The sequence below is a fragment of the Leptosomus discolor genome, unplaced genomic scaffold (assembly GCF_034619465.1).
Source record: "Leptosomus discolor isolate bLepDis1 unplaced genomic scaffold, bLepDis1.hap2 HAP2_SCAFFOLD_183, whole genome shotgun sequence".
In the NCBI taxonomy this organism is placed as follows: domain Eukaryota; kingdom Metazoa; phylum Chordata; class Aves; order Leptosomiformes; family Leptosomidae; genus Leptosomus; species Leptosomus discolor.
Window position 1 is genome coordinate 10,721 of NW_028237956.1, and position 71,636 is coordinate 82,356.

Consider the following 71,636-nt stretch of genomic DNA (forward strand, 5'->3'; position numbering starts at 1 on the left):
AGCAGAGCTGCTGGTGCAGCCCAGAACCACACCACAAACGAGGACGGCCCGGAAACTTCCGAGATGCAAGACCGATCCACGCTGGAAGCTCGTCACGCGAAGAAAAAAAGAAATGCCCGCGTGGCACTACGCCAAACAGCACAGGCATTCGAGACCACAGGGATGGCGCCCGAGATGTCTGGCTCGCTCTCGAGCGCAAAGAGGAATGACGACATTGAGACCTCAGAAATCTGTAAGACACTGAACGGACTAGACAAACTACAGAACAACACAGAGACAGGCTGGAACTGCCCTGCCCGTGCTACTCCGGTGCCAAAAAGTAACCCGCTCCTTTATCCGCCCAAGGAGAACTGACCCTGGACAGCCCTCTCCCCTAAGCTAAATTTAAAATCCCCTCCCCAAAATTCCCAAATTTCTCTCCCCCTCAGTCCCACCCCCCTCCCTTCAAACACACATCCCAAAACTTACTTTACAGAGGGCCGGGGGTGCAAATCCATCCTCAGCAAAAGAAACACGATGGCCAAACGGGACGCTCCCATGGTCTCCAAATTCCTCTTACTCGTCTGTAAAATCTAAAGAAAAACCAAAATATTACTGACAGACAGCACCGCACCGCTCAATTCCAACCTCTGCCGCAACATCCCCACCTCCACCAAACCACCCCCACCCCCAAGAAGGGCCGTGCCGTTCCACTCCTCACCTGCCCTGCACCGGTTCAAAAGCTGGGCGCTGCAGCCATCATTGCTCACCGCACCTGAGATACCAAGAAACAAAGTTACTATTACGCTTGTGAGAAGTCACTGGCTCCGTGATCCTCCTCGCTAATACCCAGCTCACCTCAAACTTTCATCCTATTCCAGAAGTAGCCTGCATGCCACCTGCGAAACAAAAAGGTAAGCGCTTAACCAAGCTGCCATTTAATACTTGGCTCTTAGCCACTGACCCAACATTCAACAGCTTCACCTTTTCGGATGTCTCATCAGCGTGCAGCTTTTTTCCTCCAAGCCTGTGTGTGGTACTTGCAAAGAACAGGGCAAAAAAACGCGTGCTGAGATACTGTCCAAAACCAAAGACTGCTTGCACCGATGTCTACGCCCCACTTCTTTACCTTGCCCGCTGCCCAGTGCGACCTCTGTCATCTTGGGCTGCCGCAATAAGGCTCAGGTACCACCTGTAAAACACAAAAAAGAAGGGATGCTTAAAACTTCACCGAAAATACGACAACTGAAAAAATAACTGCTACTTCAGCCCGCTAGCCATGGCTCGCCTTGCCAGAGTCAACACCGGCACCAACATCCCACTTTGCACATCGCTGCGACCCTTCAAATAAAAAAAAAAAAACAAGGCATGATGTAGACATGTAGCCACCGGTCACAACTTCCCTCCGACACCCTGCACCGTCTCACCTTCTTACAGGGCTCCACCCGCCTCCTCTATTGCTCTTCAAAGCACATCTTGTCCCTCTGCAATTGAAAAAAAAAAATTATCAGCACCTGGGTGACTTGTTTAAGTAGCTTCACAATTCCAGAGATGTCATCCCCATTTCACAGTACAACCTAGAGGCCAAGGGCAGCCTGCCATTCAAAACAACACACCGAGCTTTGCAGCTCAAACAAACATCCCTTAAGACCGTTGAGATTCATTCTGCTTCACTACTGCTGAACAGCTCCTCCCAGAAGGCTCCCAGCCTCTCCATGAAACACTCCCAAAACAACTGGCTGCACAGCCTCCCAACGGCTACTCGACCAGAGATGACTGGAAAACCATTACCTAAATGGTCTATGCATATCATCGAGACATTAACCGGAGATGCTTGTCGCTATACCACCTACCCCTGACTCTACAGCCCCGGGCAGAGCAGCTCCAAGCCACACATACACACTCAGAGAGCAACGCTACACATAACTGTGCAAACAAGGTGACTCAAAAAGGAGAGAAAACTCTCGGCGAGAAGGAGAACACCCGAACGACACAAGGTGTCGGGCTAAAAGACCTACAGAGCCGCAACACAAAGCGAACAGGTTCTATAGGGCAGCCCCACAAAAAAAAAACCTCGAACGTAACGGCCCGTTTCAAGAAGTTACGGTCAAAACCAAGATGACTAACGCGCAAGAAGGCTGGCCTCAAGCCCTATGAACATAAGGATGTGGGGAAGAAGTCTCAGTCCCTGAAAGCGGACAGCTAGCAAGGAGAGCTGTTGACACAGCACGGAGTGACGCCACTAACGAGTAATGGCCAGAACTGGCAAGATGCGAGACCAATCCACGCTTTAAGCCCCTCATGCAGAAAGAAGAAACGCCCCACTGGCACTACGCCAACCAGTACGGGCGTTCGAGACTGCAGGGATGGCGCCCGAGACGTCTGGCTTCCTCTCGAGTGCCAAGAGGAATGAGGACATCGAGACCTCAGAAATCCGCAAGACACAGTAAACACACTAGATAGACTACATACCACAGAGACAGGCTGGAACTGCCCTGCCCGTGCTACTCTCGTGCCAAAAAGTAACCCGCTCCTTTATCCGCTCAAGGAGAACTGACCCTGGATATCCCTCTCCCCTAAGCTAAATTTAAAATTCCCTCCCCGACGTTCCCAAAGTTATCTTCCCCCTGAGTCCCACCCCCCTCCCTCCAAACGCACGTCCCAAAACTTAGCTTGCAGAGGGCCAGGGGGCGCAAATCCATCCTCAGCAAAGGAAACACGTCGGCCAAACGGGATGCTCCCACTGTCTCCAAACTCCTCCTTGTTGTCTGTAAAATCCAAAGAAAACAACTAAATATTGCTGGCAGACAGCACCGCACCTCTCAGTTCCAACTTCTGCCACAACACACGCACCCAACCACCCCCAAGAAGGGCCGAGGCGTTCCACTCCTCACCTGCCCTGCACCGGTTCCAGAGTTGGGTGCTGTGGCCCTCAGCGCTCGCCGCACCTGAGATACCAAGAAACAAAAATCACTGGTGCGCTTGTGAGAAGTCACCGGCTCACCTCAAACTTTCATCCTATTCCAGAAGCAGCCTGCACTTCACCTGCAAAAGAAAAGGTAAGTGCTTAAATAAGCTGCCATGTAACACTTGGCTCATAGCCACCGAGGCAACCCACAACAGCCTCACCTTCTCCGATTGCTCATCGACATGAGGCTTCGTCACTCCCAGCCCGTGTGTGGCACCTGTTAAACACAAAGCAGAAGACACATTTTGAGTTACTGCCCAAAACCAATGCCTGCCCGCAGCGATGCATACATCCCGCCTCCTATACCTTGCCTGCTCCCCTGTCCAGCCTCTGTCATTTTAGGCTGCTGCAATGAGGCTTGCGTACCACCTGTAAAACACAAATAAGAAGGAATGCTTAAAACTTCATTGGCAATACGACAACTGAAAAATAACCGCTACTTCAGCCCGCTAGCCATGGCTCACCTTGCCAGAGTCAGCACCGGCACCAGCATCCCGCTTTGCGCATCACTGGGCACCTTCAAATCAGAAAAAAAAAAAACCACCAAGCCATGATGTAGTCATGTAGCCACCAGTCACAACTTCCGTCCAACACCCTGCATTGACCTTCTTACAGAGCTCCGCTCACCTCCTCTGTTGCTCTCCAAAGCGCATCTTGTCCCTCTGCTTCTGAAAAAAAAAAAACCTAAACAAATCTTGTTACATGAGTCACTCAGAGGCTGATCAATAGCTTCACAATTCCAGAGCTCTCGCCTCCATTGCGGAGTACCGCCCAGAGGCCAAGGGGAGCCTGCCATTCAAAACAACACACCGAGCTTCGCGGCCCACAGACACAATCCTTTACACCTGTGAGATGCACTCTGCTTCACTACTGCTGAACAGCCCCTCCCAAAAGTCTCCCAGCCTCTCCATGAAACACTCCCAAAATGACTGGCCGCATAGCCTGCCAACAGCTACTCAACCAGAGAAGACTGTACAACCGTTGCCTGAACGGTCTAGGCGTATCTTCAACACATTAACCAGAAATGCTTATCGCTATACCATGTACCCCTGACTCTACAGCCCCGGACAGAGCAGCTCCAAGCCACACACACACACACTCAGAGAGAAATGCTACACAGAACACTGCAAACAAGGCGACTCAAAGAGGAGAGAAAACTCCCGGCAAGAAGGATGACACCCGAACCACACAAGGTGTCGGGCCAAAAGACCGACAGAGCCGCAACGCAAGGCCGAGCGGATCTATGGCAGCCCCACAAAAAAGCCTCGAATGTAATGGCCTGTTATGAGAAGGTACGGTCAAAACCAAGATGACTAATGCGCAAGAAGCCTGGTCTCAAGACCTATGACCGTACGGATGCATGGAAGAAGACTCAGTCCGTGGAAACGGACAGCTAGTGAGTAGAGACACCGTCGCATCCCAGAGTGACGCCGCAAATGAGGACTGCCTGGGAACTTCCGAGATGCAAGATGGATCCACGCTTGAAGCTTGGCATGCAAGACAAAGAAACGCCCGACTGGCACTACGCCAACCAGTACAGGCATTCAATACCACAGGAATGGCGCCCGAGATGTCTGCCTTGCTCTCGAGCGCAAAGAGGAATGAGGACATCGAGACCCGAGAAATCTCCAAGACACAGTAAACAGACTAGACAGACGACATAACACCACAGAGACAGGCTGGAACTGCCCTGCCCGTGCTACACTGGTGCCAAAAAGTAACCCGCTCCTTTACCCGCCCGAGGAGAACTGACCCTGGATATCCCTCTCCCCTAAGCTAACTTTAAAATGCCCTCCCTGAAATTCCCAAAGTTATCTTCCCCCAGTCCCACCCCCCTCCCTCCAACACCTGTTCCATAACTTAGCTTGCAGGGGGCCGGGGGGACACATTCATCCTCAGCAAAAGAAACACGTCGGCCAAATGGGATGCTCCCACAGACTCCTAATTCCTCTTCACCGTCTACAAAATCTGAACAAGAAAACAGTGTTGGTAGACAGCAACGCACCAGTCAATGCCAGCATCTACCACAACACACACACAGCCCCAGAAGGGCCATGTCATCCTACTCCTCATCTGCTCCTCATCAGTTCCAAAGCGAGGGGCTATGGCCATCATCGCTCACCCCGCCTGAGATACCAAGAAACAAAATTACTGTTCTGCTTGTGAGAGGTCACCGGCCCCAGGATCCTCCTCGCTAATCCCCAGCTCACCTCAAATGCTCGTCCGACTCCAAAGGCAGCCTGCACGGCACCTGCAAAAACAAAGGTAAGCGCTTAACCGAGTGGCCACGGAATACTTGGCTCTTAGACGCTGACCCAGCACGCTAACACCTCACCTTCTCGGACGGCTCGTCAGCATGAGGCTTCGTTCCTCCGAGCCTGTGTGGGGCACCTGCCAAACGCAAGGCAAAAGACACCTGCTGAGATACTGCCAGAGACCAACTCGTGCCCACAGCAATACCTAGCTCCTTCTGCTTTGCCTTACCCGCTCCCCTGTCCTGCTTCTGTCATTTCAGATAGCTGCATTGAGACCCAGGTACCACCTGTAAAACAAACAAGGGATGCTTAAAAGTTCACCGGCAATACAACACCTTGCCCGAGTCACGACTGGTGCCTGTATCCCGCTTTGCTCATCGCATCGTGCCTTTAAAATACAAAAAATGACCAAAAGATAATGTAGTCAAACAGCCACTGGTCACAACTTCCCTCCCAAACCATGCACCGACTCACCTTCTTATAGTGCTTCGCTCGCCTCCTCTGTCGCTCTTCAAAGCGCACCTTGTCCCTCTGCATCTGAAAAAAAAATAGTAACAAGAGCCACCCAGGTGCTGATCGATAGCTTTACAATTCCAGAGCTCTTGTCTCCGTTTCAGAATACCGCCTAGAGGCCTTAACACCTGTGAGATGCACTCTGCTTCACTACTGCTGAACAGCCCCTCCCAGAAGGCTCCCATCCTCTCCATGAAACACTCCCAAAACAACTGGCCGCACAGCCTGCCAATGGCTACTCAACCCGAGAAGACTGTACGACCGTTGCCTAAATGGTCTAGGCGTATCCTCAACACATTAACCAGAAATGCTTATCGCTATACCACCTACCCCTGACCCTACAGCCCCGGGCAGAGCAGCTCCAAGCCACACGCACACACCCAGTGAGCAGCGCTACACGGAACACTGCGAACAAGGCGACTCAAAGAGGAGAGAAAACTCCCGGCGAGAAGGATGACACCCGAATGAGACAAACTGTCGGGCAAGAAGACCTACGGAGTCGCGACGCAAGGCGAGGAGGTTCTACGGCAGCCCCACAAAAAAAGCTTGAATGTAATGGCCTGTTTCAAGAAGTTACGGTCAAAACTGAGATGACTGATGGGCAAGAAGGCTGGCTTCAAGACTTATGAACATAGGGATACAAGGAAGAAGTCTCAGTCCGTGAAAACGGACAGCTAGCGAGCAGAGCCGCCGACGCGGCCCGGAGGGACGCCGCAAATGAGTAAACGCCCGGAACTTTCGAGATGCAAGACCGATCCATGCTTCAAGCTCGTCACGCAAGACAACAAAACGCCTGACCGGCGCTACGCCAACCGGTACAGGTATTCGAGACCACAGGGATGGCGCCCGAGATGTCTGGCTTGCTCTTCGAGCGCAAAATGGAACGAGAACACGGAGACCCGAGAAATCTGCAATACACAGCGAACAGACTAGACAGACTACATAACACCACAGAGACAGGCTAGAACTACCCTGCCCGTGCTGCTCCGGAGACCTATTCCTGGACAGCCCTCTCCCCACTATGCTATTTTTAAAACCCCTCCCTACAACTCCCAACCTTGTCCCCACCTCCCAGAACACCCTCCCAAACACCCATCGCTCCACTTAGCTTTCAGACGGCCGAGGCTCTGAATCCGTCCTCGACAAAATACCGCATCGGCTAGCCAGGATGTTCCTGCAGCTGCCAGGCTCATCTTCATCTGCACAGAACCAGTACCAGCAGTAAGCATCGATACAGACCTCTTCTACTACACCCTCCTACTCAAATAGAATGTGGCCTTCTGCTCAACTGCAGCAATTCCAGCGTTGGATGCCAGAGACATCGTTGCTTGAGGCACCTAAAATACCGAAAGACAAAAGATTGCTGTTGCGCTTGTGAGAAATCAGGTAATTCACGATCTTGTGACTGCGTGCCAGATATTTGCCCTAGCCCCTGCTAGTTAACCTCACCATTGGTCCTATTTAGAGAAATAGTAACAATTAACTCGGTATACACTAAAACTAGTTCCATTTCAATAGCTAGGAGTTCCGAACAAACACAATAGACATAGATTAAAAGAAAAAGCATGCTACTTTTACCGGCCCAGAACAAAATTTTTGACCTAAAAAAAGAAAATTTGTATATAAGGATACTTTGTAAGATAAATGCAGCTGAACTTCAACCACTCCAGAAGCTCCTACCTCAAAGAGAGCCCTCTGTTTCTTTAAGCGTCGAGGCATATCTGCCAAAAATAGCTTAGGCAGTTCAAAAACTACTAATAACTGAAGGCTCGGCAGAACACTGACACCAAAGAAGCCCCAGAGCAGAATGAGCTCCCTGAACAGAGCCCGAGGCTCATATACTCCAGGACCCGCCCACCACCCTTCCCACAATCCCCTGGGAAAGAGGCAGGGTCTACCACCATAACACATAAAGGCACCCAGAGGAGCAGCAGGGACTTTTCTCATCTGCTTTCAGTTTACAGGATACAAAGCACTGAATAGAGAAAGCCACCTGGACTAGAAGTTACTCTTCCAGCTCTTTTACTGTGGCTATATCCATTACATCAGCAACGTGACCAGGTAGGGAATTCAACTTCATTTTTCTGGGGTGTAGGTAGAAAAACATAGATGCCTTACTAAGCTATGGAGAGAAGTCACTCGTTGATTATAACAGCAATATTATTATCAAAAATTATGTCCTTTTACTTTACTGGTTTAAAAAATTCCATAATGGTAACAAAGGGAAACCAAAATAGGTCGATAAGAAGGAAATGTTAAAAAGGAAGGAGGGAAATAGGGTCATCAAACTACAAGAATGAAGATATTGAAACAAAACGTAAAAGGTGATGAAGATGAGGATAGGCAGGAAGACAAAAAAAACCCAGCAGGGACTTGGATAAATAGAGACACGAAAAGAAAATTTAGAGAGAGACCTAGAAATGCTGTTTTCACAATCAACAAGGAAGAATGAAATAAGAGCCGGTGGGCAGATAGAAAAGGAAAGACATAGAAAGAAAAGGTAGAAGGTGACAGTTGACAGGGCAATGTTAGCAGAAGAGGAAAAAGCTTTGGGGAAACAGACAGCCTGAAAAGGAGAGGAAGGCAAGGACAGGCAAGGAGGCAGGCAGAGATCTAGAGAACTGCGGCGGGGATGGACCCCGGCTAGAGCCCGTAGGGAACAGAACACCCTGGGCCCACGGCACATCGCCCCCTCCTCTGCGGCCCGGCGGCCGGAAACGCATCCGGGATTGCAAACAAGGCGGTGACGGTTTGTGCCTTCGTGCCCTTCGGAAGTCCCGGCGGTGAGTTCGCTACGAGGATCGATGTCTGCAGGCAGCAGGAAAAGAGGAATGAGGAAAGCAGGAGGCAGGCCAGAGGTAAGGTAGGGGTGTGGGACGGGGAGCTGGGAAATGGGATACCGGGAACGAGACGGGGACGGGGAACTGCACGAGGGTGTCGAGAGAGAAACGGAGCTCGGCAAGGAGGAGGACGGAGAGGTGCGATAGAGAGGGATGGAGAGAGCGAGGTGCCCGCAGCCAGGAGAAGAAGAGAGTGGACGGGGGGGTTGTGGATTTTACTACAATAGGGAACCGGATAGAGGGAGATGGAGAGAAAACTATAAAAGAGGAAGAAAGCAGAAAGAATTCTTTTTAAAAAAGACAGCTGCATACCGGCATAGACAAATTGAAAAGCGACAAACCTGGCAAAAAATTCAAAACTAGAGAACGTAAGATGACTGGAGTAACAAACAGAAAGGGAGCGGAATTGGGGCAGAGCGGCGATGAAGGAGACTCCAACTTCGTAGCCTTTTTCTAGGTATATTCTTTAATTGGCACGGGCGTGTGGCATAGCAAAGGAAGCTCTCTCGCTTCTCTTTTTCAAGCAACTACATAGAGGTCTCTCATGCCCGAACTATAAAGCCAAGCAGGATGTTTTATATTCTTCTCTGGCACACCCACGCTCGTGACTCTTTTCAGCCATGTCTTTTCTCATGCACGATCCCGGGGGGGTTTCCAGCCTGGCCTTTTCATGCGCTCGAGTCTCGTTCTCCTGTGTGGAGAGTTATTGAGAACACCTGGTCTTTTATGTTTATTCTTACGTATTGAGTATTAGCCTCGTGCTTCTCTTTTAGTCTTGGTCGTTCGTCCGTATGGCACCGCTCCCACGTCTCCCCCTCTTTGTTTTGGAACGTCGGGTTCACGGCAAGAGCGGCAAGGAACCTCGACTTCCGTTCTTCTGGGATCTTGTATGGTTCCCCAGATGATTCTGAGCGCTACAAGTATAAAAAGGACACAAGTGTGGCCGAGACCAACAATTGCCCAAATTTGTAAATTTAATCCGGTAAACCGATTTTTCTGGGGGGCTTTGGCCGCGTCATGCTATCAGAGATGTCATCCGATATGCTTTTATGTGCTAAATCTTGTAAGCGCTGCCACTTGTCCTTGCAAAGCGAGGGTCAAATCTTGAACCGTGCCATCTATGTTAGTTGAAAAAGCATCTTGAATGTGCTGTTTAATATGATCCCACGTATATACGCTATCGTTCCATACTAATGGAGTAATGCATAACTTTTTTCTTTACATTCCCGGTCGCATTTGTAATTTCATTCGATTAGCCGTTGCATTTTACCTATCGCCTAACCGTATCGCTGCCGCTTCCGATACGTCTAAGTGCGTTAATATTTGCCGATCGATATTTGCTTGCGTAGTTAATTCTTGGCTTATGTTACTCAATGTTCCCGCTACTTTGCGTGCGGTGTGTACAGACTCTGCTAAAGCTGTAGCGGTAATAGCTGCGGTAGCTAAGATATGGATTGCGGATATTATAAAAGCGATGACCCGTCCTATACAGAGTTTTCTTCTTTGTGGAGGTTGTTTCAGTGCCTTTGCTAACCGACTTAGGCCAGAATCCCCTACCCGTTGTCGAGTCGCATTTACGAGAAGACGTATCTCGGCTTCTCGTCTCATTGGTATTGTGGCAGATATATTTAATTTAGAGATTTTTGTGTGTGTAATGCAACTGAAATGATATGAGTTCTGTAAGGTGAGTTCAAAGGTATGACTTGTTTTTGGAAATATTAATCTCAGATGCGGCCACAAAAGCGTAAGGATGCGAGGTACAAATAATAAGAGTCATTATGAAAATTGGTCAACTGTAAAGAATATTAATTATTATTTTTTGAATAGACTCCACGTGCTACGTGTCTGAGTCTAAACGGCGAGGCCGATCGGCAAAGCTTTGCAAAATATGAACTAAAACTCTCCTTAAACTGAGCCTGTAGCACGGGTCCTGAAAGACCTCCTTCTGACCGCTTCGACTCATTAGTTAGTGCATAAAAAATTTACGTCCTTCGAGGAATTAGTTATGAGGTGTCCGTGGGGACCCAGGTCCCAAAATATTAAATTGGTTGTGTTTTGTAGCACAGGTTTTTGGTAGGCTATGAGGTGTCCGATTAAGATTTGTTACATCCTTTGTCATATCTCTGGGGATCTTACATAAAGGTAAGTTAACAGGGGGAATCGTGGTTGCATTTTGACTGACGACCGCGTCGGCTATTCCGGGAGCAGAGCTGAATGTTAAATGGCTAGTTGCTCCTTGTCTATTTTCCCATGTTGATAGATGAAATTTTTCTCCCGTATTAAGGCAATTCGGTATTGGCTCGTTTGACGTGCAAATGGGTGATAACTCGGTATGATACTGATGGGTGTCGTTACTTCGTATCCCGTCCTTGCCTTCCATTAAAGGCCCTGAAGGGGGAATTTGGGTTCCCTCCGTCCATTTTGAATCGTTATCTGAAATGGGAATTTCCGGATCCCACCAGGTATTTCGTTTAAATGGCGGTGAGGGGTCAGACACACGTGCCCGATACAAATGTCAAGCTCGAGTAGGATGACGTATCGCGTAAAGAATAAGTATACGTCCTTACCGTACTGGTCCTGGCGATGACGGCTAAGTACGCCAAAAAAGGTGTTTGCTGGGGTAGGCGATGCACCCGCAGATGCTGTCGTTGTACTTGTGCTATGTTGTAGTTGCTTCAGTTTTCCCCGGGCGACAGGATCATCTTTTGTTGTTCTCTTTCATTTCCGTGGTCTCTTATTTTCATTTGGGTTCAACTTCTCCATCTGAGGCGCTGGATTCCGGGTCACATCTTTGCAGCTTGCGATAAGGCTCGATATATCGTGCCGGAAACCGTTGCGGTCCTGACGGAAGAAGAACGTGCGCGTACCCCTCTCCCCCACGTGATCGATTCGGCGGAACGGTTCTGTCGGTCGTTGGCGCTGGGGCCCCTGTATGTAACCTCTGGACGATGCGATTGTTTCTCTGAAATTGAAAAATGCCTTTCTGCGGCGGTCGTGTTTCTGCCAGCAATATTCTTGCGCTCGTAAAGGCAGATAAAGGATTTTGGGATCGTATCCTGTCTGCGTCCGAATACAATGACGCCCTTTTGTAATTAACCATGTGACCAGTTCTAAATAAGGGGTTATGATTGTGTTAAGCGCATTTGGTAAAAAACAACTGTTCTAGGTAAAAAAACTCGCTTATTGTCTACCGACAACTGACCCACTGACCCGATGGGTTGACGTTCGGTTCTGAGGATGAAAAGACCCACGGGTAATTCTGGTCAAATTCTGTCGGCTTGAAGCTCAGATAATTTTTGTGCTACAGGGTCCAATTCTTTCTTTGTTTCTGCTGATAAGCAGCATCCTGAGGTAAAGTTGCTATCCCCTTTCAAAGGTGCAAATGAATGACACTTCCCAATTAGAAATACCCGGCCGAGGGCGTAACCAATTGGTGGTTCCTAATAACTTCTGTAAGTCATTCAAGGTCTACTTTGTCTTGTAAGTTTTAGTACATTTTCTGATAAAATACACGCCGGCTATTTCCACAGTGGCAGTTCGTACTTTTTAATCAGCGATTTGCAATCCATGAGACTTTATTTCATCTGGCATATGATGCAGGATGTTTTTCAAGTATCCTTTGGTTTTTTACACAGACAAGAATGTCATCGGTGTAACGATATATCGTACCGGATGGGAAATTTTGTCTCGTCGATTGCGGAGCGGTCACGACCGCAGTCCGACAGACGGTTGAGCTGTTCGTTGTGCCTTGCGGTGTAATAAAGAATGGCTAACTGGCTTTTAGAAAAGTGCTGCTGACCAGCCTTTAGAGATAGGGAGGGAGGCCGATTTGTGCTAATCGTTATGCATATATCCATTGTGGACTAACTAACAAACACTTTAAAGATAAGAACGAAGCAGAATCCGCCAAGTGAAGGACACCAGGTGCAATCCTCCAATCAGACTGTGGGGCTCAAGGAACACAGAAGACTAAGCAGGAGAGATAGGGAGAGCAGCTAGCAAGAGCTGGTCCTGCGGTTTGGAAAAGACCCAGGATGGTACAGGGCATGCGCCACAGGACAAGTTTAAAAGTTCAACTGTGAGGAAGACTCGGACCTTCATCCCCAATGACCACCAACGACCCCTGACGGGGGGGCGTAAATTGGGCGGACTGGGATGGGACTATGGGAAGAACTTAAGGAACTTATGTTAACGAATTCCTGGAAATAATTAGAATAACCCAACCTTTTCTTAGAAATGTAATGAATAAACATGAAAGCTGTAAATATAAGGCAAGAATCCTAACGCTTGAGCGTGCACGTACAGAAGGAGCTATCCCCTGTGCTGCCTGGCGCCGCAATAAAGAATACCTGCTTAATAACACTTGGTTGTGACTGAGGTTTCTTGGCTTCAGTGTTAATACTGTCCGGCAATATCTTTTCATGGGTTTTGTCAAATTTTTACTCTTGCGCGTCTGCCGCTTTTCAGGACGCTCCTGGCTTGTATGTCCTTGTTTACCACAATTAAAACATTTAACAGTGTTCCGATAACTTTGCAATTTTAACAGTGTTCCGATAACTTTGCAATTGAGATAATGTGGCGGTGAGAACTGATACTCTGTGAGTCTCAGTTTCGATGTTTTGACGTACTTTAATATATTCCCCTACGTCCATTGCCTTTCCTTTCAATAGTAGTAGCGCTGATTGACAGTCACTGTTAGCGTTTTCAAAAGCCAACTGGAATAACAAAGCTTTAGCGGCTTCAGGATTATCTACTTGCCTTTGCCCCCTGCAGTATGTCTTCAAATGTCAGAGGGCTCCCGAGAACCTCGTCTTATTGTCATAAAAGATCCCGTACGATGTCCCGACTTGTGGCGGATGAAGGGCATGGACTCCGATTGGGGATGAACCGAAGACCTTTATTGTTTCTTACCACCATCATTATATACTTTTCTCTATTAGCGCACGCACCACTACGTAAGCTATGATTGGTGTACAGGCATGGTTCACGCGTCGCTACTGCTAACTCCCTTGGCTGCTATCCTGCAGGCTTGTGCTCCTCTCGGACCTGATGGTCTGCACCTGTTTACTTCCCTGTTATCTTTCTTTACTCTTATTCAAGGCTCAGGGCAGGACGTGCCTGAATCCTGTTAACTCTTTCCATCCCTTCTCTCCTTGTTCCTCCTCACTGACCCAGCCGGGCTTGTTCAAAAGCCCATCTATCCAGGGCTATTTGTGCCTGTGTGCTTATATGTTGTCCTGTGCCTGTACGCAGACCCTGATGAATCGGTATTCCTGCACTCAAATTATCCATCGCCTGCTCTGTTACTAAGTCATAATATTCTAATTGCCAAACCTCACGGCGTGCCGAAAATAATGTTGTTTTCGTTAATATTTTCCAAACCCGTGGTGTCATGATGTATGCCACCCGCACTGCCTCTGTTAATCCTACGGTGAACGTATTTTGTAATTCATTTTCTGTAATAGTTTTTTTTTTAAGCTCTTTAGAAACCTGGTAAGGCAAACCCTCATTAGCTGGGGACCGGTTTTATTTCTTTATAACAGAAAGCAAAAGTAAAATTAGCCCGTTTTATAGATGCTTCTTTACATTTCTGCTCTACCGACTTGATCTTGGATAACTCCTTCAGAAAGGGATTAGCAGGTACCGTAGACAATATAGAATGTAACAGCGGTGGAAGTGAAAATTTCAGTGGGGGGTGGGGGAGGTGGGGGCGGTGTCTCTAATGGCTGAGGAGGTAATGGTAATAGAGGGTATAAGTCTGGTTCCCCCTCTGCACTAAGCGGCCCAGGGTCAAAAGGGTCTTCAGTCTCAGAATTATTTGGGACATCTGTAGCTCGATCATATATATTTTGGCCCTTTGGCCCCCGTTTCTATCTTTTTTCTTTTTTTTCCCTTTTTCTAACAATAGCCTCTAAAGGTTTGAGCTGAGCCAACATGGAGTATAAAAACTGCCGTGTCACAATAACAGCATCAGGAATCTCAAAACCTAGCCCTTTAGGTGTCTGTAAGCATTCCCCTACTCGCTCCCACATAGCGCTATCAAGTGCGCCATCTACTGGGAACCAATTACAATTTTTTTTACCAACAGCAGCGATCACATTAGATGGGTTTTAGTTACACGGTAACCAGCAGCACGCAATACCTGTTGCGGTGCTTTTTAATGTAATTTAGCTCTTGCCAAGCCATCTGTCCCATTACAATGATCCTGTAGTTTTCCTGTTCAATGGGTGCAGGTGTTCCTATTTAAGGAATGTAGCCACAAAAACCTTAGTATAACTATAAAAAGCAAACTCGCCCAGAGGTTTTCCCTCACAAGGGGCACCTATCTGCAGTGATGAAGGAGATGCAGACTTTGTAGCTTTTTTCTAGGTATATTCTTTAATCGGTACGAATGTGTGGAATAGCAAAGGAAGCTCTCTTGCTTCTCTCTTTCAAGCAATTATACAGAGCGCGCTCATTCCTGAACTAAAAAGCCAAGGGGAATGTTTTAACATTCTTCTCTGGCGCGCCCACGCTCGTGACTGTTTGCAGTTACGTCCTCTCTCACGCACCCTCCCAGGCGCTTTCCAGCTTGGCTTTTTTGTATGCTCAAGATTCATTTTGCCATGGGGCTTGTTTGGAACACCTGGTCTTTTAGCGTGTTTGTTCTTACATGTTGAACACTAACTTCACACTTCTATTTTAGTCTCAATCAATCTTCCATATCGTTGGCACTGCTCCCAAAAGGTAGCAAATTCAAAAACTTGTTAGGGGGAGATTCAAAGCGGAACATAAAAAGCCATGGGCTAAAGTTTCTAGGACAGGAAACTCGGTAAATGATAACAGAAATAAAATTTTTAAAGCAATATGGTACAGGACAGGAAAAAACTAAAACAAGGGAAAGGGAACTAGATAAATGGAGACATTAAAATAAAATTTAAATAGCCAGAGTAAGGAAAATTTAAAAAGAAATAGGGAGCGCAAACTGAATAAAGGACAAGAGAGTCAAATGTGACTGGGTATGTAACAGACAAGAAAGGATTAAAACACAGGGATAGTCAGCTTACCAAAACGAGACAGAGAAGGAAACCTGAAAATGCAAAAAGCTAAGGTATGGTCATCAGAGAACTGAAAATAAGAGATGGCAAACTAAATTACCTGTACAGGTGTAGAAACGCTTTTTAAAGCCAAGAGATTGAGAGAGGAAAAGAATTCAAAAACAGAGACAACAATCTAAATGAATAGACTTGTGGAAAAAAAAAAATCATAAAAGAAGCACAGGCTGCAGGACACATGGGAAGGAAATAACAAACAAACATGTTAGCTGGGATAAAATTAAGCACAGAAAACATAAAAAGCCATATGAGGCAAGACAAGCAAACCTAAAAAATAAAGGCTGAAAAAGAGACGCACGTCAAAAGTAAATTCAAAAAGTGACCGGGTACTCAAGAAACTGGAAACTATTAAAAATAAGGATAGAGAGCTGGGTCAAAGGAGAAAAAAAAAAAGTGACTAGGTAGAGGACAAACAAAAAACTTAAAAACACCACCAGCAAACTAGATAAAAGCAGGCACAGAAACAAAATTTTTAAAGCCAAGAGACTAAGACAGGAAAGAATGGAACAATAGCCAAAATAACAAGAGAGGAAAGAACAAAGAGCCACAGCAAAAGAAAATGCCAAGGTAGAAAGAATATCTAAATAGTGAGGGCGCAGAGGAATGCACAAAATAATTTTAAAATGTCTCAAAATTAAGACAGTAAATGGGATCTAAGGAGACAAAATTTTAAAAGGAATTAAGACAAGAAATTTAAACACAATGATGGAGAACTAAAATGGATTTAAAAAAGTAAATGAAAGAGCACTAAGGAAAGAAAGGAAATAATAAAAGTAGGCATAAAAAAAGAATAAAAAAGGTATGGTTACTAGGGAAATGAAAAAATTATTAAATAGGGACAGCAAACCAACAAGTAGAAAGAAAATATGAATAACATCAGCACTAAGGAAAACTAAGAAATAATTTAAAAAAACAGCAAAGGGTATAATCACTGCTACTCTCCATTTCTTTCTCCTCATTTGCCCCAGTTCTCCCTCGTTTCCCCATCTTTGCCTCCGTCGCCCCTGGTCCCCCTCCCTTCTCCTTTTTATCTGTTTTCCCCCCATTTCCCCCCTGTCCAGTCTATGTGGTGCTGAACCTGGGCCTTTCTCACAGCTCTTACCTGGAAAAGACGACTCCGGTTCTCTCTGTGACTAAAGCCCAATGCCCGCACATCCGGCCAGCTGCGGAGCTGCCACCACCAGTGGAGCACCCACCCCAGAGCAGAATGAGCTCTCTGACTTACCAAGAGCTCCACAGCGTCCGTTGGTCTTTCCTTAACCCCGCCGTCACCCTTGCTCCATTCCCAAGTGCACTATGGCTTCTGCCGGACTTTCCCAAAGCACACCAAGCTCCCTACTAAATCGCCGAGCGTGCTGTGTCTTTTCCCGGCTTTCCCGAGGCCCAGCAGGGGACATGCCACTTCTCCGAGTGTGCCAGGGATCCTGCCGGGCTTTTCAAAAGCCCACCAAGTACCCTGCTGCCTTCCACCATCCAAACTTTGGCAGAAATCATCTCTGTGCAGACCAATTAGGACCCAATTAGGTTAAAAAGAAAAAAAAAAAACAAAACAAAAAACAAAAAAAACAGCAAGTGGAAAAAAAAAATCCCCTGACTGGGTTTTTTTTCTTATTAGAATATCTTGGGTTTGGGTGGTGTATTTGTTTTGGGGTTGTGGTTTGTTGCTTTTTTTTATACAAGGCCTGGAAAAGAAAAATACCTCGACTCCAGCTATAACATGTTAACAACACTTACATACTACCGCACAACCAAAGCCACACACATGCACAACTCTCACTTCACCTACCCTGCAAACCACCCCTCCCTCTCCGCTCTGCCCTTCGCCCATTGCCTGCCACCACAGGTCTGCGGCTCTCCTCAGGAACAGGGTTCCCGCTGGCCTCCAAAATCGCCCTGCCTTTGAAAACCCCAGCCCGAGACCCTCCGCAGTCCAAACATTTACAATTAACAGTGCCACACAGAGCGATAGGGACTGGGGAAAGAAAAAGACCCACACAGACAGGGCAAAAGAAAAAAAAAAAAAAAAAAAAAAAAAGAGAGAGACCCGGCACCGTACGGTGCAATGCAGTCTTAGATCACAGTCAAGACCCAGCGCAACACAAAGCCATGTGGTGCAACGCAAGAGCCAGAACCGTACAGTGTGACCCAGTCTTAGACAACAGTCAAGACCCGGCGCAATACGGAGTCATAGAGTGTGATGCAAGACCCAGCGCAATACATAGCTGTACGGTGTAACGCAGTCTTAGAGTACAGTCAAGACCCGGTGCAACACAAAGCCGTACGGTGCAATGCAAGATCCAGTGCAACATGGAGCCGTACGGCGTGACGCAGTCTTACGTCACAGTCAAGACCTGGCGTGACACATAGCCATAGTGTGGGATGCAACACCCAGTGCCATAAGGAGCTGTACGGTGCAACACAGTCTTAGTTTACAGTAAAGATCCAGCACGACACAGAGCCATAGAGTGTGATGCAAGACCCTAGGAATGGCACCCGAGGCACGTGAAGTGCTCCTTGAGCACAAAGAGCAACGAGGACATCGAGACCCGAGAAAGGTCCGATACACAGAAGACACGCTACACAAGCTACGCAGCTACAGGCTGGAAGAGTCCTGCCTGGCACAAGCTAGTATTGTGCCAAGAGCAACCCGCTCCCTTTACCTGCCCAAAGGGGATGGTTCCTGGACAGCCCTCTCCCCACGCCAATTTTGAAACCCCTCCTTACAGCTCCCAACCTTGTTCTCTCCTCCCAAACATCAGTCCCTCCACTTAGCTTTCAGAGGGCCGAGGCTCTGAATCCATCCTCAACAAAATACCACATCAGCCATCCAGCATGTTCCTCAGTTACCAGGTTCCTTTTCCTCTGCACAGAACTGGTACCAGCAGTAAGCATCAACACAGACTTTGTCCACAGCATTCTCCTGCTCAAAAGGAACGTGGCCTTCCTCTCGTCTGCTCCAATTTTAGCCTCGGATGCTGTAGCCATCATCGCTTGCAGCACCTAAAATGCCAGAAGACGGAAAACTACCATTGTGCTTCTGAGAAATCGCATAATTTGTCATCTCACAGATGCATACAAGATGTTCACCCTAACCCCTGTTAGCTAACCTCACCATCAGTCCTATTATAGAGAGAAGGTAACAACGATTAACACAATATACAACAAATAGTTGTATAGCTCGATAGTTCCATCTTCAATAAAGTCAGGAGTTCCAAAAAAGCATGATACACCTAGATTAAATTAAAAAAAGGCACACTATTAAGCCCTCTTGCCAGCCCAGAAGACTCAAAACAAAATTATTGACCTAAAAAAAAAAAAGCTGTATACAAGCATACTTTCTGAGCTAAATGCAGCTGAACCTTGACCAATCCTGAAGCTCTTACCTCAGACAGAGCTCTCCGCTTCTTTAAACATCAAAACATATCTGCCCAAATATTTTAGAGAGGTCAAAACCTGCCATTACCTGAAGGCCCAGCAGAGCACTAACATCAGAGAAGGCCCAAAGCAGAATGACCTCCCTGAGCAGAGCCCGGGGGCTCATATACTCCAGGACCCGCCCACCACCCTTCCCGCAATCACCTGGGAAAGGGGCAGGGCCAACCACCACAACACATAAAGGTGACTGGAGGAGCAGCAGGGAGTTTTCTCAGCTGCCTTCAGTTTATGGGGTGCAAATTGTCAAATGGAGAAAGCCACCTGTACCAGAAACATATATTCCTGCTCTTTTACTGCAGCTACATTAATTGCATCAGCAATGTGACTGGATAGGGAATTCTAAAGAAAAAAAAAATATTTTTCTGTGGTGTAGGTAGGAAAAAAGATAGATGCCCTATCAAGCTGTGTAGGGAAGTAGCTCATTAAATACAACAGCAAGATTATTATCAAAAATTATGTGCTTTCCTTTATCTATAAAACAAACAAAATGGAAGCAATAGCAAATTAAAATAGGCAGATAAAAAGGAAATTTTGAAGGAAGGATTAAGAACAGAGCACGGCAGGGGAGAGAAATAGGGTCAGCAAACTAAGTAAGTGAAGATATTAAATAAAGGTGACGAAGGTGCAGAAGACATAAGCCACACGAACACGGACCCGGATAAATGGAAACACAAAGAGAAAATTTAGAGGGAGACTTGGAAATGCCATTTTCACAAGCAATGAGGAAGAATGAAGTAAGCTGGTGGGGAGACAGAAAGGAAAGGTACAAGGTGACAGTTTACAGAGCAATGCTAGCAGAAGACAGAAAAGCTTTGGGGAACCAGAAAGCCTGAAAGGCAGACAGAGGCCGGGACAGGCAAGGAGGCAAGCAGAGATCTGGAAAACCATGAGAGGGATGGGCCGGGACCCATGTGAGGCGACACGTGGCTCCCGGCACCAACGGCAGACCTCTACCACCCCAAAGCTTATCTCTCTGTCTCTGCCCCTTCCTCCTCCACAGTGCCAGCTGCCTGACCTTAGGAGTAGGCAGTGGGTGATTCAATGCACCTCTCCCATGATGTTTCCTGGACACGCAGCAGCTCAAGTGTGGCCGATGGAGGCAGCAACGTCCTGGCGTCATGTGTCGGTCAGGTGCTCTGTTGGGGATGGCTCTTTCCTTGCCACAGTGTAACGGGTCTGTGTGGCAAGGTTTTGGTAGCAGGGGGGTTACAGGGGTGGCTTCTGTACGAAGTTGCTAGAAGTTTCCCCTATGTCGGATATAGCCAATGCCAGCTGGCTTTAAGACGGACCCGCCGCTGGCCAAGGCCAAGCCAATCAGCAACAGTGTTTTTCGCCTCTGTGATAACATATTTAAGAGAGTGAAAAAGTTGTTGTGCAGCAGTAATTGCAGCGAGTGAGAGGAGTGAGAATATGTGAAAGAAACATCCTGCAGACACCAAAGTCAGTGAAGAAGGGGTGAGGAGATGCTCCAGGTGCCAGAGCAGCGATTCCCCTGCAACGTGTGGTGAAGACCATGGTGAAGCAGGTTGTCCCCCTGCAGCCCATGGGCGGTGGAGGAGAAGACTGCCTACACCCCGTGGAGGGCCCCTACGTCAGAGTAGGTGGATCCCTGAAGGAAGCTGTGACCCTGTGGGAAGCCTGCACCGGAGCAGGCTCCTGGCAGGACCTGTGGCCTGTGGAGAGAGAGAAGTCCACGCTGGAGCAGGTTTGCTGCTAGAGACCCCGTGAGGGGGGCTCACGCTAGAGCAGTTGGTTCCTGAAAGACTGCACACCATGAAGGAGACCCACAGTGAGGCAGTTCATGAAGGACTGAACCCGTGGAAGGCTCAGGCTGGAGAAGTCACAGAGGACCTTCTCCTGTGAGGGGGACCCCACATTAGAGCAGGGGAAAAAGAGTGAGAAATCCTCCCCCTGAGGAGGAAGAAGCAGCAGAAAACAACAGTGTGATGAACTGACCCTAACCCCCATCCCCTGTTTTCCCCCCTGTGCCACTGGAGGGGAGGAAGGAGGAAAATCAGGATCAAAGTTATGTCCGGGAAAGGAGGGAGGGGTGGGGGGAAGGTGTTTTAAGATTTGGTTTTATTTCTCATTACTCCTCTCTGAGTTAAGTGATAATAAATTACATTTCCTTTCAGTTGAGTCTGTTTTGCCCGTGACGGTAAATGCTGAATAATCTCCCTGTCCTTATCTCAACCCCATGAGCCTGTTTTTTGTTGGTTTTTTTTTTCCCTCTTCTCTCTCCTGTCCAGTTAAGGAGGGGCAGTGATAGAGTGGCTTTAGTGGGCACCTGGCATTTTGGCCAGGGTTAACCCACCACACACCAGGACTGGCTGCTCCTTGCTGGAGGCAGCTCCTTGTGGAAGCCCCTTTGTTTGCCTCCTCAGCCAGTTCCTGCAGCTGGACATGCCCAGGCAGTCCCCTTCATAGCCCACAGCAGGGCCAGCCCTACCGTCAGCCTCATTGGCCACACCTGCCCAAGCTCCAGCTGGAGTCCATTAGGAACAAGGGCCTGGCAAAAGCACAGTGGCCCCTCCCTGGCACCTGCCCACAGCCACAGGCTCTGCACCCAGAGGCTTGAAAGCCATCCAGGGGCACAGGAAAAATTTACTCATTCCTGCTCAGAACAAATCCTGGCACCGAGTCGGCTACAAGGCTTGGTGCCCAAAGGCAGCAGGACAGTAGGAGACAAGAGAAGAGAAAAAGCAGGAGGAAGATAGAGAAGAGGTGGGGGACAGGCAGCAGGGAAACCAGATGCTGCAGATGGGAGAGGGACGGGAAGCGGGGCAACAGTAGAGAGAGAGGAGAGCTGAGAGACTGAGCAAAAAAAAAAAAAAACAGGGAGAGATGGAGGAATATATAAGGGGGTGGGGGGGGGGGGTGGGGGGGGGAGGAGAGAGAGGCCAAAGGGACCAGCAGGACAACAAAGTAGAGACAAGACAAGGGACAAAGGAAAAATCTAAAGTGATAAGGGAAAAGAAGCAGAAGCAAGAACTAACACATAGGATCAGGAAGAAAGAAAGAGGGAGATTTAGGACAGTGAACTGCACTAGTGCATGTAGTAGATACATGGCTTTCATTTCCATTTCATTTTATACATATAAATGAGTATTATTGTCTCTATACATATATATGAGACATTTTTCGCTATTTCAACACCTCACACCCATATTTACATGTTTTAATATTTTTTTAATCCCCCCTCATGAATTTTCAGGTGGTTTTTGGCTATGATCCCCCCCCCTTTTTGGGGGAACCCCACAACCCCCCTCATCCCCCACTCACCCACTACTCTGCTGCATCATCACTCCCTGTGATACTTAGAAGCCCAAGTGACATCACACATACAAGCCCCTTTTTATTCACTCAGAAAAAAACAGTCACAAAATGAGGGAAACTGCCCCAACCAGCAGCTCATTAACTCTGAGAACACTATTTACATACGTACGAACCTCCACCCCGTAAAAGGGGAGCTCTGCTAGAAAAATAAAGGGGGATAGCCCCCCCAGATGGCTGCAGGTCCCTCCCAGCCCCTATCCCACAGGCTGGCGGCTGCCCCATGGTGGGGCAGAGAGCGTGCCAGAGGATGGTGCCACTTTTCTTGCTCAGGCTCTGCTGTGCAATGGTCAAACCCAGGCTTGGAGGGTGATCGATTGAGCACCACAAGATGCTTACAGACACACATCCAGAAAACAAAAACCCCAAATATATTGCAGCATATTAAAAAAATAGTACAGAAGAAAGCAGAGGAATTAGTTCAGAATAAGGGATAGGATAGTAGTCAAGCTAGAGGAGGATTCTAGGTAAACAGGGCAGCTCAAAACACAACACATCCTTTAAAAGCCATTTGAACACTTAAAAGCAGTATTAAGACTAGAATCATTGAACGGTCTGTGTTGGAAAGGACCTTAAAGACCATCTAGTTTCAACCCCCCTGCCATGGGCAGGGACATCTTCCACTAGACCGGGTTGCTCCAAGCCCCATCCAATCCGGGCTTGAACAATTCCATGGGAGAGGGCAGCCACAGCTTCTCTGGACAGCCTGCTCTAGTGCCTCACCACCCTCATAGCATTTCTTCCTAATATCCACTTGGCGTGCCACCACTTGGCCCAAAAAAAGACGGTGACAGGTGGCAGGCCAGAGGGACAAGGAAAGACAGGAGGAAGGACAGAGCAACATAGAAAACAGGTGACTGACAGGGAGCCAGAAAGCAGGAAACTCTGAAAGAGTCAGGGGCGCAGGGAGCTGGATATCGAGATAGAGAGATGAGAGCAACAGAGCATGACAGGGACAGAGGTGAAGTAAAAATAACAGGAACAGGGAGAAGCACAAAGGGTCAGAGAAAGGAAGAGATGAACAGCAAGGAGGAACGGGACAGTGAGATACAGAATGAAAAACACAGCGACAGTAAGCAAGACAAAGGGGCATAGAGACACAAGGAAAAAAGGAGAGCTACCAGAGGACTGAAAAAAAAAAATCGGAGTTTCCAAACCCCCTTGCTTTCTAACACTTCTCACAGAGGTGGGAGGCTAGGTGCGGCCGGGTAAGGATTCTAAGATGAAAACTCAATAACAAGAGTGTTATTAAACAGGCATTCTTTATTGCAGCACTGTGGATTGCTCCACCGGAGGGGTTTCACAAAGAAGTTTAAGTACAGTTTAATCCATCCATATTCAATACGTATTCAGTACTTTCCTAGAATTGATTACTACATGTTGATGATCTTGGAACATATTTTTCGTTACCCCGATCTCATGGTTTACTCGTGCATATTTCCAAGTTCCTGTTGTTTACATATGGTGGTATACCTATATCTTCCAATCACCAAAGGTCATTTTTCTTCCTTGGCAAAAACACATGATAAGTTCCCTATCTCTTTGACTGATCTCTGACAGACAAATTAGGAGGGACGTCTAGCCAGCTGCACCGCCCAGGAGAGATGCCACCGAAACACACCATTGAAAACCAGAGAGAAATAAAGTACTTCAGAACACTCCATCCAAACATGGGGAAAAACACCCCTAAAATTCAGCAGCCTCTCTTTTTAAATGTTTAGAACAAATACTGAGCTGCTTAAATACCCCTCATAAATCACACACTGCGACTATTTGGCAGTTACAGTTTAAACCATGCAAGCCCATTTGTAAGTTACACAATTTTAACTTTTTTTTTTTCCTGTCATAAATCAAACTTACAAAAAGTCAATGAGATAAGAGATCCCCCATATGGTTTCACTTTTTTTGGAAAAAAAATATAGAATCGTGGAATCATTGTGGTTGGAAGAGACCTTTAAGATCATCACGTCCAACCGTTATCCTAACACTGCCAAGCCCACCACTGAACCATGTCCCTCAGCACCACACCTATAAGTCTTTTGAACACCTCCAGGGATGGTGACTCCACCACCTCCCTGGGCAGCCTGTTCCCATGTCTAACCACTCTTTTGGTCAAGAAATTCTTCCTAATATCCAATCTAAATCTCTCCTGGTGCAGCTTGAGGCCATTACCTCTTGTCCTGTCATTAGTTACTTGGGAGAAGAGACCAACGCCAGCCTCACTACAACTTCCTTTTAGGTAGCTGTAGAGAGCAATAGGGTCTCCTCTCAGCCTCCTCTTCTCTCGGCTAATCAATCCTAATTCCCTCAGGAGCCCCTCATAAGACATTTTTTCATGACCCCTCTGCTTCATTCCCCTTCTCTGGGCCTGCTCCAGGACCTCAATGTCTTTCCTACACGGTGGTGCCCAAAATTGCACACAGCACTCAAGGTGGGGTCTCACCAGTGCTGAGTACAGGGGCACGATCACTCCCCTGCTCCTGCTGGCCACACCATTGCTGATACAGGCCAGGATGCTGTTGGCCTTCTCGGCCACCCGGGCACACTGACAGCTCATGTTCAGCCGACTGTCAACTAGCACCCCTGGGTCCTTTTATGCTGGGCAGCTTTCCAGCCACACTTTCCAAAGCCTGTAGCGCTGCTGGGGGTTGTTGTGACCGAAGCGCAGGACCCGGCACTTGGACTTGTGAAACTTCATGCAATTGTCCTCAGCCCATCCATCCAGCCTGTCCAGATCCCTCTGCAGAGCCTCTCTACCCTCAAACAGGTCAACAGTCCCGCTTAATTTTGTGTCATCTGCAAACTTGCTGAGGGTGCACTCGATCCCCTCATCCAGGTCGTTGATAAATGTATTAAACAAAACCAGCCCCAATACTGAGCCCTGGGGAACACCGCTTGTGACCGGTCGCCAACTGGATTTAACTCCATTTACCAAATCTTTCTGAGTTCGGCCATGCATCCAGTTTCTAACCCAGCGAAGAGTACACCTGTCTAAGCCATGAACCACCAGCTTGTCCAATAGGATGTTGTGGGAAACGGCATCAAATGCTTTACTGGAGTCCAGAGAGACAACATCCACAGCTTTTCTCTCATCCACTAGGCAGGTCACCTGATCATAGAAGGAGATCAGGTTGGTCAAACAGGACCTGCCTTTCATGAACCCATGCTGGCTGGGCCTGATTCCCTGGATATCCTGCACTTACCTTGCGAGCACACCCAAGATGAACCGCTCCATAATCTCGCTCGGTACCTAGGTCAGGCTGACGGGCCTGTAGTTCCCCAGATCCTCCTTCTAGCCCTTCTTGGAGACGAGCGTCTGTCTTGGTTTGAAAGACAGGTGTCTGCGGAGGAAGGCAGGAGCCTCCCTTGAAATGGAAAATGCAACTCCCTTCCCTCCAAATTATTATAATTTTGAAGTTAACGGGCCTTCAGGCAAAGATATGGGGAATAGGAATAACAGTTCTTTACATATATATATATAAAAATAACACAAGGCAGGGAAAAAAAAACAACCCACTGGTTTACACTGACAGAGTCAGAAATACAACCTGACACCCTGTTAGGGTGGCAGTAGCAGTCCGAAAAGATGGTGACTGCAGTCCTCCTGAAGCGATGGATGTAGTTCTGTTGAAGCAGCGATCTTGTAAAAGGGTCTGGTCTTCCTCCGAAGGTCCAGTGGTAGGTAAGTAGCTCTTGTCCTCTGGAACTCCAGTGGGGGAAAAAACTCCTCTGGGAATCCAGTGGAAGAAGGCTGCTAGGGTGTTCGAGATCTCAGTTTTTATTTAGCATGGTAATAGAATACTTTTTTTTTCTTTTGGCACATTTTACACTGTAACCTAGGACAGCGTCACATTGGTAAGCCTCCGGTCTTCCGGGACTTCTCCTGTTGACCAGGATTGCTGATAAATGATGGACAGTGGCTTGGCAAGTTCCTCCGCCAGCTTCCTCAGCGCTCTCGGGTGTGTTTCATCCGGCCCCATAGACTTGTGAGTTTCCAATTGGCAGAGCAGGTCATTAAGTACCACTTCCTGGATTATGACAGAATTCTCCTGGTCTCCATCCCTGTCCTCCTGCTCAGGGGGCTGATTACCTTGAGGGTAACTAGTCTGACTATTAAAGATTGAGGCAAAGGCGGCATTAAGTACCTCAGCCTTTTCCTCACCCTAATAACAAATCCCCAGCGCTGCAATACCTAAGGCTACCAATCAGGACTGGTAGATGTGCTGAAAAAAAAAAAAAAAAAAAGAAGAAAAAAAAAATAACCTTGATCACTCTTAGTACAGATGTCAGTGTCTCAGTCAGGTTTTCACATACCCCTAAAAGATACTTTAAAAGCTTACAGACTGAAAAAGCATAAAGCTTTTATTGTGAAAACAGTCCGTTTCTTCGGAACACCCGAACTGTTATGCACAGTTTCTTTCCTCTTTGAGTACAATAGAATTCTCACAGAATCATTTCTTAGTAAGCGCACAGAAACAGAAGAATACACACGCTTGCAGGAAGAGAAAATAAACAGAGGGAAGTACATTTTCCATTGGCCTAACCTGCTCCAGGATAGACATTATTTTATTTATCCAGTCACGATGGAGCAGTGGGGAAAGCGGCAAAAGCAAAGACAAACAGCAGCAATGTTAAGTGAAATCCAGCTTTAATTTTGATCACGTCTTTAAGAGACTCTCCAAGTCTACACCTCAGTCCTACGAAGGACTAGCCCTTTTTTGGAAGGACAAGCTTTTTATTTTTTTTTTTTTTTTTTTAAACATAAAACTCCTAGACTGAGGACTCCACAGAACAGAATTTACTCACCTCTGCCCAGAACAAACCCTGGCATTGAGCTGGCTACAAGGCTCAGTGCCCAAACGCAGCAGGACAGCAGGAAAGAGAAAAGCAGGAGGAAGGTAGAGAAGAGATGGGGGACAGGCAGCCAGCAAACGGGATGCTGCAAACAGGAGAGGGACAGTGAGCAGGACAGTAGAGTAAAGAGAAGAGTACTGGGACACTGAGCAAAAAACCCAGGGAGAGATGGGGGAATACATAAGAGAGAGGGGGAGCAGAAGAGAGAGGCCAAAGGGACCAGCAGGACCACAAGGCAAGGACAAGACGACAGACAGGGAAATATTCTAAAGCAATAGGGGAAAAGAAACAGAGACAAGAACTAACACATAGGGTCAGGAAGACAGAAAGAGGGAGCCTTACAAAGACAATGTAAAAAGTGACACCATTTCCACCCCCTCTTGACTTCCACAGTTTCCCTGCCTTCGCACCCCATCTCAGCCTCCACTTTCTTCCAGCCCTGCCACACCCCGCCTGCCCACCCCCCCACCCCGCAGCTTGAGGGGAAGCCCCAGTGCCCTCGGAATGGCAGCAGGGTGCCTGGCAGGCTTCCACAGCAAAGGGGCCAGGACAGAAAGCCATTGTTGGCCCTTCCCATCCCTGGGCAGCCCTTTCCCAGGCAGCGGAAGGACCGACAGGCAGGGCAGCAGAGATGGACCGGGATGTGCATGGGAGAACGTGTGACTCACCCCAGCTCCTGGCACTGGCTCAGACCTTCAGCACCCCAACACTTTTCTCTCAACACCCCTCCACCGCCAGGCTGGCCAGCGGCTCACACACACAGCCGATGCACGCACCAAGCTCCCAGCAACGTGTGCTGGTGGTCTGCTCCGTCATGGACAGCTCAGGGGGATCCTTCCTCACCACAGGGACCAGCCATTCCATGCTGGAGGAACCTCCAGCTCCCTCCTCAGCCAATTCCCCTTTACCAGCTCCCTCAGGCAGCCCCTTTATAGTCCACAGCAGGGCCAGCCCTCTCATTAGCCCCATTGGCCAAACCTGGAGCCCTTCAGGAACAGGGGCCACAGGCAAGAACAAACACCCAGGGACAAGGAGCTCAGAAGAGGGAGATGTAGGAAGAAAATGTAGAAAGTAATGCTGCTTTTCAACTCTCCCACCCACCCCTGCCCTTGGGAAAGCCTGTTGGAAACCATGAGGCTTCGGGGTGCCCCTGCTGGGTGCCCCCCATTTCCCCTGACGTCTACTGGTGATGGCATTTTGGGGGTAATCTTAGGGATTTGGGGCCCAAGGAACTGCCAGAGCAAAGTTTGGAATGCAAACAGTTTATTGGTGCTGTACATCTGGAGCAGCAGTTCTTGTAGAGGTGGGGGCAAGGCAGGTGCATGGAGCAGGGACAAGGGGGGGGACAAAGCATGCCCATGTGAGGCAGGTACAAGGCACACCCATGGCGGGGGGCGGGGGGGGGGGGGCAAGACAGGTGCACAGGAGGAGGATAGGGTGTTAGCTATGCACACCCACAAAGTGGGTACAAAAAGCAGGCAAGGCACACCCATGGGAGGCAGGGACACGAGAAGTAGGGCCAGGCACACCCACCCTTGGCAAGGCCACCAAGTTGGGGGTGGCATGGGAAAAACCCCACCTGCAGGCACGGACAGGGGGATGGGCGGGCATAGACAGATGCAGACATGGTGCACATCCTCATGGCTGCTCGATAATCTAACCTTCAGTCCTAGGAAGGGAAATAGGGTCAGAAACACTCCTCACAAAAAACAAGTTGCCATCCTGCAGGAAGTTCAGAATTCCAGGAAAATCCAGTGCACCTAGAACAAAACAAAAACAGCAGCAAAAAAAAAAAATCAGTTAAAGCTGTGTGTTGTAAAACCCTCTTGTCACCCCTGGACACTCCCTAGGAAACTGCTGACGGAAAAAAAAAAAAAAAAAAAGCCCAAGCTGCATCCCAGAGTGTTCGCTCCTGTGGGTGCTGCTGGACCCTACCCAGTCCCACAGCTCCCGCCTCGCACAGAAGGAGCTCCCTGGGCACAGCCCGGGGCTCATCTACCCCAGGCCCCGCCCAACGCCCTTCCCACCATCCCAAAGGAAAGGGGCGAGCACAGGGCACACGGGGGGAGCGCGAGCAGTGCGCAGCACACCCACTGTAGGCGGTAGCAGCAGAGCGCGTGGCAGCGTGCCGCCAGGGCTGCAGTACCGCTTTTTGGTCACACGTTGGCCGCGGAGAGGGCGGCAGCGTGCAGCCGGGGCTGCTGTACCGGCTTTTGGTCACAGGGTGGTAGCAGAGAGCGCGGAAAGCGTCTTCGGGGCTGAAGTACCGCTTTTTGGTCACAGGGTGGCAGCAGAGAGCGCGGAAAGCGTCTTCGGGGCTGAAGTACCGCTTTTTGGTCACAGGGTGGCAGCAGAGAGCGCGGAAAGCGTCTTCGGGGAAGAGGCTGTAGAACAGGAACCTCTTGGTCAGGTTGCCCGGCCAGCGGCCAGAAGACCAGGCACGGGAAAAGCCTCACATGGGCAAAAACCTCTCACGGAGGCATGGACAGGTGGATAGGGAGGGGCATATACAGGTGCATACATGTTGCACCTTCTAATACCTAATAATCTCACCTTCAGTCATATTAAGGGAAAAGCTGTCAGCCAAACTAGAGAAAAAAACAAGGTTCCATTCCACTTCTCTCCATGACTAAACCCCAATGCCCACACAGCCCAGCCAGCTCGCCAGCTGCCACCGCTGGCAGCACCAACAGAACACCCACACCACAGCAACCTCAGAGCAGAATGAGCTCCCTGAGCAGAGCCCAGGACACAAATAACCCAGACCCCGACCACCACCCTTCCCACAATCACAGGGAACTGGTTAAACAGAGACACGGGGAGGGGGAGACCTAGAAATGCCATTGTCACAAGCAACGAGGAAGAATGAAATCAGAACTGGTGGGGTACCAGAAAGGAAAAGACATCGAAAGGAAAGGTAGAAGGTGACACTTTACAGGGCAATGCTAGCAGAAGACAGAAAAGCTTTGTGGAACCAGACAGCCTGAAAGGCAGACAGAGACAGGGACAGGCAAGGAGGCAGACAGATCTGGAGAACCAGGGCAGGGATGGGCCCGGACAAGCACGAGGGGACATGTGCCAACGGCAGACCTTCACCACCCTGAGGCTTTTCTCTCTGTCTCTGCCCCTTCCTCCTCCACAGTACTGGCTGCCTGACCTTAGGAGTAGGCAGTGGGTGACTCAACACACTTCTCCCACAAGGTTTCCTGGACATTCAGCAACTCACGTGTGCAGCCAACAGAGGCGCCAAGGTCCTGGTGCAATGTGCTGGTGGTGTGCTCTGTTGGGGACGGCTGGGAGGGATCCTTCCTTGCCACAGAGACCATCTGGAGACAGCTGCCTGTGGAAGCCCCTTGGTTTGACTCCTCAGCCAGCTCCTGCAGTTGGGCATGCCCAGGCAGCCCCCTTCATAGGCCAAAGCAGGGCCAGCCCCATCATTAGCCTCACTGGCCACACCTGCCCCAGCTGGAGCCCGTCAGGAACAGGGGCCTGGCCAGAGCCCCACAGCACATGGCCCCCTCCCTGGCACCTGCCCACAGCCACGAGCTCTGCACCCAGGGGCTTGAATACCATCCAGGGGCACAGAGGAGGCAGGAAAAGTTTACTCACTCCTGCCCAGAACAAACCCTGGCACTGAGCTGGCTACCGGACTCGGTGCCCAAACGCAGCAGGACAGCAGGAGAGAAAGGAAGAGAAAAGCAGGAAGAAGGTAGAGAAGAGATGGGGGACAGGCAGCCAGCAAAAGGGATGCTGCGAACAGGAGAGGGACAGGGAGCGGGATAATGGTGTAGAGAAAGAAGAGATGAAAGACTTAGCAAAAAACCCAGGGAGAAATGGAGGAATACATAAGAGAGAGGGGGAGCAGGAGAGAGGCATGGAAGGGACCAGCAGGACAACAAGACAAGGGACAAAGAAAGATTCTACAGCAGTAAGGGAAAAGAAACAAAAGCAAGAACTAACACATAGGGTCAGGAAGATAGAAAGACGGTGACTTAGAAAGAAAATGTAGAAAACCGTGACACTACTTTTCCACCCTTCCAGCTTGTCTTGACTGCCACATTTTCCCTGATTTTGCACCCCATCCCAGGCTCCACTTTTTTCCAGCCCTGCTACCCCCTCCTTGACTTGAGCAGAAGCCCTGGCACTCTCAGAAAAGTGGCAGGGTGCCTGGCAGGCTCCAGCACCAAAGGGAGCAGGACAGAAAGCCATGGCTGGCCCTCCCCATCCCTGGGCAGCCCTTTCCCAGGCAGGGTGGAAGAGATAGACCAGGATGCACATGGGAGAACCCTCAACTCACCCCAGCTCCTGGCACCAGCTCAGACCTTCACCTCCCCGAAGCTTTTCTCTCAACACCCCTCCACTGCCGGGCTCACCAGTAGCTCATATGCATGACTGACACAGGAACTGAGCTCCCAGCACCACATGCTGGTGGTCTGCTCCATCACAGACAGCTCAGGGGGATCCTTCTTTGCTGCAGGGACCAGCCATTCCATGCTGGAGGCACATCCACTCCCTCCTCAGCCAATTCCCCTTTACCAGCTCCCTCAGGCAGCCCCTTCATAGCCTATAGCAGGGCCAGCCCTCTCATTAGCCCCACTGGCCACACCTGGAGCCCATCAGGAACAGAGGCCACAGGCAAGAACAAACACCCAAGGACAAGGAGCTCAGAAGAGGGAGATGTAGGAAGAAAATGTAAAAAGTGACACCGCTTTTCCACCCTCCTGGCCTTGGGAAAGCCCAATGGAGGCCTCGGGGTTTGAGGATGTCCCTGCTGAGTACCCCCCTCTTTCCCCTTGGCATCACTGGTGATGGCATTTTGGGGGTAAGCCCAGGGATTTGGGGCCTGAGGAGTTGCCAGAGCAAAGTTCAGGGTGCAGAGTTTATTTGTGGTGTGTGTTTGGAGCAGCAATACTTGGAGGGGTGGGGGCAAGACATGCCCATGGGGCAGGGGCACAGGCAAGGCACACCCAAGGGAGGCGGGTCAGCGGTGGGACCAGCACATGCACAAGGGTGGGTACCACAAGAGGGTCAGGGGCAGCACCAACATGCCCCCAAGGGGCAGGATGGCAAAGGGCTTGGGGGTGGTGCTGACACACCGTGGGGGTAATTTTGATGCAATCCCAGGGATTTGGGGCCCAAGGAGATGCCAGAGGAAAGTTCGGAATGCAAGCGGATTATTGGTGGTGTGCATCTGGAGCAGCAGTACTTGGAGAGGTGGGGGCAAGGCAGGCACATGGGGTGGGGACAAAGGGGGAGACAAAGCATGCCCACCTGAGGGAGGTGCAAGGCAGGTGCACAGGGCGAGGACAAGGGGGTGAGGTGTGCGCACCCACAAAGTGGGTACAAAAAGCAGGCAAGGCACACGCATGAGAGGTGGGGTCGTGGGAAGGGGGGCTAAGGCACGCCCATGGGGTGGGTAATTGGGAGGGGCACGAGGCACGCCCACGGGAGGCGGGGCTGCATGAGTCAGGGGTGACAGGTACACCCACGTGGGCTACAGGCCCACAAAATAAGCACAGTCTTGATGCTAAGAAACTCGGAAGAGCTTGCCACGAGGTGCAGTTTTTAGGGACAATGTGGTGCTCTGCAGGTGACTGGGAAAGGCAATGGGCCTTCTCAGACCCTGAAATACACTATGCTTTATGTTGCTGCTGCTATTTTGTAAAATGCTCAAACTCTGTATACAGATGCATACAAGGTGCTCACCCTAACCCCTGCTGGAAAACGTGACCATCAGTCCTATTAAGAGAGAAAATCAGCATCGATTGAAATATCAGCAACTTACAGAGCCTACAGCAAAACCGGTGGGAAAAAAACAAGGTTCCATCTTTCATAGTCAGGAATTCCAGGAAAACACAATGAATCTAAAATAAAAGAAAAAAATTGCACACTATTAAACCATCTTGCCACCCCCAAACCCTCAGCAGAAAATTACCAACCCGAAAAACAACCAAAAACTGCGTACAAAGGTAGTTCCTACTCTATGTGCTGCTGGACCTTGCCTTGTCCCGCTGCTTACCTCGGACAGACACCTCCGCTTCTCTCCATGACCAAAGCCCAGTGCCCGCACATCCAGCCAGCTCCAGAGCTGACACCGCCGGCAGCACCGGCCGAGCACCCAAGGCCAAAGCCTTGAGCCATAAACTTTTGACCTTGACCCTGTGGTCTTTGAACCTGTGACTTTTTGACCTTGATCCTGTGACCATTTCCCCTTGACCTTTGACCATGTGACCCCTGGCCTTTTGACTTTGACCTTTGACAGCATGGCCTTGTGACCTTGACCCGTGCCCCTTTGACCCTGTGACCTTTTGATCGTGGTACTTGACCTTTTAAAATTCAACTTTGACCTTGTGACTTTTTCCTTGGCCTTTGACCCTTTGACCCCAAGCCTTTACCTCTGGCATTTTGACCTTGACCTTTTGACTGCTGACCTGTAACTCTTGGCAACTGACCTTTTGACGTTTGACCATGTGACTGTTGATCTTTGACATATGAAATTTTTACCTTGACCTTTGACCCCATGACATTTGGATTTACCATTGACCCCATAACCTCCTGACCATTGACCCTGTGACCTTTTATCCTTTGACCCCCTACTTTTGACCTTTTTGAACTTGACCTTTCACCCCCACTACCTTTTGACCTTTGATCCCTTGATCTTTTGACCATGACCCGCGACCTTTGATCCATGGCCTTTTGACCTTAACCTCGTGAACTTTTTGACCTTGACCCCTTGACCTTTTGACCTTTTGAATCTTTGACCTTGATCCCGTGACATTATTACCTTGACCTTTTGACCTTGACCCCATGACATTTTTATCTTGACCTTTTGACCCTTTGATCTTGACCCTGTGACCTTTTAACCTTGGTCCCTTGACCTTTTGACCTTGACCCCTTGACCTTTCGACCTTTTTACCTCGGTCCCATGACTTTTGACCTTTAACCTTGACCTTTCTCCTTTGACCTTGACCCTTTGACCTTTTGATCTTTAATCTTGACCTTTTTGCCCTTTGACCTTGACCCCGTGACCTTTTTAGACGTTTGTCCTTGACCCGTGACCTTTTGATCTTGACCCCGTGACCTTTTGACCTTGACCTTTTTGCCTTTGTTCTGATCTTTTGACCTTTTGACCTTGACCCCGTGACCTTTTGAACTCTCGCCCTTGACCTTTTGACCATTTGACCTTGGCCCTTGACCTTTTGACCCTTTGATCTTGACCCCGTGACCTTTAAACCTTGGTCCCTTGACCTTTTGACCTTGACCTGTGACCTCTTGACGACCGCTTGAACTTTCGACCTTTTGACCTCGGTCCCGTGACTTTTTGACCTTTAACCTTGACATTTTGTCCTTGGCCCCTTGACCTTTTGCCTTTGACCTTGACTCTTTGACCATTTGACCTTGACATAATGACCCTTTGACCTTTGACCTTGACATTTTGACCCTTTGACTGACCCCGTGTCTTTTGGCCCTTTGACCTTGGCTCTGTGACCTTTTGACCTTGACCCCGTGGCCTTTTGCCCCTTTGACCTTGACCTTTTGACCTTTGATCCTGAGCTTTTTGACCTTTGACCTTGACTCCGTGACCTTTTGACCTTTTGACCTTGACCCCGTGACCTTTTGACCTTTGACCTTGACACGGTGACCTTTTGCCCCTTTGACCTTGACCTTTTGACCTTTGACCTTGACCCGGTGACCTTTTGACCTTTGACCTTGACCCGGTGACCTTTGACCTTGACCTCGTGACCTTTTGACCTTTGACCTTGACCTCGTGATCTTTTGACCTTCGACCTTGACCTCGTGGCCTTTTGACCTTTGGCCTCGACCCTGTGACCTTTAACTTTTGTCCTTGACCCCGTGACCTTTGACCTCTGGCTTTGACCCCGTGACCTTTAACTATTTTGTCCTTGACCTCATGACCTTTGACCTTTGGCCTTGACCCCGTGGCCTTTTGCCCTTGGCCTTTCAGCCCTGTGACCTTTTCACCTTGACTCTGTGATATTTTGACCCTTGATCTCTGACCTGTGGCCTTTTGACCTTTGTCTCCGATACCTTTTGACCGACCATGTGATATTTTGACCCTGCGATGTTTTGACCTTAGCTCTTGAGTCGTGATCTTTTGAACTTTGACCCCGTGACCTTTTGAGTTTGACCCCATGACCTTTTGACCTTTGACACTGCTATATTTTGACCTTGGCTTTTAACCGCATGACCTTTTTTCCCTGCAACTTTTTTTGCCTTTGACCCGTGACCCTTTGACCTTGAAATTTACCACCGTGACCTTTGACACGTGACCTGTTGGCCTTTGGTCCCGTGACCCTTTCACCCTTCTCCCTTTTAACCTTGACCTTTGACTCCATGACCTTTTGACCTTTGACCCTGCAATCTTTTTTGCGTTTGACTTGTGACCCTTGGTCCTTAACATTTCCCTGTGCCCTTTAGACCTTGACCTTTGACCCTGTGACACTTTGACCCTGACCTGTGACACCATAACCTTTTAGCCTTGATCATTGACCACTTGGCCCGCCGCCACCCAGAGATAAGGAAAGACAGAAAAAAAAAAAAAAAAGACGGTGACAGGGAGCAGGCCAGAGGGACAAGGAAAGACAGGAGGAAGGACAGAGCAACATAGAAAACAGGTGACTGACAGGGAGCCAGAAAGCCGGATACTCTGAAAGAGACAGGGGCAGGGAGCCAGATACCCAGATAGAGAGAGGACGAGAGCAACAGAGAATGACAGGGACAGAGAAGTGAAGTAATAAATAGCAGGAACAGGGAGAAGCACAAAGGATCAGAGAGAGGAAGAGATGAACAGCAAGGAGGAACAGGACAGTGAGATACAGAATGAAAAACATAGCAACAGTGGGCAAGACCAGAGGGGCATTGAGAGAGAAGGAAAAAGGAAGGAAAGCTAGAAGAGGACTGAAACAAAATTCAGAGCTTCCAAACCCCCTTGCTTTCTAACGCTCCTCACAGAGGTAGGAGGCTAGGTGCGGCTGGGTAAGGATTCCGAGATGAAAACTCAAAAACTAGAGTGTGTTATTAAGCAGGCATTCTTTATTGCAGCGCTGGGCAGCACTGGGGATCGCTCCACCAGAGTGGTTTCACAAAGCAGTTTAAGTACAGTTTAATCCATCCATATTCATTACATATTCAGTACTTTCCTAGAATTCATTGCTACATGTTGATGATCTTGGAACCTACTTTTCGTTACCCCGATCTTATGGTTTACTTATGTATATTTCCAAGTTCCTGTTATTTACATATGGTGGTATACCTATATCTTCCAGTCACCAAAGGTCATTCTTCTTCCTTGGCACAAACACATGATAAGTTCCCTATCTCTTTCACTGATCTCTGACAGACAAGCAATGTAAATTACAAACACAGGGCATAAGGTCAAACGGTTCTCAAAGTCTAAACTACATAGCTTAAAACAACCAGGGCTCGCAACGTTAATACGGGAAAATCTTAACCAGAGCAGGACAAGGACATGGAACAGCACATACAGGTGCAAAGAAGAAAAGAGTGCCAGGAGACAGGCCAGAGAAATGGGGGGGTGTGGGAGGTTTGGGGGGTGTGGAAAGAGAGACAGATGAAAATCAGGCCAAAGAGACACAAAAAAAGGGAAAAACAGCAGTGGGCTACAGGGCAGAAACAGGATGAAAAAAAAGGAGAGGGAGCAGGAAGAAGTGCAGAGAAAAAGAAAAGAGAGTAGTAGAACAGGAGAGAGGAAGGGAGAGAGGAAAAGGGAGCAGGATAGAAGAGAAGTATAGGGAAGAAAAACCATCACAACAGCATGGGAAAGAGAAAGGGCTAGAGGAGGGGTGGGGGTGGACTGGGATGCACAAGGGGTGACAGGGCCCCCCAGGGCCCAGGACTCACCACAGCTCTCACACTTGATGCTGCCAGGAGTACTGTCGTCTCGTTTGCTCAGTCAATAAATCTGAAGAGTGAAGTGTAAAACTTTAAATAAAAATAATAAAGTCAAGTTTAAAACTTTCTTTAAAGAAAGAACAAATCTCAGTAATTTGCTTTATACTACAAAGGCACGTGGGTGTTTATGTACGTCCAATAAAAATGCTTACACTACAAAATTAATTGATTTTCCATCTGCATTAACTGAACTTGCCTAGCTGTGAATGGATATCATTAAATTACCTGGCTCCAAAATACACCGTTCCAATCCAACTAGGGGTTTTCCTGTGCATTACACCATTAGGAGGGATGTCTAGCCAGCTGCACCGCCCAGGAGAGATGACACCGAACGGCCAGGGAAACACACCATCAAAAGCCAGACAGAAATAAAGTACTTCGGAGCACTGTGGCCAAACATGGGGAAAAACACCCGTAACATTCAGCGACCTCTCTTTTTAAACATTTAGAACAAATACCGAACTGCTTAAACACCCCTCATAAACCACACACTGCGGCTATTTGGCAGTTACAGTTTAAACAACACAAGTCCATTTGTAAGTTACACAATTTTAATTTTTTTTTTCCTGTCATAAATCAAACTTACAAAAAGTCAATGAGATAAGAGATCCCCCATATAGTTTCACTTTTTGGGGGAAGAAAAAGATAGAATGACAGAATCATTTTGGTTGGAAAAGACCTTTAAGGTCATCAGGTCCAACCGTTATCCTAACACTGCCAAGCCTACTACTAAACCATGTCCCTCAGCACCACACCTATAAGTCTTTGAAACACCTCCAGGGATGGTGACTCCACCACCTCCCTGGGCAGCCTGTTCCCATGTCTAACCACTCTTTTGGTCAAGAAATTCTTCCTAACATCCAATCTAAATCTCTCCTGGTGCAGCTTGAGGCCATTACCTCTTGTCCTGTCATTAGTTACTTGGGAGAAGAGACCAACACCAGCCTCACTACAACTTCCTTTTAGGTAGCTGTAGAGAGCAATAGGGTCTCCTCTCAGCCTCCTCTTCTCTCGGCTAATCAGTCCTAATTCCCTCAGAAGCCCCTCATAAGACATTTTTTCATGACCCCTCTGCTTCACTCCCCTTCTCTGGACCTGCTCCAGGACCTCAATGTCTTTCCTACACGGTGGTGCCCAAAATTGCACACAGCACTCAAGGTGGGGTCTCACCAGTGCTGAGTACAGGGGCACGATCACTCCCCTGCTCCTGCTGGCCACACCATTGCTGATACAGGCCAGGATGCTGTTGGCCTTCTCGGCCACCCGGGCACACTGACAGCTCATGTTCAGCCGACTGTCAACTAGCACCCCTGGGTCCTTTTATGCTGGGCAGCTTTCCAGCCACACTTTCCAAAGCCTGTAGCGCTGCATGGGGCTGTTGTGACCGAAGTGCAGGACCTGGCACTTGGACTTGTGAAACTTCATGCAATTGTCCTCAGCCCATCCATCCAGCCTGTCCAGATCCCTCTGCAGAGCCTCTGTACCCTCAAGCAGATCAACAGCCCCACTTAATTTCGTATCATCTGCAATGTTGCTGAGGGTGCACTCGATCCCCTCATCCAGGTCGTTGATAAATGTATTAAACAAGAACAGCCCAATACTGAGCAAGTTCCTCCACCAGCTCCCTCAGCACTCTTGGGTGTGTTTCATCCGGCTCCATAGACTTGTGAGTTTCCAATTGACAGAGCAGGTCATTAACTACTAAATCCTGGATTATAACAGAATCCTCCAGCTCAGGGGGCTGATTACCTTGAGGGTAACTAGTCTGACTATTAAAGATTGAGGCAAAGGCGGCATTAAGTACCTCAGCCTTTTCCTCAACCTAATAACAAATCCCCAGCGCTGCAATACCTAAGGCTACCAAACATGACTGGCAGAATTGCCAGGGAAAAAAAAAAAAAAAAAAAAAAAAAAATAATAACCTTTATCATTCTTAGTACAGATGTTAGTGTCTCAGTCAGGTTTTCACATACCCCTAAAACATATTTTAAAAGCTTACAGACTGAAAAAGCATAAAGCTTTTATTGTGAAAACAGTCCGTTTCTTCAGAACACCCGAACTGTTATGCACAGTTTCTTTCCTCTTTGAGTACAATACAATTCTCACAGAATCATTTCTTAGTAAGCGCACAGAAACAGAAGAATACGCACGCTTGCAGGAAGAGAAAATAAACAGAGGGAAGTACGTTTCTCATAGGCCTAACGTGCTCCAGGACAGATATTATTTTATTTATCCAGTCATGATGGAGCAGTGGGGAAAGCGGCAAAAGCGAAGACAAACAGCAGCAACGTTAAGTGAAATCCAGCTTTAATTCTGATCACGTCTTTAAGAGACTCTCCAAGTCTACACCTCAGTCCTACGAAGGACTAGTCCTTTTTTTTGGAGGGACAAGCTTTTTTTTTTATGTAAAAGTCCTAGACTGAGGACTCCACAGAACAGAATGTGGACTGAACCACAGGACAAGCGGTCATCAATGCTCTAATGAAAAAACCAAATCAATTATAAACCAAGTTTAAACATCACTTTCCATCCTGTTTCTTTGGTTACATTTCTACTGGCATCTAGGTGCTCAAAAGTTCACTGTGCTGACACCACAGGTTACTGACAAGGTACTCGGGCATCGAAAAATAAAAGGCCACCTCCATCTCACCCATAAAATTAGGGTGAACCAACAGAAGAGAAACAGACAAGGTAACAGGCAGCTCTTACTTTAGCACAAATGAGTCTTTTCCTTTACCTGGAATGAAAACATTTCAAACTCCCAAAGGCCCCCTTGAGGAACAAGCCGTGCTCTGTTAATGGCACTTTGTCACCAGCTTTTCTGCCCTGGAAGCAGATGGGCCGTTTTCCAGGCTTGAGTGGGGAGGGGCGGGGTGAGGTCGCGCAAGGACGGACTGCATACCAACAAATATGGTTTCAAGCAAAAGCCGTTTATTGAACGTTTGGCTGCGTCTTATATACTGTTTTATTTCCGCACATGTGATCATGCATTTTCAGATTGGCTATCTCGCTTTGTCCACCTGCCCAGCATGCAGTTACCTTACTTACGCGATTGGTTACTAGTTCTATGTGACAGTGTCTGTTAGTACCTACTATTGACCCCTTATTTCCTCTATGTCCATATTAAGTATGCTCTCTCTCTGCTAGATAGTCTCCTACAATTCCCCCTTCTTTTGTTTGTAAAGCAAATACAGAAGCTACAGCGTGCTCGAGCGCTTTTCCTACACAGCTTAAAATCACAGGTATTAATGATAATATTAAAAGTACAACGATTAATAAAACAAGCCCTCGCACCAGTAACCCTTTAAGCCAACCTGGAAGATTTATTCCCCATTTGCCCCATATTTCGTCCCACCATGTTGATTGTCCACTGTTTCACAGATATACACTTGGAACAGTTCCCAGTTGTTTCGCCCACCTTCATCCAGGCCCCTCGTAGGGTTACGGAACTGCAGATCAGGACTCCACACTCGCTTCACAGTAACACTGCGTCTCACTCACTCACACATTCAAATACAGATAACCGGTTTTTACGCTATCACACAAGGAGCTCCTTTACACCATTCACACAAAGGACATAAGGGGACACTTGCAACTATGATTACTACAATAGCAACTATAGCATTAAACAGACTAAAATCCAGTATCATACATGTGTCAGACAAGTTCCAATTCACGTAGTCAAATATCAATGTCAGTGATCAAAGTACATGTTAACATCAATGCCGACCCGGTTCACAGTGCGAGCACTGAGCAAATTACAGAACCAGATCAGAGCACATTCCAGATCAAGTGCTATGCATTATCTTGCCAGATGTACGGTGCCCATCATAGGATGTCTCCTACGTTTTATGGACACCTTCCAGAGGGTATACCTGAACCAGAACCAGAGAGAATACCTTTTTCCGTAGATGGTCCTTGTCTGCCCCTGCAACGAGCCAGATGAGTCAGGGAGTCCCTCCGAGAAAAGGTCCCGGGGCGCGCCTAGGAAGTCCCTGTCCTCAGTGGCTTCTGCAGCCGGACAGAGATTGTCGCATCTGGGTTGTCAACTGAATCTGAGAAAACTCAATAACAACTCAGTGTTATTAAGCAGGTATTCTTTATTGCGGCACCGGGCAGCACAGGGGATAGCTCCTTCCACACGTGTGCCAACCAGACAAGTATGCCCGGGATTAATCTGATGAATGGCTGAGCTACCAACTACTCCTAAAATGCCCCATATTACAAACTTTAAGATCCTCATCTTTGATAGACCTGTTGTTGCTTCTCGCATTTTCGTTGTTTTTCCTTCTGTTTCTGCTCCTACCTATGCTTCCAAACAAGCCATCTTTCCTTTTTTGCCTTTTCCCACTGTCAAGGCCACACTGACCATAATACCGGAACCTTGATCTGACTTCCACGCTCTACCCAACACAGTCCACATGCAACCAATACCCAAGTTCAACACTGTCCTTTATGTTCCGGGCATGTAGATGGCTTCGTCAATGGTGACCAATGGTGTTGAACCGCCAGGTTGTTCTTCTTCTGAATTTGATTCCTTCTCTATACGATTCTTCCACGGCCAGACCCACTTAGCAGGTATCCATCGTGGACCGCTATTTGTAGAAACACAAGCGTATCCCCTTCCCCACATCAATAAATCAGCAGGTCCTTGCCAAGCATTCGTGTTAACGTCCTTCCATAAGACTTTCAGTTTCTCCTGACCCCAATGCTGCTTTTCTCCCATTAACCCTTGTATATGTATTATTGCTGGCGGAAATTCCCTCTCATTTGCTAATCTTAAATAATTTAATACATATAACACCTTATCTATCCGGGCTAATGGCGATAATCCTCCACCCTCCCCCTTCTTTTGTTTTTTGAGGAGGGATTTCAAGGTTTTATGGGCTCTCTCTATAATTGCCTGTCCGGTTGAATTACATGGTATGCCAGTAATGTGTTTAACTCCCCAAGTTTGCAAAAAATGTTGTGCAGATACAGCAACATAACCTGTCCCATTATCAGCCTTTATAGCCTGCGGGATGCCCATCACCGCAAAGCATTGTCGCCAGTGTCTTATAACTGCTTTAACATTTGTGGATGTTAAAGGGGTAGCCCAAATCATTGCCGAGAAGGTGTCAATAGTAACATGCACGTGGCGCAAACAGCCAAATTCTGGGACAACAGTGATGTCAGATTGCCACAATTGTAATGAGTGTAATCCCCGCGGGTTAACTCCTGGGCCTGCTAGGACTGATTGTCCTTGGCAGTCAGGGCACATGGCCACTATTGCCCGTGCATTAGATAAAGGAATCTTATATTGCCGGGATAGTACTTTAGCAGACTGATGAAAAAAGGCATGTGAACTTTTGGCTTGAGTGAGAACATCTACTGATGGAGACACCGTCGCCCATGCTGGTGCTACTAGTTGGTCGGCTTGCTCATTTCCTTCTGCCAAACCCTCCATGATGCCAGAGTGACTGCGAATATGCACTACATAATACAACTGTTTTCTCTGAGCCAAAAGCTCCCATAGTGTTGTTAACAAGTCCCAAAGATTCACATTAAGCACTGCTCGTAATAAAGAACCCTCAAGTTGGGAAATTACTCCCGCCACATAAGTGGAGTCTGTAACAATATTGAGTGGATGGTGAGGCCATTTTTGAAAAGCTCGAACCACAGCTCGCAATTCCAATGTTTGCAAAGAACCCTCCCCCACCACCAGCTCCTGATGCCATTGTTCCTCAAACCATACTAGACCCGCACGTTGTCGTCAGCGGCCGGCGTCTGTAAAAATTGTGAGTCCGGAGACAGGTATTGGAGATAGCTGCGGTGATTGCTGGATAATAAGGTTAATATTGAACAGGCGGTGTTTAGGATAATGGTTATCTATGTGTCCAGAAAATCCTGCCAACGCTATTTGAAAGCTTTTTTCATGTTGCAATAATTGTGACAATTGTTCCATGTCATATGGGCAATTAATACATGCGGGATCATTTCCACTGATATCTACAAGGCGCTTGGGGCCTTTAGCGATACACATTGCGACAGCTGCTATTCTGGTGGTAACAGTTCGAGGGAGCTGAGTTAGTAAAAAGACCCATTCCAGGACTACCAAAGGCTCTGATAGCTCACTATTCCATTGATATAATATTCCTGTAATGAACTTAGCCAAATTTAATACATCCAATTTTATTGACAAATCTGGATAAACTCGACCAGAATAAGCCACCGCAATTTTTTCACTAATCATTGGTATTGCTTGGTCCTGTTCCTTTGTTAAACTCCTTGGCTCATTAGCTTGAGTGCCTCCCTTCAACAAACTCAACAATGGTTCTATATCTTCGTTCATGATACCACACAAAGAACGCACCCATTGTATATCTCCCACTAATTTCTGTGCATCAGCTAACGTTTTAATGTCTGTCTTTATTTGAAGTTTCTGAGGGCGGACCTTACTGTCCGTAATCGTCATGACAAGATATCGATATGGTGCCTGGCGTTGAATTTTTTCAGGCGCAATTATCAAACCACCGTGACCTAATTCACGTTGTAAGATGACAATCCTTTCATTTATATCCATACGCTTTCCAGCTATCAAGATATCATCCATATAATGATAAATTATCATGTTCGGTAACTGAGCCCTAATTGGTTTCAAAGCCCATGCCACATAAATTTGACACATGGTAGGTGAGCTTTTCAGCCCTTGAGGTAGCACACGCCACTGAAACCTTAGCACTGCTGCTTGCTTATTCCTAGAGGAAATTTCTCCTTATCATCAGGATGTAATGGGACAGTAAAAAAGCAATCCTTTAAATCTACTATCAAAAGTTCCCAATGAGCCGGCAGCATGACAGGCGATGGCAACTCCAGTTGTAAGGGTCCCATATCCTGCATGACTGCGTTGATTGCTCTTAAGTCATGTAAAAGCTACCACTTCCCTGATTTTTTCGGGATTGCAAAAATAGGTGTGTTCCACGGACTAACAGAGGGTTCTATATGGCCCTGATCCAATTGTTCCTGTACCAATTCTTCTACACGGGTGAGCTTTTCATCTGATAGCGGCCATTGATCAATCCAGACTAGCTTTTTAGACACCCACGATAATTTCAGGATTGGTCGCCTCTCAATGGCCGCCCCACAAAACCCTCATTAGACATTTGAATGCCCCATTGCAACAACACATCGCGCCCAATTAACCATATTGAAGTGTTCATAACGTAAGGGCGAACCTTAGCCCTGTTCGAGGGTTCCTCCTCAGGCCATACCATTACAAACTCATCACTGATGCAAGTCAGCTGTGCTCCGCCCACTCCCATTATTGGTGTATTCAAACTGGCCAGAGGCCAATTATGGGGCCATGCCAACCTGGGAACAATGGTTACATCTGCCCCGGTATCCAGTAAAGCCGCATTACAGTGCATGGTGTTTCCATCCAGCCCCTTAAATGCTACCACTTTTACAGGCCTCTTTTCGGTAATTGGCACAGTCAAATATACCTGAGGAGATCCCATCGAACCAAATGCTCCATCCCCTCTAGTGTCCACTTCCGGGTGAGGCACACAAGCGCGGAAAGGCACAAGTTGCGCTAGTCTCGTCTGCTCGGGAACGTGAACTGGAGGTTGTATCGCCTGTACTATGATTCCTATATTTCCGGTATAGTCTGCATCGATTACACTAGGGATTACTAAGATACCTTGCCTGGAAGTAGAAGATCGTCCCAATAACAAAGCGCTCAATCCATTACCTAACGGCCCATTAGCTGTGGATGGAACTACATGAACTTGTTTGTCTTCTATGGTGATTGGGACGGCAGTGACCACGTCCACTCCGGCACTTCCGGCTGTTGCGGATTGCATACCAGCCAGGCAGCCTGCCCTTGAGAGGGTATTGGTGTCATCGCACTCCCTCTCCCTGCGCTCGTTTTCCAGTTTCCCGCCCCCGAAGCTCACGGGGCAAGGGGGGTCCCGTCCCTTCTAAAACGCGACCAACATTCATTCTCCCTATGCCCAAGTCTTTGACACGGATGACACGCCCCAGCAAGGCCTGTACCTGCCCATGGTCCCCCGTTGTTGCTGTTAATTGTTGGTTCCTTTTTCTCTTTGTTATTGGGACACTCTCGCCTAAAATGACCTCTTTGTCCACAAAGAAAGCAATGTTGTGACCTCGGTCCCTTATCCCCTTTTTATTTCGTTATAAACTGCTTGAGAGCAATGGCCAATGCCTGCACCTGAGCCTTGACATGCACCATTGCTCTTTCTTCCTCTTCTACCAATGAAGCCTTAGAGCAGGCTTCTATCATGTCTATTAATGTAGCAGTTTTGGGAAGGGCCGCAATTAACTTTTGACGTGCTATTTGCATTGTGGGTTGCCAATTCCATGTCAAGTGTAGCCTTCATGTCTGCAGTTAGCCCAGGCACCGCATCTAATGCTGCCCTCAAGTGATCCAAAAATTCTACAAATGACTCCTGATCCCTGTTTAACGGTTGTATATGGTGGCCGTGGTTTTCCCATTTGTGGGACTTGTTTTATCGCAGCTGTGGCCAGAGCTTGTGACTGTTGCAAAATGGCAGGGTCGAGTTGTGCCTGTATCTGGGGGTCAGTAAATGGACCCTTTCCTAACAGCATATCCTTTGTGGCCACAAACAAGGGGTCATTTGGATTGCGGTCAAGATTTCGTAATATTGTAAGATCGACTCGAGACTCCCAATCTGCCTGCCACAACAACCGTTGCGTAGGGGTTAAGAGCATTTCAGTCAGCTTAATACAGTCAAAGGGTGTCAACAACTGGCCTGAAAATATAGAATCCACTACGGCTTGTACATATGGATTTTGTAAACCCCACTGTTGAATTGACTTTTGTGCCTTGCGAACGAGTTTCCAATCCAATGGAGCCCACTGCCGATGTTGAGGGCGAGCTCTCTGGGAAAGCATTAGGAACAAATTTGCCCTCAATTATGGCTTCTCTTATTATCCCTTGCCATTTCTGAGCAGGATCATGGTTCAGGAGGGCCACCCCTGCTTTTCGTGTCGTGTCCCCCCCCATCCCCCGGCGGCGTCGTCCCGTCCATGTCCGTCGTGTGTGCGTCCCCCCCCCCCCCCCGCCAACCCTCTGGCTGCTCTTTCCTGGGCGGAGCAGTTAAGCGGCGCATTCCTGAGAACTAAGTTGTTTCTAAATCTAAGTGTCTGCTTGTCGCTCCCCCCGCACCTTTCCCAGACAGATCGGTTAAGCAGCGCCTTTCTGAAAACTTAGTTGTTTCTAAATCTAAGTGTCTGCTTGTCGCTCCCCCCGCACCTTTCCCAGACAGATCGGTTAAGCAGCGCCTTTCTGAAAACTTAGTTGTTTCTAAATCTAAGTGTCTGCTTGTCGCTCCCCCCGCACCTTTCCCAGACAGATCGGTTAAGCAGCACATTTCTGAAAACTTAGTTATTTCTAAATCTAAAGGTCTGCTTGTCGCTCCCCGCGCACCTCCCGCTCCCCCAACTAATTGTTGCACCATCTGCATTACATGTTTTAGTTGTTCCTTCTGCTGTAAAAACTCCTCATGTAGCTCATGGTTAGTAGGAGAAGCAGGAGAAGACAATTCAGGCTCCTCTCGTATCAGTTGTAGCTTAAACTCCTCAGGCTCTGTTTCCATCGGTGCATTCTCCACGGGGGAGTCGTCTAGCGGCGGCGCGAATGGTAAAGGTGGTGCAGGCGCGGATGGTAAAGGTGGTGCAGAAGGAATTATTTCATAATCCTCCCCCCCCCCCCCCCCGCCTGAAAAATCATCAAGCATCCACAGGATACGCTCGCAACTCATTAGGACTCTCGGCTTCTGGGGTCAAAGCCTGCTGGGCCGAAAGCACTACTCGTTTTTCTGTTTTAATATCCTCCAAAACGGTCTTAATCTGTCTCCAGATGGGAGCGAGATTAGCTGCTTCCTTCGAGCCAGCACTGACAGAGTCCCACAAGTCCCAACCCATATCGGCCCATATTCCAAATTCAAAGACATTGTTCGGGGTTTTGAAAAATCTTTGTCTTTGTCCCCAATGCAACAATTTAGTCACAGTTTGTTTATCAATCTTCACATCTCTCTTAGAGAGTATAAGTAGCAGTATTTCCCGAACTTTATCCTCCTCTTTACTTAGAGGGATTCCCATTCTTCCCGGTCACCCACCTGCAATTTCCCAGGTGATTCGTGTGCACACTTCCCATCTCTCGGATGCCCGGAGAAGTTCGTCTTCTCCCGGCTGACCGGCCCCTTGCCTGCTTCCGATGTGCGATCAAGCCTCCTTAATCGTTATCACGTCGTGGTCACCAATTGTGGTCGCGCAAGGACGGACTCTGCATACCAACCAATATGGTTTCAAGCAAAAGCCGTTTCTTGAACGTTTGGCTGCGTCTTATATACTGTTTTGTTTCCATACATGTGATCATGCATTTTCAGATTGGCTATCTCGCTTTGTACACCGGCCCAGCATGCAGTTACCTTACTTATGTGATTGGTTACAAGTTCTATGCGACACTGTCTGTTAGTACCTACTATTCACCCCTTATTTCCTCTATGTCCATATTAAGTATGCTCTCTCTCTGCTAGATAGTCTCCTACAGCAGGGGAACCCTTCCACTCGCCCCGGTGCCTCCACACACACTCTCCCAGCCCCACATGGGCCATCGCCCAAGCAACGACCACAGCCGCTTGCACAGGATTTCCCTTGTGGGACGTGGAAGGTGACACTGGGAAGAGGCGGTGGAACAGGAACCTCTTAGTCAGGATGCCCGGCCAGCAGCGATAAGACCAGGCAGGGGAAAAGCCTCACATGGGCAAAAACCTCACGGAGGCATGGACAGGTGGATAGGGAGGGGTGCGGAGACGGGAGTTGGAGAATCCACAAAAGACTCAATATGAGTTATATCAAGAAAACTCCTTTTATTGTGCAGATGCACTTTCTTATATAGCATAATTTTCCAAAGTCATCATGACTTGCAGTTTTTCATAAACTCCAATTGTGCTATACATACATCAGTCATCTGCTTCTACCTATCACTTTACTATTAATACTAATGCGTTCCGCCTCATACGGATGTTAGCTTCTAATTCTTCTATTCTGACCCTCAAGGTCAAAGCGTCCTTGAGGCCTACTATATTAGTTTAGACAAACTGTTCAACAGAGTTTTCCCTGTGCAGGCCCTCTAGCATTCCATGCCTGTTTTCAGCGAGCTACGCTCCCACAATTCCCCCTTTTTCGTTTTGCACAAATAAAACTCTGTGAACGAGACTCGATATGCCTTTCTGCAGCAAATTCCATACGAAGCCTAACCCTAGCAATAGCAATATAATTATAATAAGCCATCGTATGCTTTGTTTGATTAAGCCTAGTAACCAAGGGGAGAGATTTCCAAAGATGTTTGCAGCCATAAGTCGAACAAATTCGTATCCTTCTGAATCTTTTGGCTGTGCTCCTTCAGCCACCGCAACTGCTGATGAATCAATTCTCCATGATCGCTCAGGTTGAAGCAACACATCCCTTAGACACCTTCACACCCATGATCTTGTGCTAGAAGCAAGAAATCAATAGCCGCACAGTTCTGCAAGACCACATGTCTTAAACTAATTTAATCTAATAGCATCTATTCTAATCTGTTCTAGGATTTGCGTAGTTACACTCGACTGCTTTTCTGACCAGCAAGCTAATTTCTCTATTTGCTTGCCTCTTTTTTTTTTTTTTTTTTTTTTTTTTTTTTTTGGTGTGAAAAGAGGCAAAGTGCTGTTAACACTGTGTCTCACTCACTCACGCATTCAAATATTGGTAACCAATTTTACACTATCACACAAGGAGCTCCTTTACACCATTCACACAAAAGATACAAGACGACCTGTAAACATGATTACTACAATATCAACCACAGCACCAAGCAAACTAACCCCATTCACATAGTCAAATATCAGTGCAAGTGGTGAAAATACACATTGACATCAATGCCGATCGGTGCACAGCGTGAACATTTAGCAAACTACAAAAAACAGACCAGAAAGAATACCTTTTTCCGTAGATGGATCGTGTCTGCCCCTGCAGCGAGCCAGATTGAGTCAGGGAGCCCCTCCGAGAAAGGGTCCCAGGGCGCGCCTAGGGAGTCCCAGTCCTCATTGGCTCCTGCAGCCGGACAGTGATTGTCACATCTGGGTTGTCAACTGAATCTGAGAAAACTCAATAACAACTAAGTGTTATCAAGCAGGTATTCTCCATTCCCCAACGCACTTCAAGAAATCTGACAAAAGTTTTTATATCTTTTACGTAGAACTCCCTTTTTCATTGTTTTTTTTTTTTTTTTAAACAACAAACAAACAAAAAAAAAAGAAAAAAGTTTTAAAACAAGGACCTGCTTCGACCTTATTGTAACGACTGAAAAATTAAGTACTTTTTAAACCTGCCTGGCAAACACAAACCTACAGTGCAATTAGAATTTGGTACGCCGTGTAACTGCGGAGGTTTGATTTACAGAGGGACTGAAATGAGTTTACATTGGCTCATAAAGTGACCCGTTGTCCCGTAACTGAAATATCTCTTTTGCTTGCCTCTCTCCTTTCTATCTATGAGGGGTTGAACAGCACTGTATACAGCAGCAGCAAGTAAGAACGCGATACCATTGATGCGTTCTATAACTTCAAGCATATCAGCTACTTGTGCATCTCTGGGTAGGGTACTTAAAGCTCTTTTTGTTGTATCATTAACATTCTCAAAGGCAAACATTTTAAAAACCTTTTCCTTCATTCCCTCATCCAAATCTGGATAACTTCTAATAACCTGATATAAACGATCAATAAAAGAAGGAAAACTTTCTTGTGGACCCTGCTTAATATTGGCAAAGGAATATGCCTTTCCTGGTTCCCCGATTGAAATTATTGCTTGGTAAGCTAACCGCTGTGACAATTGTAATACCTCTCCTATAAAACCTTGTTGTAAAGCCGCGCTCGCAAAAGGACCTTGGCCTGTTAGCATTTGTGCTTGTACCCCGTACAATGGACCCCCTTGCTGCCTTGGTCGTGCAGCCTCCTGGTCACAGAGTTGTTGCAGGCCTTGGAGAACATAAGCTGCTGAGAAGGGGACAAAAGAATGTTAGCAATCTGTTGTGAATCAAGTGGCAACATAACACCTGATGTAAAAATAGATTGTAATAATTGCTGAGTATAACTAGATTGAAGCCCATATTGTGATACTGCTAAACATGCTTTTTCAAGGATATTCCAATCAAATGGTTCCCATTTTCTACCTCCTGCCTGATCTGTAACGATAGGAAAGGCAGAAGGAAGAAAATTTCCTTCAATTAGGGCATCACGAATAACTCCTTTCCATCTTCGTCCTGCTTCTTGTTCATTTAATAGTGTATTTGAAAATGAAGTACTTGGCACAGGCATTTGCGACAAAGGCACTGGTAGTGATGACGGTACAGCAAAAGGATTGAGTTGCAGCGTTTTCTGGATTCTTCTTGTTGCTGTTCGCTGCGATATTGAGTTCCGATAGTTTGTTTATGAGTTGCTGTAGGACTTCATCAAACAGTTCCTCTTTCTGCTTTTGTTTTCGCATGATCCCTGCAGAAAGAGAGTCTCCCTGTAGGCGGGTCGTTGTGATGTCGGGATAAAGGCGGGGTTCTACTGGTTCATGTACTTGTCCCTTTTCTTTGCCCACGCCCTCTTGTAGTTTTTCTGCGTTCTCCGCCAAGTCCCTTGTTACTGCGATCGGGTCGGCGCCATTATGGCGAACCTTCTCCTCCGAGGGTGCGGTCCCCGCGGAGGCCCCACCAGCCCCCGAACTCGCGGTCTGTGTCTGATCGGGGTGAGATTCCGTAGTCGTCTCACGACGAGGCGCGCGCCTTCCTTCTCTCTCCTCCTGCCTGGTAACTGTGTGAGTCACCGCTTTTCGTCCGGCGGTGCGCTCGGCCCCCCCGCAGGGTACTGCCCATCAGGGGGGGAAAAACGGCGGCGCAAGCGGGAAGATGTCAGACCCGGGAGACATCCGGGGTTTCGTAAATACTGACGAACTCTCGACCGCATTAAGTCGTCTCACGGCGGCAGCCGCCACCGATAGTTCCATTTTATACTTTTTCAAACAGTTAGTTACTTCCCGCCATGGCGCCCCCAGCCTTTCCGCCGTTCGGTCCTTATCAATAACCGCATCCCATAACGAGTCCCCACATCTACGCCACTCGGACACATCAAACAATGTGCTTGAGTCCGAGAAATGTCCTTTTACATATCCCCAAGTATAAAGAGATATTAAAGTCTTTTTTCCAATATTTACACCCAGCTTTCCCAGAAAGCTTTTCAATAGTGATAAAGTTACTTCTTTTTCCATTATCTTACCGCGGTGTCGAGTTCCTTTTTTTTTTTTTTTCCCCCCTCTGGCTTTCCCTGACGGGCCGCCTGTTTTCTTTTTTCTCCGGCTTTCCCTGACGGGCCGCCTGTTTTCTTTTTTCTCCGGCTTTCCCTGACGGGCCGCCTGTTTTCTTTTTTCTCCGGCTTTCCCTGACGGGCCGCCTGTTTTCTTTTTTCTCCGGCTTTCCCTGACGGGCCGCCTGTTTTCTTTTTTCTCCGGCTTTCCCTGACGGGCCGCCTGTTTTCTTTTTTCTCCGGCTTTCCCTGACGGGCCGCCTGTTTTCTTTTTTCTCCGGCTTTCCCTGACGGGCCGCCTGTTTTCTTTTTTCTCCGGCTTTCCCTGACGGGCCGCCTGTTTTCTTATCTCCTTTTCTCCGCCGAGCTCCAACTCTGCTGCAGAGGTGAGCTTTTTCCTTAATTTCCCCGAACGCGAGTCCTGCTCATTCTTCGGGTCCCTGTTCGGGCACCACTTGCGGAGACGGGAGTTGGAGAACCCACAAAAGACTCAATATGAGTTATATCAGGAAACTCGTTTTATTGTGCAGATGCACTTTCTTATATAGCATAACTTTCCAAAGTCATCATGACTTGCAGTTTTTCATAAACTCCAATTGTGCTATACATACATCAGTCATCTGCTTCTACCTATCACTTTACTATTAATACTAATGCGTTCCGCCTCATACGGATGTTAGCTTCTAATTCTTCTATTCTGACCCTCAAGGTCGAAGCGTCCTTGAGGCCTACTATATTAGTTTAGACAAACTGTTCAACAGAGTTTTCCCTGTGCAGGCCCTCTAGCATTCCATGCCTGTTTTCAGCGAGCTACGCTCCCACAGAGGGGCATATACAGGTGCATACATGTTGCAATTTCTAATACCTAATAATCTCACCTTCAGTCATATTAAGGGAAAAGCTGTCAGCCAAACTAGGGAAAAAAACAAGGTTCCATCCTGCATGAACTCCAGAGTTCCAGGAATATCCAGTGCAGCTAGAAAAAAAAAAATTCAGTTAACAAAAATTCTGTGTTTTTAAAGTATCTTGCCACCCCTGAACACTCAGTATAAAATTGCTGATATCAAAAACAACAAACCAGCATCCAACGGCACTCTCTATGTGCTGCTGGACCTTGCCCAGTCCCACAACTCTTACCTCACTCAGATGCTTCCGCTTCTCTCCATGACCAAACCCTAATACCCACACAGCCCAGCCAGCTCCTGAGCTGCCACCACTGACAGCACCAACAGAGCACGCACACCACAGCAACCCCAGAGCAGAATGAGCTTCCTGAGCAGAGACCGGGGCTCATATACCCCAGACCCCGACCACCACCCTTCCCACAATCACAGGGAACTAGATAAACGGAAACACCGAGAGAGGGAGACCTAGAAATGCCATTGTCACAAGCAACGAGGAAGAAAGAAATCAGAGCTGGTGGGGTGCCAGAAAGGAAGAGACATAGAAAGGAAAGGTAGAAGGTGACACTTTACAGGGTAATGCTAGCAGAAGAGCAAAAAGCTTTGGGGAAGCAGGCAGCCTGAAAGGCAGACAGAGGCAGGGACAGGCAAGGAGGCAGGCAGAGATCTGGAAAACCAGGGCAGGGATGGGCCCGGACACACACGAGGGGACATGTGACTCCTGGTACCAACAGCAGACCTTCACCGCCCCAAGGCTTTTCTCTCTGTCTCTGCCCCTTCCTCCTCCACAGTGCCGGCTGCCTGACCTTAGGAGTAGGTAGTGGGTGACTCAACGCACTTCTCCCTCGAGGTTTCCTGGACATGCAGCAGCTCACACTTGCAGCCAACAGAGCTGCCAAGGTCCTGGTGCCATGTGCTGGTGGCGTGCTCTGTTGGGGACGGCTGGGAGGGATCCTTCCTTGCCACAGGGACTGGCTGGAGACAGCTGCCTGTGGAAAGCCCTTGGTTTGACTCCTCAGCCAGCTCCTGCAGTTGGGCATGCCCAGGCAGCCCCCTTCATAGGCCAAAGCAGGGCCAGCCCCATCATTAGCCTCATTGGCCACACCTGCCCCAGCTGGAGCCCATCAGGAACAGGGGCCTGGCCAGAACCCCACAGCACATGTCCCCCTCCCTGGCACCTGCCCACAGCCACGAGCTCTGCACCCAGGGGCTTGAATACCATCCAGAGGCACAGAGGAGACAGGAAAAGCTTACTCACTCATGCCCTTAACGAATCCTGGCACTGAGCTGGCTACAAGGCTCAGTGCCCAAATGCAGCAGGACAGCAGGAGAGAAGAGAAGGGAAAAAGCAGGAGGAAGGTAGAGAAGAGGCGGGGGACAGGCAGCCAGTAAACGGGATGCTGCAAACAGGAGAGGGACAGGGAGCAGGACAGTAGCGTAGAGAGAAGAGAACTGGGACACTGAGCAAAAAACCCAGGGAGAGATGTAGGAATACATAAGAGAGAGGGGGAGCAGGAGAGAGAGGCCAAAGGGACCAGCAGGACCACAAGGCAAGGACAAGACGACGGACAGGGAAATATTCTAAAGCAATAGGGGAAAAGAAACAGAGACAAGAACTAACACATAGGGTCAGGAAGACAGAAAGAGGGAGCCTTACAAAGACAATGTAAAAAGTGACACCATTTCCACCCCCTCTTGACATCCACATTTTCCCTGCCTTCGCACCCCATCTCAGCCTCCACTTTCTTCCAGCCCTGCCCCCTGGCTTGAGGGGAAGCCCCAGTGCCCTCGGAATGGCAGCAGGGTGCCTGGCAGGCTTCCACAGCAAAGGGGCCAGGACAGAAAGCCATTGTCGGCCCTCCCCATCCCTGGGCAGCCCTTTCCCAGGCAGCGAAAGGACCGACAGGCAGGGCAGCAGAGATGGACCGGGATGTGCATGGGAGAACGTGTGACTCACCCCTGCTCCCAGCACCGGCTCAGACCTTCAGCACCCCAACACTTTTCTCTCAACACCCCTCCACTGCCAGGCTGGCCAGCGGCTCACACACACAGCCCATGCAGGCACCAAGCTCCCGGTAATATGTACTGGTGGTCTGCTCAATCACAGACAGCCCAGGGGGATCATTCCTTACCACAGGGACCAGCCATTCCATGCTGAAGGCACCTCCACTCCCTGCTCAGCCAGTTCCCCTTTACCAGCTCCCTCAGGCAGCCCCTTTATAGTCCACAGCAGGGCCAGCCCTCTCATTAGCCACACTGGCCACACCTGGAGACCATCAGGAATAGGGACCACAGGCAAGAACAAACACCCAGGGACAAGGAGCTCAGAAGGGGGAGATGTAGGAAGAAAATGTAGAAAGTAATGCTGCTTTTCCACTCTCCCACCCACCTCTGCCCTTGGGAAAGCCTGATGGAAACCTGAGACTTCAGGGTGTCCCTGCTGGGTGCCCCCCATTCCCTCTGACATCTACTGGTGATGGCATTTTGGGGTTATCTTAGGGATCTGGGGCCCAAGGAAGTGCCAGAGCAAAGTTTGGAATGCAAACAGTTTATTGATGCTGTACATCTGGAGCAGCAGTACTTGGAGAGGTGGTGGCAAGGCAGGTGCATGGAGCAGGGACAAGGAGGGGGACAAAGCATGCTCATGGGAGGCAGGTGCAAGGCACACCCATGGCGGGGGGGCAAGGCAGATGCACAGGGCAAGGACAATGGTGTGAGCTATGCACACCCATAAAGTGGGTACACAAAGAAGGCAAGGCACACCCATGGGAGGAAGGGAGACGAGAAGTAGGGCCAGGCACGCCCGCCCTTGGCAAGGCCACCAAGTTGGGAGTGGCATGAGAAAAACCCCACCTACAGGCACAGACAGGGGGATGGGCGGGCATAGACAGGTGCAGACGTGGTGCACATCCTCACGGCTGCTCAATAATCTCACCTTCAGGTCCTAGGAAGGGAAATGGGGTCACAAACACTCCTCACAAAAAACAAGTTGCCATCCCGCAGGAAGTTCAAAATTCCAGGAAAATCCAGTCCACCTAGAACAGAACAGCAGCAAAACTATCAGTTAAAAAAGCTGTGTGCTTTAAAACCCTTTTGTCACCCCTGAATACCTCGTAGGAAACTGCTGACATGGAAAAAAAAAAAAAAAAAAAAAAAGAAAAAAAGACCAAGCTGCATCCCAGGGCACTGTTCGGAGGACTGAGGGGCACTTCCGGCATCATGCAAGACCGCGGGCCCGTAGGGAAGCGGCAGGAGCCTGCCGGAGCCCCGGAGGAGCCGGTGAGTCCCCCGCGAAACGAGTGCCAGCGGCAGCAGCGGCCGCAGCGGTGGCGCCGCCGTCTCGGTGCCGCATCCGCGTCGTTTCTCTCCGGGGCTGCGGCCGGTGCTGGAAGGGGGTGGGGGGGTGGTGTGTATGGCGCCGCCATTTTGTGAAGGCTGAGGCTGCCCGCGGCGGGGATGGGGCCGCGCGGGCAGGAGGGGACAGGCCGCCGCCCCGCCGCTCAGAGCTGCGTTCCTTGCGTGTTTCGGCAGGAATCGCTGTTGACTCCGTCTCGCTCTCCACGGCTTCCGGGCAGCTCCTCCGCCGGCCGTGCCGGTCCGCGGTTAGGCCGGCGCGGAGCAGCGGTGATGGGACGTGCGTGTACGTGCGTGCGTGAGGGGCTCTTGCGAGAAGAGCCTCACGATAACCAGGCTCAGCTCCGGGGCGGCACGAGTAAATGGGATGGTCCTCGGGCGCCGTTAATTCGTGCCGCGCGTTTGAGCTGGAATTTGAGAGAATAGTCTGTCATTTAAATGGCCCGATTGAAGAGCTGACTGGTACAAAAATCCGGTGAACGAACGGCTCACAGCCAGCCAGCGCTCCGTGTACCGCTGCTGAAGGCAGCAGGAGCAAAGCGCAGGCACCGGACTGACACAAGAGGAAAGGTTAATTACCGTTGGAAATCACGGTTTCGGATTGTGAATTAGGACTCTAATTAGGGGTACGTTCACGACGACCGTTACCCTAAACTGCTCCCAATTGGTATTCTGTTTCTGCTTCCTAATGAGAAATTTTTCATCTGATAGTGCCGCGGGGGTATCTTTAATGCATATATTTAAGGTCGCTAGTATTGTTAAACGGGCATTCATGATGCCCAGTTGGCGTTCGATCTGTTTCTAAAATGAAATCTAAGTTTTTGTTCATCGGATTTAATTGGCGTCATTTTTTTCTTTTAGCTCTACCTGGAAGGAATTGGTACCCGTCCCCTCCTCCCCGCCAAACGGCTATGTTTGAATTTTGGCAGTCGTGACTCCCTGTTGGTTTTCTAATTTTCCTTTTATTTTAAATCCAAATCTCGCAGTGTTATGTTAGTTCACCACCGCCCGGGAATTCTTTTAGTACCTACGTTTAAACGTAGCCGTTATTGAACGATTCCTTTTTTTTACTTCTCTTTATTTAAAAATCTAAAGCTTCGATTACTGTTTTGGTTCTAAGCAGGAGTCACTGTTACTGTTGCCTCCCAACTTACTTACAGCGGTGTGATCGTTTAAGCGTTAGAGACTCCCAATTAGTTTCCAGTTCAATTTGTTTAGCAGTGGTTATGTTTAAATGGAGCTGCTAATGACTCCCAGTTAGTTTTCTGTCTTTATCGCTTAAAAAGGGTCTCTAAACTATTAATTTTTTGAATTGCAATACGGACTGGGAATAATTACTGCCTGGTTCATTAAGTAATATCTGCCACTAAATTTAGTCATTACTCAATCCTAGGTAATATTTCTTCTGTTTAGGCGCGCTCTAATATTTTGTGACTTTACCACAAAGTGGATTAACTAGGAGGCGTGATTTTTTTCTTTTCCTGTTAGAGTAGTTTCGCTACAGGTATTACTTCCAGTTAGTGCTCTGTTGTTGATATTCTGCTCCTTGCCCTTTGATTACATCAATGGGGAGTAAGTACTGTCTGCAAAGCGGGAAGCAATAGCTAGAGCGGACGACGGGCAGTGTTCGCTCCCAAAGACTATTCTGGTTACTGTGATGGACATTTTTATTTTAAACGTTTTGACGTAAACGAGCGGTAAAAGTTAAAACTAATAGAAACTGACCACTTTGGAATTCCCCAGGAAAAAACCACCGGAGCGCCTCGACGCGACCGGAGCGAGGACGCCTGCCGCGGCCCACTTGGGACGCTGGACGGTTTTGCACTCGGGCTCCAAAGTTTGAAGCTCCGCGGAGCGCAACCTCCCCGAGCGGCGACTCGGCCTTTAGCCACCGCCCGCTCTTCTCTCCGGCTCCGCCACCCGTTTTTTCAGAGCAGCCCAAAATCCCGGGGAAGCGAACCCGCGCACGGCAGATACGCCGCGACACCAAACCTCCGGCTGTCCAGCTGCGCCGCCCCCGACCGTCGCTGCTGCGCCCACGGGAGCCTCCGGCCGACGCAGTGCCGAGCGCCCGCGACCCCGTCGGCCGCCGGCTCTGCCAGCGGCGTGGTCCGGCGAAATCCGCGACGCTGCCGAGTCTGCGGCGAGTCTGGGGCGTGGTTTTTTAGTGAAGGAAGATGCCATTTCAACTCTCGAGTCCGACCTGCAAGGAGAAACAAACCCCGCGTACAAGGCTAGACCCGTTCCTGTCTGTTGCAGAACTTGTACCAGCGCTACAGGCTGGACGGGGCCGAATTACAGCCTGCAAGAATCCTCCTCTCAAAGCTCTCTGGTTGCAAAGTGAATATTGTAGATCACCAGCAGTTGTAAGACACTGAGATTCCTACTTTTCTCCATCTGCCTCCCTCAACAGAAATAAGTCCCAAAGGACAGAAAACACCAGGATAGGGTTGAAACCAAACCGAACCAAACCCAAAAACCAAACCCAGGGACAAACCGTCGGGGAAAAGAACCCCAAAGCATCAGGAACTGTACCAAGCACCTTAAGTAACACTGAAGTGACTCGAACCAAAACAAGTGACAAAGCACCTCAGGAGAGGTGCCAGGAAAGACAAATGAGTCCACACCGAGCAACACCCGTGTCCTTCTGAGAGGACCAGGCAGGCGAGAGAAGGACCTTTGAAGGCCCGCGGTTCTGAGAAGGCCGCTCGTCACGCAGGTTGATTCTGGTGCCTGGAAGGGAAATGGAGGGGACTGGAGGGCACACGAAGGGGAGGGAGGAACTCGGACAGCTTACGGAGATGCCTGCGGTGCAAGGCCAAAAAGACGGCTCCAGGATGGCTCGGCGTCGGTGCCATCGACCCCCCCCAAAAACGATGTGACCCCACATGGGGACGACAACCTCTGGCCCTGGCGTACCCCCGGAGCTGGGCAGAGGCAACCCGACGGGGTGGAACGCGTCCCGGCAGGGCCTGGCCAGGCTCAGGAGCAGACCTGGTCCTCGCTGAGGGGCTGGAGCCGATGGGGGCCTGAGGAGTCCAGGGGTGGCCTGGTGTCCCCGGCCGCAGCTCTTCCCTGCCGCAGCCGCCTGCGCTCCTGTGGACGCCCGAAGCCCCATGCTCGCAGAGGCAGCTGGGTCTGGAGCTGCCAGCACCAGCAGCCCCAGAGCAGAATGAGCTCCCTGAGCAGAGGCCGAGGCTCATATAGCCCAGGCCCCACCCCCGGGCAAGTGGTGGGGATGGGACACAAGGCGGTGCTGTGCCGGGGGGTGGTGGTGGGGGGGAGGCAGCAAGGCACGCCGACGGGAGGGTGGGGCATGGGGCAAAAAAGTGACGCCCACGGGGGGGCGGTGCTGGGGTGGGGTGCAGAACAACAAAGGCAATCCCGGGAAGGCGGGGGGGAGGGGGCAGGCAGGGCACGGCGAGGCCATGGGGGGGGGCGGTGCTGGGGCGGGGTGCAAAGCAGCAAGGCACGCCCACGGGGGGGCGGTGCTGGGGCGGGGCGCGGGGAAGCAAGGCACGCCCATGCAGGGGCGGGGCGCGGGGAAGCAAGGCACGCCCATGCAGGGGCGGGGCGCGGGGAAGCAAGGCACGCCCATGCAGGGGCGGGGCGCGGGGAAGCAAGGCACGCCCACGGGGGGGCGGGGCAACAGAGGCACTCCGGTGGGGGGGGGGGGGGGGGGGGCGGTGCCGGGGCAGAAAAGGCACACCCGGGGCGGGGGGGCAAGCACAGCACGCCTACAGTGGCCAGTGCCGAAGAACGGCAGCAAGGCACGCTCACGGGGGGGAGGCGCCCGGTGGATTTAGGGCCAGGCATACCCACCCTTGGCAAGGCCACCAAGTTGGGGGTGGCATGGGAAAAACCCCACCTGCAGGCACGGACAGGGGGATGGGCGGGATATAGACAGGTGCACACGTGGTGCACATCCTCACGGCTGCTCGATAATCTCACCTTCAAGTCCTAGGAAGGGAAATGCGGTCACAAACACTCCTCACAAAAAACAGGACGTTCAGAATTCCGGGAAAATCCAGTGCACCTAGAACAAAACAGCAGCGAAACTATCAGTTAAAAAACCTGTGTGTTTTAAAACCCTCTTGTCGCCCCTGAACAGCCCCTAGGAAACTGCTGACGTAAAAAAAAAAAAAAAAAAAAAAAAAAAAAGCCCAAGCTGCATCCCAGGGCACTCTCTCCTGTGGGTGCCGCTGGACCCTGCCCAGTCCCACAGCTCTCGCCTCGCACAGAAGGAGCTCCCTGGGCAGAGCCCGGGGCTCATCTACTCCAGGCCCCCCCCACCGAACCGGCACTTGGGCATCCTGGAGGACTGCGGGCCCATAGAGCGCAAGTTCGGAGGACTGAGGGGCACTTCCGGCATCATGGAGGACCGCGGGCCCGTCGGGAAGCGGCGGGAGCCTGCCGGAGCCCCGGAGGAGCCGGTGAGTCCCCCGCGAAACGAGTGCCGGCGGCCGCGGCGGTACCGCCGCCGTCTCGGTGCCGCATCCGCGTCGTTTCTCTCCGGGGCTGCGGCCGGTGCTTGGAAGGGGGTGGGGGGGGTGGTGTGTATGGCGCCGCCATTTTGTGAAGGCTGAGGCTGCCCGCGGCGGGGATGGGGCCGCGCGGGCAGGAGGGGACAGGCCGCCGCCCCGCCGCGCAGAGCTGCGTTCCTTGCGTGTTTCGGCAGGAATCGCTGTTGACTCCGTCTCGCTCTCCACGGCTTCCGGGCAGCTCCTCCGCCGGCCGTGCCGGTCCGCGGTTAGGCCGGCGCGGAGCAGCGGTGATGGGACGTGCGTGTACGTGCGTGCGTGAGGGGCTCTTGCGAGAAGAGCCTCACGATAACCAGGCTCAGCTCCGGGGCGGCACGAGTAAATGGGATGGTCCTCGGGCGCCGTTAATTCGTGCCGCGCGTTTGAGCTGGAATTTGAGAGAATAGTCTGTCATTTAAATGGCCCGATTGAAGAGCTGACTGGTACAAAAATCCGGTGAACGAACGGCTCACAGCCAGCCAGCGCTCCGTGTACCGCTGCTGAAGGCAGCAGGAGCAAAGCGCAGGCACCGGACTGACACAAGAGGAAAGGTTAATTACCGTTGGAAATCACGGTTTCGGATTGTGAATTAGGACTCTAATTAGGGGTACGTTCACGACGACCGTTACCCTAAACTGCTCCCAATTGGTATTCTGTTTCTGCTTCCTAATGAGAAATTTTTCATCTGATAGTGCCGCGGGGGTATCTTTAATGCATATATTTAAGGTCGCTAGTATTGTTAAACGGGCATTGATGATGCCCAGTTGGCGTTCGATCTGTTTCTAAAATGAAATCTAAGTTTTTGTTCATCGGATTTAATTGGCGACATTTTTTTCTTTTAGCTCTACCTGGAAGGAATTGGTACCCGTCCCCTCCTCCCCGCCAAACGGCTATGTTTGAATTTTGGCAGTCGTGACTCCCTGTTGGTTTTCTAATTTTCCTTTTATTTTAAATCCAAATCTCGCAGTGTTATGTTAGTTCACCACCGCCCGGGAATTCTTTTAGTACCTACGTTTAAACGTAGCCGTTATTGAACGATTCCTTTTTTTTACTTCTCTTTATTTAAAAATCTAAAGCTTCGATTACTGTTTTGGTTCTAAGCAGGAGTCACTGTTACTGTTGCCTCCCAACTTACTTACAGCGGTGTGATCGTTTAAGCGTTAGAGACTCCCAATTAGTTTCCAGTTCAATTTGTTTAGCCGTGGTTATGTTTAAATGGAGCTGCTAATGACTCCCAATTAGTTTTCTGTCTTTATCGCTTAAAAAGGGTCTCTAAACTATTAATTTTTTGAATTGCAATACGGACTGGGAATAATTACTGCCTGGTTCATTAAGTAATATCTGCCACTAAATTTAGTCATTACTCAATCCTAGGTAATATTTCTTCTGTTTAGGCGCGCTCTAATATTTTGTGACTTTACCACAAAGTGGATTAACTAGGAGGCGTGATTTTTTTCTTTTCCTGTTAGAGTAGTTTCGCTACAGGTATTACTTCCAGTTAGTGCTCTGTTGTTGATATTCTGCTCCTTGCCCTTTGATTACATCAATGGGGAGTAAGTACTGTCTGCAAAGCGGGAAGCAATAGCTAGAGCGGACGACGGGCAGTGTTCGCTCCCAAAGACTATTCTGGTTACTGTGATGGACATTTTTATTTTAAACGTTTTGACGTAAACGAGCGGTAAAAGTTAAAACTAATAGAAACTGACCACTTTGGAATTCCCCAGGAAAAAACCACCGGAGCGCCTCGACGCGACCGGAGCGAGGACGCCTGCCGCGGCCCACTTGGGACGCTGGACGGTTTTGCACTCGGGCTCCAAAGTTTGAAGCTCCGCGGAGCGCAACCTCCCCGAGCGGCGACTCGGCCTTTAGCCACCGCCCGCTCTTCTCTCCGGCTCCGCCACCCGTTTTTTCAGAGCAGCCCAAAATCCCGGGGAAGCGAACCCGCGCACGGCAGATACGCCGCGACACCAAACCTCCGGCTGTCCAGCTGCGCCGCCCCCGACCGTCGCTGCTGTGCCCACGGGAGCCTCCGGCCGACGCAGTGCCGAGCGCCCGCGACCCCGTCGGCCGCCGGCTCTGCCAGCGGCGTGGTCCGGCGAAATCCGCGACGCTGCCGAGTCTGCGGCGAGTCTGGGGCGTGGTTTTTTAGTGAAGGAAGATGCCATTTCAACTCTCGAGTCCGACCTGCAAGGAGAAACAAACCCCGCGTACAAGGCTAGACCCGTTCCTGTCTGTTGCAGAACTTGTACCAGCGCTACAGGCTGGACGGGACCGAATGACAAAGCCGAATTACAGCCTGCAAGAATCCTCCTCTCAAAGCTCTCTGGTTGCAAAGTGAATATTGTAGATCACCAGCAGCTGTAAGACACTGAGACTCCTACTTTTCTCCATCTGCCTCCCTCAACAGAAATAAGTCCCAAAGGACAGAAAACACCAGGATAGGGTTGAAACCAAACCGAACCAAACCCAAAAACCAAACCCAGGGACAAACCGTCGGGGAAAAGAACCCCAAAGCATCAGGAACTGTACCAAGCACCTTAAGTAACACTGAAGTGACTCGAACCAAAACAAGTGACAAAGCACCTCAGGAGAGGTGCCAGGAAAGACAAATGAGTCCACACCGAGCAACACCCGTGTCCTTCTGAGAGGACCAGGCAGGCGAGAGAAGGCCCTTTGAAGGCCCGCGGTTCTGAGAAGGCCGCTCGTCACGCAGGTTGATTCTGGTGCCTGGAAGGGAAATGGAGGGGACTGGAGGGCACACGAAGGGGAGGGAGGAACTCGGACAGCTTACGGAGATGCCTGCGGTGCAAGGCCAAAAAGACGGCTCCAGGATGGCTCGGCGTCGGTGCCATCGACCCCCCCCAAAAACGATGTGACCCCACATGGGGACGACAACCTCTGGCCCTGGCGTACCCCCGGAGCTGGGCAGAGGCAACCCGACGGGGTGGAACGCGTCCCGGCAGGGCCTGGCCAGGCTCAGGAGCAGACCTGGTCCTCGCTGAGGGGCTGGAGCCGATGGGGGCCTGAGGAGTCCAGGGGTGGCCTGGTGCCCCCGGCCGCAGCTCTTCCCTGCCGCAGCCGCCTGCGCTCCTGTGGACGCCCGAAGCCCCATGCTCGCAGAGGCAGCTGGGTCTGGAGCTGCCAGCGCCAGCAGCCCCAGAGCAGAATGAGCTCCCTGAGCAGAGGCCGAGGCTCATATAGCCCAGGCCCCGCCCCCGGGCAAGTGGTGGGGATGGGACACAAGGCGGGGCGGTGCCGGGGGGTGGTGGTGGGGGGGAGGCAGCAAGGCACGCCGACGGGAGGGTGGGGCATGGGGCAAAAAAGTGACGCCCACGGGGGGGCAGTGCTGGGGTGGGGTGCAGAACAACAAAGGCAATCCCGGGAAGGGGGGGGGGGGGGAGGGGGCAGGCAGGGCACGGCCACTGTCGGCGAGGTCATGGGGGGGGGCGGTGCTGGGGCGGGGTGCAGAGCAGCAAGGCACGCCCATGGGGGGGGGCGGTGCTGGGGCGGGGCGCGGGGAAGCAAGGCACGCCCATGCGGGGGCGGGGCGCGGGGAAGCAAGGCACGCCCACGGGGGGGCGGGGCAACAGAGGCACTCCGGGGGGGGGGGGGGGGGGGGGGCGGTGCCGGGGCAGAAAAGGCACACCCGGGGCGGGGGGGGCAAGCACAGCACGCCTACAGTGGCCAGTGCCGAAGAACGGCAGCAAGGCACGCTCACGGGGGGGAGGCGCCCGGTGGATTTAGGGCCAGGCATACCCACCCTTGGCAAGGCCACCAAGTTGGGGGTGGCATGGGAAAAACCCCACCTGCAGGCACGGACAGGGGGATGGGCGGGATATAGACAGGTGCACACGTGGTGCACATCCTCACGGCTGCTCGATAATCTCACCTTCAAGTCCTAGGAAGGGAAATGCGGTCACAAACACTCCTCACAAAAAACAGGACGTTCAGAATTCCGGGAAAATCCAGTGCACCTAGAACAAAACAGCAGCGAAACTATCAGTTAAAAAACCTGTGTGTTTTAAAACCCTCTTGTCGCCCCTGAACAGCCCCTAGGAAACTGCTGACGTAAAAAAAAAAAAAAAAAAAAAAAAAAAAAAGCCCAAGCTGCATCCCAGGGCACTCTCTCCTGTGGGTGCCGCTGGACCCTGCCCAGTCCCACAGCTCTCGCCTCGCACAGAAGGAGCTCCCTGGGCAGAGCCCGGGGCTCATCTACTCCAGGCCCCCCCCACCGAACCGGCACTTGGGCATCCTGGAGGACTGCGGGCCCATAGAGCGCAAGTTCGGAGGACTGAGGGGCACTTCCGGCATCATGGAGGACCGCGGGCCCGTCGGGAAGCGGCGGGAGCCTGCCGGAGCCCCGGAGGAGCCGGTGAGTCCCCCGCGAAACGAGTGCCGGCGGCCGCGGCGGTACCGCCGCCGTCTCGGTGCCGCATCCGCGTCGTTTCTCTCCGGGGCTGCGGCCGGTGCTTGGAAGGGGGTGGGGGGGTGGTGTGTATGGCGCCGCCATTTTGTGAAGGCTGAGGCTGCCCGCGGCGGGGATGGGGCCGCGCGGGCAGGAGGGGACAGGCCGCCGCCCCGCCGCGCAGAGCTGCGTTCCTTGCGTGTTTCGGCAGGAATCGCTGTTGACTCCGTCTCGCTCTCCACGGCTTCCGGGCAGCTCCTCCGCCGGCCGTGCCGGTCCGCGGTTAGGCCGGCGCGGAGCAGCGGTGATGGGACGTGCGTGTACGTGCGTGCGTGAGGGGCTCTTGCGAGAAGAGCCTCACGATAACCAGGCTCAGCTCCGGGGCGGCACGAGTAAATGGGATGGTCCTCGGGCGCCGTTAATTCGTGCCGCGCGTTTGAGCTGGAATTTGAGAGAATAGTCTGTCATTTAAATGGCCCGATTGAAGAGCTGACTGGTACAAAAATCCGGTGAACGAACGGCTCACAGCCAGCCAGCGCTCCGTGTACCGCTGCTGAAGGCAGCAGGAGCAAAGCGCAGGCACCGGACTGACACAAGAGGAAAGGTTAATTACCGTTGGAAATCACGGTTTCGGATTGTGAATTAGGACTCTAATTAGGGGTACGTTCACGACGACCGTTACCCTAAACTGCTCCCAATTGGTATTCTGTTTCTGCTTCCTAATGAGAAATTTTTCATCTGATAGTGCCGCGGGGGTATCTTTAATGCATATATTTAAGGTCGCTAGTATTGTTAAACGGGCATTGATGATGCCCAGTTGGCGTTCGATCTGTTTCTAAAATGAAATCTAAGTTTTTGTTCATCGGATTTAATTGGCGACATTTTTTTCTTTTAGCTCTACCTGGAAGGAATTGGTACCCGTCCCCTCCTCCCCGCCAAACGGCTATGTTTGAATTTTGGCAGTCGTGACTCCCTGTTGGTTTTCTAATTTTCCTTTTATTTTAAATCCAAATCTCGCAGTGTTATGTTAGTTCACCACCGCCCGGGAATTCTTTTAGTACCTACGTTTAAACGTAGCCGTTATTGAACGATTCCTTTTTTTTACTTCTCTTTATTTAAAAATCTAAAGCTTCGATTACTGTTTTGGTTCTAAGCAGGAGTCACTGTTACTGTTGCCTCCCAACTTACTTACAGCGGTGTGATCGTTTAAGCGTTAGAGACTCCCAATTAGTTTCCAGTTCAATTTGTTTAGCCGTGGTTATGTTTAAATGGAGCTGCTAATGACTCCCAATTAGTTTTCTGTCTTTATCGCTTAAAAAGGGTCTCTAAACTATTAATTTTTTGAATTGCAATACGGACTGGGAATAATTACTGCCTGGTTCATTAAGTAATATCTGCCACTAAATTTAGTCATTACTCAATCCTAGGTAATATTTCTTCTGTTTAGGCGCGCTCTAATATTTTGTGACTTTACCACAAAGTGGATTAACTAGGAGGCGTGATTTTTTTCTTTTCCTGTTAGAGTAGTTTCGCTACAGGTATTACTTCCAGTTAGTGCTCTGTTGTTGATATTCTGCTCCTTGCCCTTTGATTACATCAATGGGGAGTAAGTACTGTCTGCAAAGCGGGAAGCAATAGCTAGAGCGGACGACGGGCAGTGTTCGCTCCCAAAGACTATTCTGGTTACTGTGATGGACATTTTTATTTTAAACGTTTTGACGTAAACGAGCGGTAAAAGTTAAAACTAATAGAAACTGACCACTTTGGAATTCCCCAGGAAAAAACCACCGGAGCGCCTCGACGCGACCGGAGCGAGGACGCCTGCCGCGGCCCACTTGGGACGCTGGACGGTTTTGCACTCGGGCTCCAAAGTTTGAAGCTCCGCGGAGCGCAACCTCCCCGAGCGGCGACTCGGCCTTTAGCCACCGCCCGCTCTTCTCTCCGGCTCCGCCACCCGTTTTTTCAGAGCAGCCCAAAATCCCGGGGAAGCGAACCCGCGCACGGCAGATACGCCGCGACACCAAACCTCCGGCTGTCCAGCTGCGCCGCCCCCGACCGTCGCTGCTGTGCCCACGGGAGCCTCCGGCCGACGCAGTGCCGAGCGCCCGCGACCCCGTCGGCCGCCGGCTCTGCCAGCGGCGTGGTCCGGCGAAATCCGCGACGCTGCCGAGTCTGCGGCGAGTCTGGGGCGTGGTTTTTTAGTGAAGGAAGATGCCATTTCAACTCTCGAGTCCGACCTGCAAGGAGAAACAAACCCCGCGTACAAGGCTAGACCCGTTCCTGTCTGTTGCAGAACTTGTACCAGCGCTACAGGCTGGACGGGACCGAATGACAAAGCCGAATTACAGCCTGCAAGAATCCTCCTCTCAAAGCTCTCTGGTTGCAAAGTGAATATTGTAGATCACCAGCAGCTGTAAGACACTGAGACTCCTACTTTTCTCCATCTGCCTCCCTCAACAGAAATAAGTCCCAAAGGACAGAAAACACCAGGATAGGGTTGAAACCAAACCGAACCAAACCCAAAAACCAAACCCAGGGACAAACCGTCGGGGAAAAGAACCCCAAAGCATCAGGAACTGTACCAAGCACCTTAAGTAACACTGAAGTGACTCGAACCAAAACAAGTGACAAAGCACCTCAGGAGAGGTGCCAGGAAAGACAAATGAGTCCACACCGAGCAACACCCGTGTCCTTCTGAGAGGACCAGGCAGGCGAGAGAAGGCCCTTTGAAGGCCCGCGGTTCTGAGAAGGCCGCTCGTCACGCAGGTTGATTCTGGTGCCTGGAAGGGAAATGGAGGGGACTGGAGGGCACACGAAGGGGAGGGAGGAACTCGGACAGCTTACGGAGATGCCTGCGGTGCAAGGCCAAAAAGACGGCTCCAGGATGGCTCGGCGTCGGTGCCATCGACCCCCCCCAAAAACGATGTGACCCCACATGGGGACGACAACCTCTGGCCCTGGCGTACCCCCGGAGCTGGGCAGAGGCAACCCGACGGGGTGGAACGCGTCCCGGCAGGGCCTGGCCAGGCTCAGGAGCAGACCTGGTCCTCGCTGAGGGGCTGGAGCCGATGGGGGCCTGAGGAGTCCAGGGGTGGCCTGGTGCCCCCGGCCGCAGCTCTTCCCTGCCGCAGCCGCCTGCGCTCCTGTGGACGCCCGAAGCCCCATGCTCGCAGAGGCAGCTGGGTCTGGAGCTGCCAGCGCCAGCAGCCCCAGAGCAGAATGAGCTCCCTGAGCAGAGGCCGAGGCTCATATAGCCCAGGCCCCGCCCCCGGGCAAGTGGTGGGGATGGGACACAAGGCGGGGCGGTGCCGGGGGGTGGTGGTGGGGGGGAGGCAGCAAGGCACGCCGACGGGAGGGTGGGGCATGGGGCAAAAAAGTGACGCCCACGGGGGGGCGGTGCTGGGGTGGGGTGCAGAACAACAAAGGCAATCCCGGGAAGGGGGGGGGGGGGAGGGGGCAGGCAGGGCACGGCCACTGTCGGCGAGGTCATGGGGGGGGGCGGTGCTGGGGCGGGGTGCAGAGCAGCAAGGCACGCCCATGGGGGGGGCGGTGCTGGGGCGGGGCGCGGGGAAGCAAGGCACGCCCATGCGGGGGCGGGGCGCGGGGAAGCAAGGCACGCCCACGGGGGGGCGGGGCAACAGAGGCACTCCGGGGGGGGGGGGGGGGGGGGGCGGTGCCGGGGCAGAAAAGGCACACCCGGGGCGGGGGGGGCAAGCACAGCACGCCTACAGTGGCCAGTGCCGAAGAACGGCAGCAAGGCACGCTCACGGGGGGGAGGCGCCCGGTGGATTTAGGGCCAGGCATACCCACCCTTGGCAAGGCCACCAAGTTGGGGGTGGCATGGGAAAAACCCCACCTGCAGGCACGGACAGGGGGATGGGCGGGATATAGACAGGTGCACACGTGGTGCACATCCTCACGGCTGCTCGATAATCTCACCTTCAAGTCCTAGGAAGGGAAATGCGGTCACAAACACTCCTCACAAAAAACAGGACGTTCAGAATTCCGGGAAAATCCAGTGCACCTAGAACAAAACAGCAGCGAAACTATCAGTTAAAAAACCTGTGTGTTTTAAAACCCTCTTGTCGCCCCTGAACAGCCCCTAGGAAACTGCTGACGTAAAAAAAAAAAAAAAAAAAAAAAAAAAAAAGCCCAAGCTGCATCCCAGGGCACTCTCTCCTGTGGGTGCCGCTGGACCCTGCCCAGTCCCACAGCTCTCGCCTCGCACAGAAGGAGCTCCCTGGGCAGAGCCCGGGGCTCATCTACTCCAGGCCCCCCCCACCGAACCGGCACTTGGGCATCCTGGAGGACTGCGGGCCCATAGAGCGCAAGTTCGGAGGACTGAGGGGCACTTCCGGCATCATGGAGGACCGCGGGCCCGTCGGGAAGCGGCGGGAGCCTGCCGGAGCCCCGGAGGAGCCGGTGAGTCCCCCGCGAAACGAGTGCCGGCGGCCGCGGCGGTACCGCCGCCGTCTCGGTGCCGCATCCGCGTCGTTTCTCTCCGGGGCTGCGGCCGGTGCTTGGAAGGGGGTGGGGGGGTGGTGTGTATGGCGCCGCCATTTTGTGAAGGCTGAGGCTGCCCGCGGCGGGGATGGGGCCGCGCGGGCAGGAGGGGACAGGCCGCCGCCCCGCCGCGCAGAGCTGCGTTCCTTGCGTGTTTCGGCAGGAATCGCTGTTGACTCCGTCTCGCTCTCCACGGCTTCCGGGCAGCTCCTCCGCCGGCCGTGCCGGTCCGCGGTTAGGCCGGCGCGGAGCAGCGGTGATGGGACGTGCGTGTACGTGCGTGCGTGAGGGGCTCTTGCGAGAAGAGCCTCACGATAACCAGGCTCAGCTCCGGGGCGGCACGAGTAAATGGGATGGTCCTCGGGCGCCGTTAATTCGTGCCGCGCGTTTGAGCTGGAATTTGAGAGAATAGTCTGTCATTTAAATGGCCCGATTGAAGAGCTGACTGGTACAAAAATCCGGTGAACGAACGGCTCACAGCCAGCCAGCGCTCCGTGTACCGCTGCTGAAGGCAGCAGGAGCAAAGCGCAGGCACCGGACTGACACAAGAGGAAAGGTTAATTACCGTTGGAAATCACGGTTTCGGATTGTGAATTAGGACTCTAATTAGGGGTACGTTCACGACGACCGTTACCCTAAACTGCTCCCAATTGGTATTCTGTTTCTGCTTCCTAATGAGAAATTTTTCATCTGATAGTGCCGCGGGGGTATCTTTAATGCATATATTTAAGGTCGCTAGTATTGTTAAACGGGCATTCATGATGCCCAGTTGGCGTTCGATCTGTTTCTAAAATGAAATCTAAGTTTTTGTTCATCGGATTTAATTGGCGACATTTTTTTCTTTTAGCTCTACCTGGAAGGAATTGGTACCCGTCCCCTCCTCCCCGCCAAACGGCTATGTTTGAATTTTGGCAGTCGTGACTCCCTGTTGGTTTTCTAATTTTCCTTTTATTTTAAATCCAAATCTCGCAGTGTTATGTTAGTTCACCACCGCCCGGGAATTCTTTTAGTACCTACGTTTAAACGTAGCCGTTATTGAACGATTCCTTTTTTTTACTTCTCTTTATTTAAAAATCTAAAGCTTCGATTACTGTTTTGGTTCTAAGCAGGAGTCACTGTTACTGTTGCCTCCCAACTTACTTACAGCGGTGTGATCGTTTAAGCGTTAGAGACTCCCAATTAGTTTCCAGTTCAATTTGTTTAGCCGTGGTTATGTTTAAATGGAGCTGCTAATGACTCCCAATTAGTTTTCTGTCTTTATCGCTTAAAAAGGGTCTCTAAACTATTAATTTTTTGAATTGCAATACGGACTGGGAATAATTACTGCCTGGTTCATTAAGTAATATCTGCCACTAAATTTAGTCATTACTCAATCCTAGGTAATATTTCTTCTGTTTAGGCGCGCTCTAATATTTTGTGACTTTACCACAAAGTGGATTAACTAGGAGGCGTGATTTTTTTCTTTTCCTGTTAGAGTAGTTTCGCTACAGGTATTACTTCCAGTTAGTGCTCTGTTGTTGATATTCTGCTCCTTGCCCTTTGATTACATCAATGGGGAGTAAGTACTGTCTGCAAAGCGGGAAGCAATAGCTAGAGCGGACGACGGGCAGTGTTCGCTCCCAAAGACTATTCTGGTTACTGTGATGGACATTTTTATTTTAAACGTTTTGACGTAAACGAGCGGTAAAAGTTAAAACTAATAGAAACTGACCACTTTGGAATTCCCCAGGAAAAAACCACCGGAGCGCCTCGACGCGACCGGAGCGAGGACGCCTGCCGCGGCCCACTTGGGACGCTGGACGGTTTTGCACTCGGGCTCCAAAGTTTGAAGCTCCGCGGAGCGCAACCTCCCCGAGCGGCGACTCGGCCTTTAGCCACCGCCCGCTCTTCTCTCCGGCTCCGCCACCCGTTTTTTCAGAGCAGCCCAAAATCCCGGGGAAGCGAACCCGCGCACGGCAGATACGCCGCGACACCAAACCTCCGGCTGTCCAGCTGCGCCGCCCCCGACCGTCGCTGCTGCGCCCACGGGAGCCTCCGGCCGACGCAGTGCCGAGCGCCCGCGACCCCGTCGGCCGCCGGCTCTGCCAGCGGCGTGGTCCGGCGAAATCCGCGACGCTGCCGAGTCTGCGGCGAGTCTGGGGCGTGGTTTTTTAGTGAAGGAAGATGCCATTTCAACTCTCGAGTCCGACCTGCAAGGAGAAACAAACCCCGCGTACAAGGCTAGACCCGTTCCTGTCTGTTGCAGAACTTGTACCAGCGCTACAGGCTGGACGGGACCGAATGACAAAGCCGAATTACAGCCTGCAAGAATCCTCCTCTCAAAGCTCTCTGGTTGCAAAGTGAATATTGTAGATCACCAGCAGCTGTAAGACACTGAGACTCCTACTTTTCTCC

General features: G+C 50.2%; 1 protein-coding gene and 2 long non-coding RNA genes across 3 annotated transcripts; all 3 read right to left on the minus strand.

Annotated features, from left to right (window-relative positions):
- Positions 1–29,005: 29,005 nt before the first annotated feature.
- Positions 29,006–37,249, minus strand: LOC147412326 (uncharacterized). The gene is made up of 3 exons (XR_015184215.1): positions 37,154–37,249; positions 33,057–33,135; positions 29,006–29,031 (listed from the first exon to the last, which is right to left on the minus strand). It is a non-coding gene; the product is annotated as an uncharacterized LOC147412326 (long non-coding RNA).
- An 8,122-nt stretch (positions 37,250–45,371) lies between these two features.
- LOC147412327 (endogenous retrovirus group K member 8 Gag polyprotein-like) lies at positions 45,372–46,824 on the minus strand. The gene is given in 4 exon segments (XM_086481474.1): positions 45,372–45,534; positions 45,536–45,667; positions 45,669–46,108; positions 46,696–46,824. Coding segments are annotated over 4 exon segments (864 nt in total).
- A 1,251-nt stretch (positions 46,825–48,075) lies between these two features.
- LOC147412328 (uncharacterized) lies at positions 48,076–49,475 on the minus strand. Its single transcript, XR_015184214.1, has 2 exons — positions 49,212–49,475; positions 48,076–48,727 (listed from the first exon to the last, which is right to left on the minus strand). It is a non-coding gene; the product is annotated as an uncharacterized LOC147412328 (long non-coding RNA).
- Between the last annotated feature and the right edge of the window lie 22,161 nt (positions 49,476–71,636).